Source organism: Nerophis ophidion, linkage group LG04 (genome assembly GCF_033978795.1).
Source record: "Nerophis ophidion isolate RoL-2023_Sa linkage group LG04, RoL_Noph_v1.0, whole genome shotgun sequence".
Taxonomy (NCBI): Eukaryota; Metazoa; Chordata; class Actinopteri; order Syngnathiformes; family Syngnathidae; genus Nerophis; species Nerophis ophidion.
In genome coordinates this window covers 64,121,968-64,194,056 of record NC_084614.1, presented here as the reverse complement: position 1 = coordinate 64,194,056, position 72,089 = coordinate 64,121,968, and the positions used below count along the sequence as shown (strand labels likewise).

General features: G+C 40.1%; 3 protein-coding genes across 10 annotated transcripts in view; all 3 read right to left on the bottom strand.

Annotated features, from left to right (window-relative positions):
* zgc:77151 (uncharacterized protein LOC337153 homolog) overlaps positions 1–5,384 on the bottom strand; it is a 45,246-nt gene extending 39,862 nt beyond the window's left edge. Inside the window, exon 1 of the mRNA XM_061898788.1 lies at positions 5,225–5,384. Coding sequence (XP_061754772.1) covers positions 5,225–5,245 — 21 coding nt within the window. The 5' untranslated portion in view covers positions 5,246–5,384. The remainder of the gene's footprint in view (positions 1–5,224) is intronic.
* Positions 5,385–15,343: 9,959 nt separating this feature from the next.
* Positions 15,344–37,836, bottom strand: LOC133551749 (hexokinase-2-like). The gene is made up of 11 exons (XM_061898787.1): positions 37,706–37,836; positions 35,321–35,401; positions 30,511–30,673; positions 29,145–29,293; positions 28,943–29,062; positions 25,937–26,032; positions 25,658–25,760; positions 23,658–23,841; positions 23,341–23,496; positions 19,749–19,982; positions 15,344–19,613 (listed from the first exon to the last, which is right to left on the bottom strand). Exons 2-11 carry the CDS (start codon positions 35,399–35,401, stop codon positions 19,424–19,426), a joined length of 1,476 nt encoding a protein of 491 aa, XP_061754771.1. The 5' UTR covers positions 37,706–37,836; the 3' UTR covers positions 15,344–19,423.
* Positions 37,837–38,061: 225 nt separating this feature from the next.
* On the bottom strand, positions 38,062–71,565 carry uimc1 (ubiquitin interaction motif containing 1). 8 transcript variants are annotated; one of them, XM_061898785.1, is made up of 22 exons: positions 71,246–71,564; positions 69,985–70,076; positions 68,682–68,803; positions 68,524–68,608; positions 65,922–66,040; positions 65,724–65,853; positions 65,450–65,598; positions 53,255–53,366; positions 52,716–53,149; positions 52,523–52,650; positions 50,431–50,530; positions 50,235–50,351; positions 49,726–49,772; positions 49,436–49,605; positions 49,312–49,352; positions 49,182–49,254; positions 48,804–49,100; positions 42,467–42,539; positions 42,287–42,389; positions 42,163–42,211; positions 42,016–42,049; positions 38,062–39,652 (listed from the first exon to the last, which is right to left on the bottom strand). In XM_061898785.1, exons 3-22 carry the CDS (start codon positions 68,787–68,789, stop codon positions 39,487–39,489), a joined length of 2,535 nt encoding a protein of 844 aa, XP_061754769.1. In that variant the 5' UTR covers positions 68,790–68,803; positions 69,985–70,076; positions 71,246–71,564; the 3' UTR covers positions 38,062–39,486. The 8 variants fall into 8 exon arrangements, with proteins under 8 accessions (XP_061754769.1, XP_061754762.1, XP_061754763.1 ...); XM_061898778.1 differs by having other exon boundaries at positions 52,716–53,366; positions 71,246–71,563; XM_061898779.1 differs by having other exon boundaries at positions 52,716–53,366; positions 71,263–71,563.
* Positions 71,566–72,089: the final 524 nt, after the last annotated feature.

Genomic DNA, 72,089 nt, shown 5'->3' with positions numbered 1-72,089 from the left:
TGCCATAAAAAATTGGCAAAGACTACTTCCTGACTCTGTGATGAGGTGGCGGCTTGTCCAGGGTGTACCCCACCTTCCGCCCGATTGTAGCTGGGATAGGTTCCAGCGCCCCCCGCGAAACCGAAGGGAATAAGCGGTAGGAAATGGATGGATACTTCCTGACTATGGCAAAAGACTGAGGACAAACTGAAAATGATGCATACTGGCAAATGAGACTCAGAAGTGTTAGAAATAAGATGTAACAACAGGACAGCACAGTTATTTTCAGCTTAGTGTTGAATGTTATATTTAAGTATTTTATTAATAAAGAAATAACCATTTATTACCACATGAACGAACACAAAAATTGGTACCGTTATCGATTCCTAGGTACCAGGGATTAGTACAATATTGGTCAAAATGTGAAAGGTGCTCATCTCTAACCAAAGCGCACAATAAAAATAAGTCAAAAACTCAACAAATGACCACTAAAAAGGCCCGACATTAGTGACTCCAGACGATTAGCCATTAATAAAGCCATGTGCTGATTTCATATAATAGTTTAATACTTTTTTATGAGCTATACAAATGAAGCTGAGCAATAAGTTACTCATTACAGATAAAGGATGAATGAATGTGTTTGGGTTATCTCTCTTGCCGTTTTTCTGTATTAAACAGCTACATAGCTAAAGTTAAATCAATTATTTGTGTTGTCTTGACAAACTGTATGGTTGTTGTTTACTAGCTTGGTGCGCTTGTTTGTACACATGAAGCTATGTCAATAAAACTACAGTGAGATACAACTTTATTTGCCGTTACCGACAAGTTAACAAAAGAAAAACAAGTCAATTATTGTGTTGTTTAGCTATATATGTTAAATTAAAAGGTGACCTATCAATATATTACATTAGTAACTCCTTTATAACTCCCCCATTGTGTTTTGGCAAATTGTATGGTTGCTTAAGAGTCTTGCCAAATCGGCAAAAAGACAAATTAACAAAAGTCATAAATTATTGTGTAAAATAGTTGTTTACTGACATGTCTTTTGTATAAAAGCTATACATTATTGAATGGGGTGCAAAACATGTTTAATTTCATGAGTTCAATACAGACTAAAAGACCAAATATAGGCTTAGGAAGTTTTTGCAGTTTATTGTCTGATTAGAATGAACATTTTTAGAATTAAAAAAAAAAAAAAAGTTGTGCAAAACTGAATTAACCATATTAGCTATACAATATAATCATCAAAATTATTAAGAAATACATTCTTACGATATTCCACTTTGTGTATTTTTAATCAATAAAATGTAAGATTTTGGGGATATATAACAGTTTATGTATCCAACAACAACAGAACAAGTTGCTAGATTTGTCACTAGTTGCTATTTTTGAAAAAGACTATTTAAAAAGGTCTGTATACTTGCTAAATATAGCGACAAAGTTGCTGTTCTCTCCTTCTACGTCTTACTCGCTGAGAAGTAGAGTTACGACACCATCTTTGTAGCGACAAGCTACATATTAACAGACAGCCCCTTATGCGTTTATGAGGTAACGTCAAATTTATTTCTGGCAGCCGAATAATAAATCCATTGTTTTGTTGTCAAAACATATGATTGTCTTATCTTGAGAAAATTTAATAATAAAGTGTAGCTAAAAATATAGTAATGTTAGACCAAAAAAAAAAAAAAAATACAATTTTGCTGCAGTGCCATTTGCATTGAAAGCCAACTGCACTTTTTTGGAACGGCCTATCATTTCACACTCCTTATGTGAGACAAGAACACACGTTTTTCTTTTTTATGCATTCTAACTCAGCAATAAATGATAGTAAAAGTCAACTAACAATGGAAATACTGGGATTCGCTCTTTGCCGCCTATAAAGCCTAAAAAAACATACACAATCCCCCATCATTGTTTATATACACACAAGTATATATGTAATGTGGTGGCAGGCAAAGTCATAATAACATGTAATATTTACATATTTTGATAATTTTTCAGCATACAGGAACATATTCATTCTCCAGATGCATCACAGTGTTTGGGATTTACTTTAACAGTTACTACCACTAATCATGGCAGCCGTCAGAGCCTTCAAAGACTACTCTGGGACAAATGATGATCCATAACCTTGTATTTTTTAGCCTGAACATTAGTATGAGCTACACATTTTAGAATCCGTGTGCTAAACAGATACAGCTTTCGTGAAACGCCAAGCATCATGCAGCAGTAATTACTAATTGCTAAACAAGAAATACAAACTCCGAACGTCATAAAACATTCACTTACTGGGATGCCAACGGATGGGATGTTTATATCTTCCCGTTTGGATTAATAATTAATTATTATCCTCACGCACGTAAAAAAACAAAAAATGTGGACGCTAGAAAGCGTCTTTTTGTGTTTTCTTGCCATCTCCAGGTCTTAGTTGAATGTCAAAGTTGACAAACTTCTCAGTTTATGGCACCAACGTCCTACTTAGTAAAAGTCATGATTTGTAATATAAATTTGCTTTTACCAACTTAGAGGTTATGCACCAGCAGCAGCCGCTCAGTATGTCAATACTGTATAGCTGCATAAGCTACTTAGCGCTGTGATCACGGCGACCCTATAAATTCTTTGCATTAGTGCTTACAATAACAATATCGCTAATACTTGGTTGATATTCAGGTACCAAGATGGAAATGGAGTAATGTTGTTTTTTTTAAATGAGATTTATATGTGCAATAGAGCACTCCGATTAGCTGTATTGTTAGCCACCTCGTACATTCACGAATTAGAATGCATAAAAAAAAGAAAAATATGTTCATGTCTTGCATACTGATTGTGAATGATAGGCAAAATTCCAAAAAAAATGTAGTTTCCCTTGAAATATACTGTATAGACTAGAGTATAACTACAAATATTTTATACCAAAACGTTCTATTTTGGTTTCATCTGACCACATGACATTCTCCCAATCCTCTGCTGTATCATCCATGTATCCATTTTGGTATAAAATCAACTCGTCGTGTTTGGAGGAAGAAGAATACTGAGTTCCATCCCAAGAACACCACACCTACTGTGAAGCATGGGGGTGGAAACATCATGCTTTGGGGCTGTTTTTCTGCTAAGGGGACAAGACGATTGATCCGTGTTAAAGAAAGAATAAATGGGGCCATGTATCGTGGGATTTTGAGCCAAAACCTCCTTCCATCAGTGAGAGCTTTGAACGGTTGACCATATACTTATTTTCCACCATAATTTACAAATAAATTCTTTAAAATTCCTACAATGTGAATTCCTGGATTTTTTTTTCACATTCTGTCCCTCACAGTTGAAGTGTACCTATGATGAAAATTACAGACCTCTGTCATCATTTTAAGTGGGAGAACTTGCACAATCGGTGGCTGACTAAATACTTTTTTGCCCCACTGTATATATGTCATATATTTTTTAAATATAGCCCCTGTCAATCATGTGACTCAGTCATATTTGTTTTAAAAACAAATGAGGGATTAAAAAAAAAAAAAAAATGGTAGTCCATGTATTGATCTATGACGTGTTTAATCTATTTATTAGGTCAGAGAGCAGGAAACAAGCAAGAAAAAAACTCCCTGTAGTTTTGTATTGGGGCACCAAAAAGGGCATTGTACATGTATTTAACTTAATTATAGTGAAGCCATGTGATGAATACCAACATGATAAACATACTATTATGCGCTACATGGATTTCATGCAGCTCCACAGTCTTTGAGAGTTTTTGTGTGTGTGTTTTCTTGCTGTGGCTGCTGCTTAGAGGGCCTGAGGGAGGTGGCTTCAAGAACAGTGCTCAGCCTAGTGGTGGAAATGAGGCAAAGCTGGCCAGGCAGGAAAATAAAAGCCACATAATATAATCTGAGAGGCAGTCTAAAATGTAAGAACATACACACACACACACACACACACACACACACACACACACAAACAGGGAGTTTTCAATCACAGCCAGGGAGTTTGAGATGGAAAAAACCCTTAATCTGAACCCTGCAGTGATATTTCTGGGAATAACGACATTTTGTTACATTTTTTGAGTGGGAAGAGGGAAACATGAGAAAGGAAACACCCCATTGAATATTAATAACAGAATGTCTCCTGCTTGCTTTTTTGGACAATGTATAAATAAATAAGTCTAAAATAAACTAGAGTATTGACCTTGGCTATATCCTGTTATTCAAAGAGGCACCACCACCATACAGAGAAAACATTCAATGCAGTAAAAATTAATATTTAAACAAGGATATGTATACAAATACACAAGCATTAATGGGATATAAAATACACCCATGAAATAAATTGACTTTATGCCCTAGCTGTGTCCTGTGGATGTTTTCTAAAGTCCAAAAACAAAGCTTCTATATTAGCATTCCTCCTTAAACTGTCGTAATTACAGCAGAGACAAAATGTCGGGGGCTTCGTGATAATATAAATATATATATATATATATATATATATATATATCAAGCTGCTTCTTGTTGGACAGAAGCACGCCGAGCAATTTCAACCTTTCGATAATAAAAAAAAATAAAAAAATAATATCGAGTTTTTATTTATTTTTTTGTCAAACATGATCACAAGACAACTGGCTACTTCATTGCTAGTTAGCAGCTAGCCAGCTAAGCTAAAAACTGACTACCACAAAAGTTTACTGTTTTATTTAACGAGGACAAATACCATATTTTAAATTTCATTTCGCCAATATGTATATGCTTGTCGTGGGTGGGGGTTGGTAGCCAAGGGAGAAGCCGGGACTGTCGACACGACACACAAAGAAATTAATCATTAAACACGACGAAAATATCAGAAATATTAACACTCCAGATTTTAACGGCGACGGTTGGGCTAACCATGGGGGAGTCGGGCGAGCAATTGTGTCACAGTCGTTTGTATCGCTTGGAAATATTGTAGAAAAAAAATAATATCGGTAAAAGAATATGCCACGTTTGAGGTAGGAGAAAAGTTGTTAAATAAAAGTTATAATTGTGAGTCAGACTTTGGCGAGCTTGGTGTATATATGTGTGTGTGTGTGTGTGTGTGTGGTGGTGGTGGGGGCAAACAATCAATGCGATATGGTCAAACTAAAATGAAATAAAAGTCGAAATCCCGTCCCGATTCATATTTACATGCAGTTAATTTAATCAACGTACTATCCGGCGTGGAACGACACCGAAGCTCGGTGACATGAATCGGCATTTATTAAGAAATAATATTAGCTTTTTTTTTTTACCTGTATTGCATTGTGCTCCATTGCAGTCCTGCATTCCCTCTGTGTGAGGCCCCTCTCCGGTTACACCGCCGGGACTCGCCGTCACACAAACAAACGCACCAGAGAAAGAGAGCTACAGAAAAAAAAAAAACGGGTTTTTTTTTTTTTTTTTTTTGTGGAAATAGGGCAGGATCTAGGTGTGGCCTAAGTTTGCCAACTTAATGTTATTGATATTAAATAATTCCTCGATTCCTGACAAAATTATGAATTAAAAATATGTGAAATTACAGCGAGTGCCTTTATGGAAGCCATAAGGGTGACGAAAATCTAAATAGTTGAGCTGATCCCAGATCTGTCTGTAAGCGTATATGCGTTTAAAAGTGTTGTGTGTGTGTGTGTGCTTGCTTGTATATACGTGTTCTGCGCATGCGCGTATCTCAACGCATGGCGATGATTTCCAATAGTCGTAAAATCCTGCAGGAAATACAGAATACTGTATAGCAGAACGGGGTTTCTTTTGAAGCCTCTCCAACCCCCCAAAAAACGTTTAAAATACTATTAATGACATAGTTATGATTTTGGAGCACCATTGAGCAAATACATGTAGTTTAGGGATTGAAAAAGCAGTCCCATTTGCAATGACAGCATCCATTGTTCATGAGTGAAAATATGCAGCCTGCCATTTTTCTTTTCCAGTCTATGTAAAATGGGCGTAAATAACATGGGCAAACACATTTTTTAAAACAAGATTGTGCAATATTCAGCATAATTATACCATCTTTCCAATAATATTATACCAAGAGTTTTCCCATTTTTAAGTATTATTCTAAAAATGCGTTAGGTGTTTTTACATAATATATAATGCCCCTCTACACGATTTTCTATTGGTCAGTTCAGTAATAAAAGTAGATATATATATATTTTTTCAATTGAAATAAAATGCAAATAATACATTTGAAATGTAAAATTTACATGTTTTTTTTTTTTTTTTAAATCCTGACCCTCTCATTTGCAAGGTGTATGTGATGTGATATTTTCACATAGTGTATGGCTACACTTTTATACGTTTGGCCTCATTGGCTGACATTTCGAAAATATTTGTGATTGATTTAAAGGTGGTAACAAATACATAAAATATTTTTATGACAGGGACAATTTTGGAATGTTTGTTTTTAAATAAAGAAATTCGCTCCAAAATTGATAATGTATCAAAATCAATGTTGTTATAAATTATGGGCCTATATATTCCACTTTACACCTCATTGTTGAAAAATATAGCATGTTTTGTGCATTTACAATTGTAAAAAAAATAATAAAAACAAATCAGAGGTTCTTATGAAAAAGGCCAGTCACAGAGGAAATTAAATCTATTTTAATCAGAGGGCTGGTTTTGAACTAGGTAAGAAGGTACTTCACCAACAGGAAGCAATAGGTGAAAGTATGTCAATGGCCCTTTAGAGATATCTTGTGGTGTAGCCCTGGGATCAGTTCTGGGACCAAAATTGTTAAATATTTACATAAACATTTTAAAAATTACAAATGACTTTAAGTTATTATTTGCAGATGACACAGCTGTGTTTTGAATAAGCTAATACAAATAACAGAAGGCATGAGCAAATTTAAGGTATGGTTTGACAAAAACAGACTATCGTTGAATGTCAGAAAAACTAAAATAATGTTATTTGGTATCAATAGAAGAGAGAGTTAAACACAAATATAAATAGACAAAGTAAACATTAAAATTTTGGGTGTAATAATTGATGATAACACAAACTGGAAATCTCATGTAAAAATATACAACGTAAGGAGGCAAGAAATATTTAAATACTGAATAAAGCAAAAATATGTTGTAGACCAAAATCACTTCATATTCTCTACTGCACGCTATTGTTACCATATCCGAGTTATTGTGCAGAAATATGGGATTTGGGGACACAAACTTTATTCACTAGATGTGTTAGAAAAGAGATCAGTCAGAATAATACATAACGTTGGCTATCGAGAACATACAAACCCTTTATTTGTTGAATCCAAAATTTTAAATTCAATGACTTGTTGCATTTTCGAACAGCTAAAAGTATGTACAAAGCGAATTATAACCTGATCTTCAAAAATGTACAGCAAATTCCCTAACAAATGAGAATTGTGTTTAAAAAGTATACGGAAGAAGAAGAATGCTTATTGAAAATAAGATATCATTCATCTAATAAAGTGAAACATAACTGACTTAGCTCTTTACGAAGAGAATGTTGTATTTAGAAATCAATGATGTAATTGTCCTACAAACTATAAAAAGGAAGTGAACATAGTATGTGTAAGTAACTGCTATGAAGTGCAAAGGGAGTAGGAATAAACAAGGTGTGTTTCTTCCTACTCCATTTTGGGCTTGTTGTATAGAGGAATGGAAAAACTGCATACATGATCGAAATAAACTTCAACCAAAGAACCTTTGTTAAAAAAACAAAACTAGTTTTGTCAAATGGGTACAGGAAGTATGGTAGACGTTTTTTTTTAACTAGCTTGACAAGTTGACACATAGGTTAAATCTTTCAGATTTTTTAAAACTACTACATTTTAAATAATAAATGCAATTTCAAAATAGTCCAAAAATATTGCAGTGTAATATGTAAGTGGAACGGTCTTGGTTGTCGCCACCAGAGTACGCTGTTTTTGTCAAATAGAGGTATAAAAACATATAGAATTTGTCAAATAGTAAATATTCAGCTCTTCAGTATTTGTCTTCAAGGCATTCACGCAATGAGTTTACAACAAAACAATTGGCCCCTAAAAAGCGTGAAAAAAATGTATACCTTTAGATTGTTATCAAGGTGTTCCACCAGTGCTTCTTAACCTGGTTGGAGGTACCGAACCCCAACAGTTTCATACGTGCATTCACCGAACCCTTCTTTGGTGAAAAAAAAAATAGTTTTTTTTTCAAATTCAAGACAAAGTTATATGTTTTTGGTAACACTTTAATATGGGGAACATATTCTAAGTAACAAAGACTTAATTTAGAGTTATTTGGTTACGGTTAGGGTCAGGGTTAGAGGGTTAGGGTTATAATAAGGCCATGCCGAATAAGGCATTAATAAGTACTTAATAATGACTAGTTAAGAGCCAATATGTTCCTAATTTGCATGTTGATAAGCAACTAATTAATGGTGAATATGTTCCCCATACTAAAGTGTTACCATGTTTTTTTTTTACTGGTGTACTAAATGAACCGTGTATGAACATCACCTTGTTCAAGCAAGAAAAAACACACAGTGCATAAACTCACAACAAATGACACACCTGCAAATCAGTCAGCTGTTGCCGAATCCGTAATACGTCGTTAAGGAGAAGTTTGTATTTACACGATGAGTTGGGTGTGTTTAGACCTCCACCGAACCCCTAAGGCCGACTCACCGAACCCCTAGGGTTCGATCAAACCCAGATTAAGAACGACTGTGTTACACGTTTGTTAGTGAAAATGTATATTTTGTATTGAGCCTCACATACAGTACACTCTTATATGACGTATAACATTTACAGTAGGCTGGCCTAAAGATGTTTCCTTGTTATGATTCTTGTTTAAAACGGGTGCATTTTTAGATTTTTCCCAGTAAAACAACAAAGTGACAACCAACAATAGTGTATGATATAACCATCCTCGTGACGGGGTTTTGTTGTCACAATGTGTCAACGTGTCTTTCATTGTTAATTACCGCTTGGTTGTAAATAAGAGGGATATACATTTCAGGACAACGCCTTAAGCTTTAGTTTAATGAAGGAATTACTCTTGAAATATGTTTTGATGATGATTAATGTTCACTAGAGCAGTTGTTGTCAAACCTGCGGGAAAAAACTTGGCTCTCTAAGTACCACCATAATGCCCAACATTAAAATACAGTAGCGTAGTGGGCCCAAGTATTTCATTAAAAACAAGGCAGAGGTTTTATTTAACAGGTATATTTAATAGTTGTGGCCACTGTAATATTGCAGTTAGAACAGTAACACTGTGTTTGAATACAAGAAAAATAAAAGACTAATCAACTAATCAATTCTTAGGTGTACCACTAGATCAGGTGTGTCAAACTCATTTGAGCTCAGGGGCAGTATGGAGGAAAATATATTCCCGAATGGGCCGTAGTGGTGAAATCATGGCACGATAACTTAAAACTAAAGACAACTCCAGGTTGTTTTCTTTGTTTTACTTTGACCAAAAACAGAACAAGCACATTATGAAAATTTACAAATCAAAAATAATCCTTAGGACAAAGCACTTCAAGTTTGTTGAAAATTCTGAGGAAACTGGTTCAGCTTGAAAACGACAATGAGCTTAGACTTGGTCTCAGTGTAGTTGCAAAGCCAGGATTAAACTTTAGGTCACAGTCTTTCTGGCATTGAACAAAAAAACACATGTCTTCCTGGTATCAAATACCTCCTTTGTCATGTCCACGTATCAATCCAGTGCTAACTCAACAATCCGTAAGAAACGGAGGTAAAAACTATTCAAAAGGGTTACGTTCACTCTTCTTGTGTTTGACAGAGACATTTTGGGGCAACGAGGGTGCCAAATGGCTACGTATTCGAAGCAGAAGACATAACATGGCAGGTTTTAAGTTCCATGAGGTTTGAAGAGAAGAGTCACAGTCACCCTCTACTGTGTACCTCTTGTACAAACCGTTTGCTTGCCTAACAGAATTACTATTGTGACATCCAGTGGACACATTTAGAACAGCAGTTTATTTCGTTAAAAAAAAAGTAGCTAATTTTAATACTTGGCAAACTCATCACGCGGGCCGGAAAAAAGCCTGATCTGGCCCGCGGGCCGTACGTCTGACATCCCTGCAATAGGTGGTACCACTTTGACAACCACTGCGCTAGAGTAAAAAATGTGACAAACAACTGAAAAATAGCCCAAAAAAGCGTTAAAAATACTTTTCAACTGAGAATGTAACTATTTTTGCCCAGCTTTAAAATTGCTGACATTTTTATTAAAACTGAAGGCCAAAGACAAAATGTACAATTGGTTTCCCTTCAACCTCACGTCACAAGCTGTGTGCACGGACAAAATGATACAATCTCGCAATCAGCCATTGTAGGTGACTTATGGTGTGATTTATTGTCATGACTACAGTAATCGCCATGCCGTCCTCGATTTCCAAGTGCTCTTTGTGTGAATTTGAATAGTGTGGAAGAGGGATGTAACATTTTTGGGGGGTAGGGGTGAAAAATAAGCTGGTGTTTGGGACAGTGCCTCTCATTTCTTACTTCTCACCCCCATGAATATACATCATTTGTCTATAAAAATACACCTGTGCAAAACATCGTATCCAAACAAGAATATAAACTTGCAACAAAAAATGAAAAAAGAAAACCAAGAACGACTAACTTTTTTAGCACGTAAAATAAATGATTTAAAATGAATTCATTGAAATAATAATAAACAACTCCTTATTCAAAACATAAACACGGCGACGCCTCCTATTTGAGAAAAACTGTTTTAAGAAATGATACATAAACTGTCCGGACTTTGAAATGCGCTGCATCAACTGATTAACCCAGTGGTTTCATGTGGAAAAGGCTTTTATTCAAATTTTTAAATATTTTATTATAAATCAAGGTTACATTCATTTATAATAAAATATTTAAAAAGTTGAGGTTCGATCCCGGGCTCGGGATCTTTCTGTGTGGAGTTTGCCTGTCCTCCCCGTTAATGCGTGGGTTCCCTCCAGGTACTCCGGCTTCCTCCCACCTCCAAAGACATGCACCTGGGGATAGGTTGATTGGCAACACTAAATTGGCCCTAGTGTGTGAATGTGAGTGTGAATGTTGTCTGTCTATCTGTGTTGGCCCTGTGATGAGGTGGCGACTTGTCCACAGTGTACGCCACCTTCTGCCCGATTGCAGCTGGGATAGGCACCAGCGCCCCCCGCGATCCCAAAGGGAATAAGCGGTAGGAAATGGATGGATGGATGGGTTACATTCATGTCGTGACGTAAATGGTGTACCAGTCCTCCCTGAAATGTGGTAAAAAGCAATCCAAGTGCACTAATATGGAGTTCAAAATGAGTGAAAGTACAGAGTCCGTTTTATGTACAGAGGAGCCTTGAAAAGGTGAACACATTTCAAGAAAATTTTTCTATAAAAGCAGGAAGTGAACCCTCAAGAATTTAACAAGACCTTAAGAGTGTTTTCCTTTTTGTGACTCTAAGGGTTACAGCAGCGTTGAGGGATGCCATCAAGCTGAAGAAAGAGTACTATCGGGTCCTTTTGGTTGATTGATTGATTGATTGAAACTTTTATTAGTAGATTGCACAGTACAGTACATATTCCGTACAATTGACCACTAAATGGTAACACCCGAATAAGTTTTTCAACTTGTTTAAGTCGGGTTCCACGTTAATCAATCCATGGTAATAATGGGACTCTGGAGGCAGCGGACAGGTACCAACAGGCAAAGCGGTGTGCAGCTTCAGCGGTCGCGGAGGCAAAAACTGGGAAATTAGAGGAGTTCAGGGAAGCCAGGGAAAACGACTTCCGGACGTCTTTGAAGCGATTCTCCTACGATCCGCCACCTCAGGAAGGGGAAGCAGTACACTGTCAACATTGCGTATGGTGAGGATGGTGTGCTGCTGATCTTGACTGCGGATGTTGTGGATCGGTGGAGGGAATCCTTCAAAGACCTCCTCAATCCTACCAACACGTCTTCCTAAGAGGAAGCAGTGCCCTGGGAATCTGTGGTGGGCTCTCCTATTTCTGGGGCTGAGGTTGCAGTTTTATTTAAAGATATCCTCGGTGGCACAGCCCCGGAGGTGAATGAGAGCCGCCCGAAGTTCCTTAAGATTATGGATGCTGTGGGGCTGTCTTGGTTGACAAGACTTTGCAACATCGCATGGACATCGGAGGCGGTACCTCTGGATTTGCAGACCGAGGTGGCGGTTCCTGTTTAAAAGAAGGTAAACCGGAGGGTGTGTTCCATCTACCGTGGGATCACACTCCTCAGCCTTCCCAGTAAGGTGTTCCAGACAGGAGGCTACGCCGGATAGTCAAACCTCGGATTCAGAAGGAACATTGTAGTTTTCGTCCTGGTCGTGGATTGGCTTTATACTTTCAGCAGGGTCCTTGAGAGTGCATGGTAGTTTGCCCAACCAGTCTACATGTGCTTTGTGGACTTGGAAAAGGCATTCAACCGTGTCCCTTGGGAAGTCCTGTGGGGAGTGCTCAGAGAGTATGGGATATCTGACTGTCTGATTGTGGGGGTCCTTTCCCTGTATGATCAGTGTCAGAGCTTGGTCCGCATTGCCGTCAGTAAGTGGGTAATGAGGGTTGGACTACGTCAGGGCTGCCGTTTTTCATTGATTCCGTTCACAACTTTTATGGACAGAATTTCTAGGCGCAGTCGGGGCGTTGTGGGGGATCCGGTTTGGTGGCTGCAGAATTATGTCTCTGCTTTTTGCAGATGATGTGGACCTGATGGCTTCATCTGGCCAAGATTTTCAGCTCTCACTGGATCAGTTCGCTGCCGAGTGAAGCGACTGGAATGAGAATCGGCACCTCCGAGTCCATGGTTCTCACCTGGAAAAGGGTGGAGTGCCATCTCCGTGTTGGGGAAGAGATCTTGCCCAAAATGGAGGAGTTCAAGTACCTTGGAATCTTGTTCACGAGTGATGGAAGAGTGGATTGTGAGATCAACAGGCGGACCGGTGTGGCGTCTTCAGTAATGCGGAACCTGTCGATCCGTTGTGGTGAAGAAGGAGCTGAGCCGGAAGGCACATCTCTCAATCTACCGGTCGATCTACGATCCCCTCCTCACCTATGGTCATGAGCTTTGGGTTATGACGGAAAGGACAAAATCACGGGTACAGGCAGTTGAAATGTGTCTTCCGCCGGGTGGCGGGGGTCTCCCTTAGAGATTGGGTGAGAAACTCTGTCATCCGGGAGGAGCTCAAAGTAAAACCGCTGCTCCTCCACATCAAGAGGAGCCAAATGAGGTGGTTGGGGCATCTGGTCAGGATGCCACCCAAACGTCTCCCTAAGGAGGTTTAGAGCACAGGGAAGACCCAGGACACGTTGGGAAGACTATGTCTCCCGGCTGGCCAGGGAACACTTTGGGGTGCCTCGAGAGGAGCTGGACGAAGTGGCTGGGAAGAGGGAAGCCTGGGCTTCACTACTTTGGATACTGCTGCCGCGACCTAATCTCAGATAAGCGGAAGAAAATGGATGGATGGAAGGGTTTTTTATTTAGCCTTTATTTAACCAGGTAAAATATCATTGAGATCAAAAATTTATTTTCCTAGGGAGACCTGGCCAAGAGGGCAGCAGCAAATTTACATTAAAAACAGTAAACAACACATAAAACATCAAATTGACAACATTAAAAGTTGCTCACATGACACATGTGCATACAGATAAGGTAGTAGGGGTGTGGGAAAAAATCGATTCGAATACGAATCGAATACGCTGTGCGATTGAGAATCAATTCTCATTTTTTTAAAAATCGATTTTTTTTTTTAATAATTTTTTTTATTATCAATCCAACAAACCACTACACAGCAATACCATAACAATGCAATCTAATTCCAATACGAAACCTGACCCAGCAATACTCAGAACTGAAATAAACAGAGCAATTGAGAGGAGACACAAACACGACACAGAACAAACCAAAAGTAGTGAAACAAAAATGAATATTATCAACAACAATATCAATATTAGTTATAATTTCTGCATAGCAGTGATTAAAAATCCCTCATTTACATTATCATTAGACATTTATATATATAAAAAAGAACAATAGTATCACAGTGGCTTACACTTGCATCGCATCTCATAAGCCTGACAACACACAGTGTCCAATGTTTTCACAAAGATAAAATAAGTCATATTTTTGGTTCGTTTAATAGTTAAAACTAATTTATATTATTGCAATCAGTTGATAAAACATTGTCCTTTACAATTATAAAAGCTTTTTTAAAAAATCTACTACTCTGCTAGCATGTCAGCAGACTGGGGTAGATCCTGCTGAAATCCCATGTATTGAATGAATATAGAATCGTTTTGAATCGAAAAAATATCGTTTTTGAATCGAGAATCGCGTTGAATCCAAAAAATCAATATTGAATCGAATTGCGACCCCAAGAATCGATATTGAATCGAATCGTGGGACACCCAAAGATTTGCAGCCCTAGAAGGTAGACTGGAATCCTTTCACAGAAGCTTTAAACTCATTTAATGTAACAAGCGTTTGAAGTTGAAGATTGGATTGTAGGTCATTCCAAGACTTCGGTGCTAAAAACCTAAATGCTTTCTTGCCCAGTTCAGTTCTTACTTTGGGGACGACAAATTGCAGAACATTGATTGAACGAAGATTGTGACTTCCTTGTTTCTTTGTTAAAAGTTAAAGTTAAAGTACCAATGAATGTCACACACACACTAGGTGTGGCGAAATTTGTCGTCTGCATTCGACCCATCCCCTTGTTCACCCCCTGGGAGGTGAGGGGAGCAGTAAGCAGCAGCGGTGCCGCGCCCGGGAATCATTTGTGGTGATTTAACCCCCAATTCTAACCCTTGATGCTGAGTGCTAAGCAGGGAGGTAATGGGTCCCATTTTTATAGTCTTTGGTATGACTTGGCCGGGGTTTGAACTCCCAACCTACCGATCTCAGGGCGGACACTCTAACCACTAGGCCACTGAGTAAAAGACAAGATAGATAAGATGAAGTGATACCCAGAATGGTTTTGTAGATGAACACATACCAATGATTGAGGCGTCGAGCACATAAAGACGTTCAGTTAACCATTTAGTATAAGACACAATGGTGAGTAAGGGGAGCGCAGTTGGTGATGAAGCTCAGTGTACCGTGGTACACACTATCCAGCTTGTGGAGACAACCAGCTTTAGCATTCATGTACAACACATCTCCATTGTCAATAACAGGTAAAAAGGTTGTTTCCACCAATTTCTGTTTCACAGTAAAATAAAAGCAAGACTTGTTTCTATATAAAATCCCAGTAAATGTTGCAGTTTTTTTGGGGGTTGTTAACATGAGAATTCAGTAAACTTATACAAAAGAAGTGGTGCATCAAATGATACATTTTTAAAATCTGATTCGCTTTCAAAATTTACATTAATTTATAAAAAAAGAGCACAATATTTGGATGCAAATGTAATTTTATTGTCAAGAATGTCAAACAGGCACACTTTTGAATGCTTCACTCAAGTGCACATCATTTATTTGCTCACAACATGATAACAAGTTTTATCTAAAATCCCATCTTGGTGTATTTTGAAGTGAAATTTGCCAGCGGGCACATCGTTAAACTGCCGTTTGCATTGACCTGACAACTGATATAGAAAACGGTGCAGTGTGTCATGTGACCATCCGCTGCTAAGGTATAGTAGCATGTATGGTCAGAATAAATTGAGTAAATATACGATTAATGTGATTGTCTGCCTGATATTATGTTAGATTATGAGTGGCTAAGGTATACTTTATTCATCCCAGAATAGGGAAATTATATGGTTGCAGTGCGAATACAGAAAACGTCCACAAAAATAAGGTTAAAAACATGAAAACTAGAGGGAAACATCAAAGAATACAAAGGACTTCAAATACATTAAGAGCACAAAGCTGTTGCAACCAGCTGCCACTTCTACGTACAGCTTCTAAAAAAACCCCAAAACAACGAAAACATTTGCACATACGATTGCACCATGCATAGACGACCAACAACGCATAACAAAAACACAATTTCAACCCCCACATACACAGCTATGGCCTCTGCAGTGCTCCACGCCATCGTCTGCAGACCCAACAAAGCAACCAAGAGAACCGACTCTGTCCTAGGCCGCACACTAGCTCTCGGCCAATTTCCAGTCTGTGCGGATGAGTGCAAAGTCGTCTGGAGTGACGCAGATCAAAAAGTTCACAAAAAGCACCGCAAAAATCACAAGAGTGCCACCCCTTGTTGCGTAGTCCCGAAAACAAAAGGAGGATACACAAGAACACAGAGCTCCTGCAACCAGCAGCCACTACAGCAGCACCATCTTGGGAACACCCCGCCAAAAAATGAGAACATTGCCCATAGATTAAAAAAATAAAATAGTTTGACCCTGGAACGGATCATTTTCACCTTTATTTTCTTTGAGAAGAATTCCTTTGAAAATGGTTTCACTTCAAATGTGATATTCACTCATTCATCATCATTATCACACCAACGGATGGATTTCTCTCTCATGGTACCAAAACATACAGAAATCCATTAATGTAAGGAATGAAGGGAATAAAAGCTCACATCAACAACCTTTGTGACGCAAACGCTGACTGAAATTAAGTGTTTTGTGAAATGTATTCCCCTATAAAATATACAAATAGAATTGCTTGGATAAAGTTGTGCAGCTCGAATATTTTTAAGGAAATTAAAAAACAAGGACTCAGATTTCCCTTGCTCGGACAGGGCTCACACAGGCCCCTCTTTGGAGCCAGGCCCGGAGGTAGGTCACAATAGTGAGCACCGGGTAGCCGGGCCTGTCCCTATGGGGCTCAGGCACAGCCCGAAGAGGCAATGTGTGTTCCCCGGCCATTGGGCTCACAACTTAAGGGAGCAGCCATAGAGGTCGGGTGCAGCATGAGCTAGGCGACAGCCGAAGGCAGGGCACTTGGCGGTCTGATCCTCGACTACATAAACTAGCTCTTGGGACGTGGAACGTCACCTCGCTGGGGTTGGGGAAGAAAAGGCTACGTCGGATAGTCGAACCTTGCATTCAAAAGGAGGAGTGTGGTTTTCGTCCTGTTCGTGGAACTTTGGACACGCTCTATACTCTCGGCAGGGTGCTTGAGGGTGCGTTGGAGTTTCCCCAGTTTACATGTGTTTTGTGGACTTGGAGAAGGCATTCGACCGTGTCCCTCAGCAAGTCCTGTGGGGAGTGCTCAGAGAGTATGGGGTATCAGACTGTCTGATTGTAGCGGCCCAGTCCCTGTATGATCAGTGTCAGAGCTTGTTCCGCACTGCGGAGGGTTGGACTCCAGCAGGGCTGCCCTTTGTCACCGATTCTATTCATAACTTTTATGGCGCAGTCAGGGCGTTGAGGGGATCCTTTTTTGTGGCTGCAAAATTAAGTCTCTGTTTTTTGCAGATAATGTGGTCCTGACTGCTTATAGGGCCAGGATATTCAGCTCTCACTGGATCGTTTCGCAGCCGAGTGTGAAGCGACTGGGAAGAGAATCAGCACCTCCACGTTCGAGTCCAAGGTACTCACCCGGAAAAGGGTGGAGTGTCATCTCTGGGTTGGGGAAGAAATCTTTCCCCAGGTGGAGGTGTTCAAGTACATTAGAGTCTTGTTCACAAGTGAGGTAAGAGTGGATCGTAAGATCGACAGACAGATCGGTGCAGCGTCTTTATTAATGCAGAAACTGTATTGATCCGTTGTGGTGAAGACGGAGCTGAGCCGGAAGGCAAAGCTCTCAATTTACCGGTCGATTTAAGTTCCCATCCTCACCTCTGGTCATGAGTTTTGGGTTATGACCGAAAGGACAAGATAACAGGTACAAGCGTACAAAATTAGTTTCCTCTACTGGGTAGCGGGGTTCTCCCTTAGAAATAGGGTGAGGAGATCTGTCATCCGGGAGGAGCTCAAAGTAAAGCCACTGCTCCTCCACATCGAGAGGAGCCAGATGAGGTGGTTCGGGCATCTGGTCAGGATGCCACCCGGATGCCTCCCGGCGAGGTGTTTAGAGCACGTCCGACTGGTAGGAGACCACGGGTAAGACCCAGGACACATTGGGAAGACTAGGTCTCTCGGCTGGCCTGGGAACGCCTTGGGATCCCCCGGGAGGAACTGGACAAATTGGCTGGGGAGAGGGAAGTCCGGGCTTCTCTAATTAGGCTGCTGCCCCCGCAAACCGACCTCGGATAAGCGGAAGAAAATGAATGGATGGATGATTGTGCAGCACCAATTGATAAGACTGCACATGAAGCTACAGTTACCATTTGAGGCCAGAAGGAGGCAAAAGCATGCACCACAAAGCTAAACTTTCCCTTAGAAAGATTTTTAAAAAGAGAATGTTTTTCCTACCCCCTTTGACAGATATTTGAATTGAGTAAAATATTGGTTGGAATAAATAAAAATAGCCTATTCAAATCAATCGCAATTTGTTCAATGGACAATGGAGACATCAAAGAAGAAAGCTGTAGGTGAGATGCGGTGTATTGCCGCCAGCTTTAGCAACACAAACGCAGCCGGTGTTTCATTGTTTACATTCCCGAAAGATGACAGTCAAGCTTTACTATGGAACAGAGATGTCAAGCGAACACGGTTGGATTGGACCACACACCCAAAGTACAGTGTATTATGCAGCGATCATTTCAAAAGATCGTGTTTCGAAGAGGGTCCCTTGCAAAGGGCAGAGATGGGCATCGCCACCACCCGTTGACTGGTGCTGAAGAAAGGTGCGGGGCCGACCTTCAGGTTGTACAGGTACGACCATATAATCTCACTAAAACACTAGTAACAAGGGATTTTCCAGAATTATCCTAGTAAAAGTGTCAAATAACATCTGAATAGCTCCCACTGCCCTCGTCTTTTTTTTCTAGTCCTTCACTCTGACTTTTCTCATCCACAAATCTTTCATCCTCGCTCAAATTTATGGGGAAATTGTCGCTTTCTCAGTCCGCATCGCTCTCGCTGCTGGTGGCTATGATTGTAAACAATTTTCAGATGTGAGGAGCTCCAAAACCCGTGACGTCATGCGCATATCGTCTGCTACTTCCGGCACAGGCAAAGCTTTTTTATTAGCGACCAAAAGTTGTGAACTTTATCGTCGTTGTTCTCTACTAAATCCTTTCAACAAAAATATGGCAATATCGCGAAATGATCAAGTATGACACATAGAATGGACCTGCTATCCCCGTTTAAATAAGAAAATCTCATTTCAGTAGTCCTGTAGAAAGATGTTTAAAAAGAGAATGTTTTTCCTACCCCCTTTGACAGATATTCTTTGAGTTGAGTAAAATATTGGATGGAATAAAAAAAATTGCCTATTTAATTCGTTGTATTATATTAAGGATTCATAGTTTTTCTGAATAAATTCAAATGTTTTCGTCAAAATAAATCATCTCTAAAGTAAGTAAATTTAGTCCTTTGAGTCGGAATTTCCTTTATTCCCAGCCAATTTGAAACAGAATATATGAACCTATTTAATGTGGTGCAAAGTGTTTTGCGTGTCTGCCCTCATCAGTCTTCGTCCTCCTCGTCGCTGTCCTCGCCGTCACTCTCCTCTAACAGTCGGGACTGGCGAGCTAGCCTCTGCGCCACGGCCGTTACCATGGCAGCACCTTTCCCGCTGCCATCCTCCGAGAGAAGGTAGGTGATGTCACACTTGGGGGCCAGGAGGCTGACTGTGGCCTGGAGCTCCTCACTGAAACTAGAAGAAGCAATACTAAAATACAATAATAAATAGTTCTTATATAGATAATTTACATTTTTATTAGACAAGATATCCCTACAAATATTTGTCATAATTCACACAATGTATTTATTTAATAATAATGTGTCTTACTTGGGGTGTTTTCTGTAAACGGTCCCATCAATCCCCACAGTTGTTTTGAGGTGGTCCAGGCCACGGTTGACCCGAATACGGTTGACGAGGGTTGCCAGGGCTGCGGCGCAGAGGCAAGCCGAGCGCGAGGAGATGGTGTCGCAGACCAGACGCACCACGCGGACGTCAATCGGGTCCCATGTCAGACCCAACTTGGTCAGAATTCTGCTTCCGTTCTGCAGACCGACGTCCTCCCTGAAGTGGAGCGCAAATAGGAAGTCATAAACACAACACATACATGGCCGGTCAAAAGTTTTACAACACGTCATAAGTTTAAATGTTTTAAATGATTTTGCCTTTACAGCATACACATTGTTACACAACCACAAATGATTTGAAATACATAAACCAATTAACGAATCAGCATGTAAATTAAGTGTTGTGTTTCAGCTTAAATTAAAAAGATAAGACACAAATATGGCATTTATGATTTCCAAATTATAATTGCAACTACATGATGTACCATATGTAATGTCCTTTTCATTTTCTTTCTTTCTTTCTTAGTTTATTTTGAACATGAACTCACTTACAACATAATACATCAGACAATTTCATATCATTTCACATCACATCATGTCCGAAAAGGAGTAGGAAGAAGCAAAGCTTATTTAATCCCACCCCTTTTCCACGTCAAGATCGTTTACAAATATATACATTCATTTACTGACCTTTTTTATAGTAAAATGACATCCAGGAATGAGTAATACAACAGTTTTGTAATATGTAATTAATTAATTCATTCATTATTAACATACTGAGAGGAAGAATATCTTATTTTCAATAAGGTTGAAAGTGTTTCTCATAATTCTTCTTCTTTGTACTTTGTAAGCACTATTAATTTGAACAGCCTCTTAAACTGGATCATATCAGTACAATGTTTAACGTCTTTACTTGATCCATTCCATAATTAAATTCCACATACTGATATGCTAAAGGTTTTAAGTGTTGTACGTGCATACAAATGTTTTAAATTAGATTTTCCCTTAAGGTTATATTTCTCCTCTTTAGTTGAGAAGAATTGTTGTACATTCTTTGGTAGCAGGTTATGATTTGCTTTGTACATCATTTTAGCTGATTGCAATTTTACCAAATCATAGAGCTTTAATATTTTTGACTCAATAAATAAAGGGTTTGTATGTTCTCTATATCCAACATTATGTATTATTCTAATTGATATTTTTTGTAACACAGTTAACAAATGTAGCTCACATTTGTAGTTGTTTCCCATATTTCTGCACAATAACTCAGATATGGTAACACTAGCGAGCAGTAGAGAATATAAAGCGATTCTTGGCCCAGGACGTATTTTGCTTTATTCATTATTGAAATGTTTTTTGCCACCTCATGTTGTATGTTTTGTATATGAGATTTCCAGGTCATTTTGTTATCTATTAATACTCCCAAAAATCAGGTTTCTTTTACCCTTTCAATATCTACTCCGTCTATTTTTAGTGATTCATTTGACAAAATTGTTAACATTTTATTCTCTAATCTCAATTTAATAAAGTCCATGGGCTTCATTTACAGTCAATTATTTTTACACGAGTTTTAAAAGTTTGGGAACAGTCAATGCTAATATTAAGTCTTTTATTCCTAAATGGAAAATTACATTATTATGTAACAGCTTTTTAAGACGTCATATTATTTTCTTCCTACAGTTAAAACACTTCCTTGTGGTCTACATAACATGGAATGATGGCTCTTTGGTCAAAATGTTGCATAGATTGTTTTACAGACCATCTTCCAGCCACTTTCTAACATTTTTTTCAGTATGTGCCATTTTGTGAGCGGTCTTATTTACGTGCCTCCAATTCCGAGAGGAGCGCAAAGTAAAGCCACTGTTTCTCCACATCAAGAGAAGCCAGATGAGGAGGTTCGGGCATCAGGTCAGGATGCCACCCGAACGCCTCCCTAGGGAGGTGTTTAGGGCACGTCCGACCGGTAAGAGGCCACGGGGGAGAAAGACCCAGGACATTTTGGGAAGACTATGTCTCACGGCTGGCCTGGGAATGCCTCGGGACCCCCCGGGAAGAGCTGGACGAAGTGGCTGGGGAGAGGGAAGTCTGGGCTTCCCTGCTTAGGCTGCTGCCCCCGCGACCCGACCTCGGATAAGCGGAAGAAGATGGATGGATGGATGGCACTTCGAAAGTGTATTCTAGCTGTCAGCCATGTTTTAGCGCTTCCATATCAAGTGTACTGATAGATATAAGTAGTACTATACGCTAATGTGTTAGCAACAGCGGATGATGCATGTGCATGTACTGCCCCACAACAAGAGGATAGCGAAAAAGAAAGAGCTAATTGACAACAGCGTCAGACTAAAATAGCGGAATAACGCAAAGCACTTTGGGTAAATTTATATCATATATGGATAACCCGCTGACGTCATCGGTGTGAAAAACATCACAGAACAGAGAAAATTCAAAACGGCTCGTTTAGAGGAAGTATGAAAGGAAGACAATATTGTTTGTAAATAACTACGCAATGCCGCCACGGTTTGATTTTAAAGTTTTGGGACTTTTGCAGATTGCAAATACATAAAAAGTTGATTTTGCATAATAGGTCCCCTTTAAACAAAAGTTGCAAGTTTACACTTGAAATGCATTGTGATTTATTGATTGATCTATTTCTAGTACATTAACTAAAGCATAACAACATGCCATATTTAATAAGGATGTTCAGTATTAGTACCAGTGAACATGTTTGGACATATTGAAAACAATTATCATGGGTTTTGTACATTCACAGGGGAGTTGTGAAAGTCAATAACATAAAAACACTACTATTTTGAAAGGAAAGAAACATTTACAGTATTTAGTGGTTTTCTAACCTGACCACTGGATGGCAGCTAATGGCTTGATTTTGAAGGTCATAGATAGAGACACTTTAATCTCTTAGTGTTTGTTTTTAAAGACTAAACTATTATTTTAAATTTCCTATAGTAAGGACAAATATGCGACCAGAGTGTAGTTTTGTCACCTGACCACTGGATAGCAGCTAATGGCTTGATTTTGAAGGTCATAGGTAGAGGCGCTTTAATCCCTAAGTGTTTGTTTTTAAAGATTAAACTATTATTTTAAATTTCCTATAGTAAGGATAAATATGTGACCAGAGTGTAGTTTTCTCACCTGACCACTGGATAGCAGCTAAGGGCTTGATTTTGAAGGTCATAGAGAGAGATGCTTTAATCTCTTAAGTGTTTGTTTTCAAAGACTAAATTATTTTTTTAAATATCCTATATTAAGGATACAAATGTGATCAAAATAGTGTGGATTAGCATCTAATTACAAATGTATTATTGTTAACTTCTCACGGTACAATACTAAATAAAACTTGAATATACTTTAGAGTAGTCAGTGTACGGCTAAAATAACCGAACACACAACATTAGTGTCCGAATGAAAATAAAAGCTATACTAACAGCACAAGAACTACTCCAAAAGTACATCAAAGTATGTAATGTCCTCAGGAGATTTAATCAAAGTACTTTTGAGAGGTACTGTGTCAAAAACAAAAAACAAAACAAAACAACATGACCCAGAGTCCTACTCACTCTTCAATGTCCGAGATGTATTTTGTCTCAAAGCTGCCCGGTGTCAACAGCGCTTCCGATGTCTGTCCCTTGAACAGCAAATGGTCCTTAGTCATCTTCACCAGCAGCAGACGCACAATCTCCCCCAAATACATGCCGCTGATCATCTTCTCAAAGCTGCACAGCAACAGCAGACATATTTTCGTATTCATCTCCACAAGGATAAACATGTTGTTTGAAAAAAGTATTGCTGTTAATTTTTTGTGTGAAATATGTGTATCCTGCATCGTGGGGATTTCCTATATTACATCATTTTTGAGTTCCCCGTTTGAACGTACGTGTGGATGCCGGGGTTGATGGAAGTCTTGTCTACAATGACGTCAAACTCCGTCTGGATGTCTTTGAGTGAGCCGTTATCTCCGAAGCCCCCCCACTCGGTGTTGATGCACATGCGTCCGTCCGAGCTCTCGATGCGCTTCACGTTCTTAGTCTCCTCCATGTAGCACGCGTTGGTACCCGTGCCTGTAAAAGACAAACATTTCATCTGAAAATGTCATGGACCTCTTGTAATACAGACAAACCTGTCTATAGCGACCACATAAGGGAAACAGCAAAGGAGCAACAACAGACAAGTAGCTACTATATGCAGGTTTGCAGGCATTTTAAATTTGAGGCCATCTTGATTTTTTGACCAGTGCATGTTTTGGGAAATAGAACAAGCATGGATGATTCTTTTTTATTTTATTAAAAAGGCACGATGGCCTAATAATTAACACATAAATACAGTGGTACATGAACTTGACAGTGAACCAACTTAAGAGTGTTATGAGATAAGAGCTATCTGCTAACTGTTATGCTTTAAGTTACAAACAAAAATTTGAGTTACAAGCATCTCTGCCATTAGTTGGCATAGCTGAGAAAATGTCACGCTGAACCCTTTTGAGGTTTGCCCAAAAATAATCTTTTACAGGCTGTTTTTCAAGCTGTTTTTTAACAAAAAATAACAAATGGTTTTTAACTGGTCCTAGTCTTCCAAAAAATAACACCTGCAAACCAAACATGTGTCTTACTGTATTTGGTCTTCGATTAATTTTTTTGTGTCTTGTCATGATTAACATATCTACACAATTGCAAATGGTAGTTTTTAGGTGTGCTAAATGCCTCCCAAAATATTTGTTAAGTATTAGTAAAAATACACATACAAATAAATGTAATATCTCAAGTAGGTAAGATTAGACAAGGAAAGTTTATTTTAGAGCACAATATGTACGCAAGACAATTCAAAGTGCTTTACAAATGTATAAAAATACGAGAAAGCGAAAAACATCATAAATAAAAACAAAATAATCTTAAAAATAATCTTGAGTTAACCTGATTTACTTTGCAACTTATAACATAAAGATAATAAGTGGATGTTTTTTATAGATGGTTTAGCATATATTCACATACATTGTATTAGTTTTAGTATCTCTTAGTGTACAAACTGGCCAATGTATCAAGTTTCATATTTATTGCGTCAAAATCGTTTTTATCCCCCTCTCCTAGCTTCAGTCTGCTCCAATGTCTCACTCTTCCTTCGTGCTCGCTTCTATAAGCAGTAATATATTTAGCTTCAAAAGTATAGGGTTGTAAATCCTCATTTGTCCAAACATAGACATCTTTGTTGTCTGTTACTAAGTCTGCCATGATTAGAAAACACTTGTATTTGATTCCGGAAGTAAGAACACGCATGTTATAAGAAGTCAGACATGCACTGCTATGGAAACAGAAATCAATGCGCGGAATAAATCAGTCCCGGAAATGTTTAAAATGATCAAAATACGGTAATTATTGAACATATTACATAGTTCTATGAGCGTGTCTATTACTACATTATATATAGACTTGCATTGTGTATAGAAAACATTGCTGGAGGATTTTGAAGTTGTTCTAGAGGGCTTTAAAAGTTACAACGGGGACTCCCATTAACCGCATCTTTCAAGCGTTTTTTATCGTATTTGAAATCGTAAAAAAAAAAAGACGTGTGTTCTTGTCCCTCATAATGATTGTGAAAAATTCCTAAAAATATGAAGATCCTCTTTAAACAAAGGGAGAAGACATGGAATTGTGTTTCAAATAGAATTGAGGGATGTGTGACCATGATCGTGCGTCAGTGAATGCGCTGCCGCTGTTAAGAGACGAAAAAACTGAGCGATCAATCAAGCTATCATTATCATACAACTTTGCAGGACATTTCATAGTAGTTGCTGCTATTAGGGATAGAAAATGTTGCTGCAATAGACACCACTTTTGTCTTTAGTGGCCGCTGAATGTATATCTGGTGTAAATGCAAGCTCACCGATGATCATGCCAATCTCGCAGCTTTGGTCCTTGAAGCCGCAGCTCATCATGGTGCCCACAGTGTCGTTTACCATAGCTATGGAACCGATATCCTCATCATCCTACAGATGTGCAGAGCAAAAGCCAGGAGCTTAGTTGGGCTGTGAGTTCTCTTTATCGTTGGTTATTACCCAAAGTCTACTTGCCCAAGTAATTGCTTAATTTTTCATTTAAACATCAACACTAGACTAATTACACAACTAAAAGTTACAATCTTTTTTTGACTGAATGAACTCACCTTTCTTCTGTGTATGGCTTCTTTCAGTAGCCCTGCTACATCTTTTCCAACCACTCCAGAGCACCGGAAGCCTTTGGTCCAACGAATCAAAATGCACTGTAAAATATAAAACAGACAGAATTATAAAAAAGTGCATGTTATGGATTATGGCTTTTAATTATTATTTAACAATTATTTTATCATGTTTCTGTTTTTGTGTGCATGTCAAAGCATACTCTATTTTCTGTAACATTATTTATAGCGATGTCCCGATTCCCAATCATGGGTTTTACCAGCTAATTAACTGCTGAGCCCAGACGATCATTAGCACAGCTGTGTCCTAGTGCTTACATGTTTTAAATTGTACTTGGATAAAATATTCCTTTATAAGGGATGCATGCTAAGGAAGACACAATTACAGTTCCATATTCCTTGTTACACACAGGCAGGAGTTGCATGAATTCCAAAAAAGGGGTGCATGTCTTGCCAAAACACCAGCTCAAATTTGAGAGCAAGCTGCAACGAACGCTTCGTCTAGCCACAGTTCAAAGCTGCTTTTAATATACTTAATCCTCATCTCCATAGTGAAAAATAAAATAATGTATGTTGCGCCCGCCCGCAGACAGACAGACAAACAGACAGAGCAGGATGAGACAAGACGCTAACCACTAAAACTTCAATATAAAGTAGGAGTGATCGATCCAGTTGTCCATACTGTCGATAACTAGGTACCTAACTAAAGAGTAATTAATTACGGGTAGATAAATATTTTTGTTTTTTCTTATGATTACAAAATAATTTTTTTGTCGTGTATGTTATTGTTGGCAAAGTCAGGGAATATGCCTCTGGATACAGGAGGGCTTTGAGGGCAAAACCCAAAGGATTTAAAAAGGCGGCTTGTAGAAATTGTTGCTTTTATTTAGTTATTGTGCACTAGTATTTTTCTTTTTGTTAAAAAGTTGTATGTAACATGCAATACCGCAAATTTAATAAATTTGATTAACAACAATACTACAAAATCCTAACTTCAACAAAATAAGCTTTATAAAAATGTGTTGTGTTTTCAGTTATAGAATAGAAAAAAATCGCCAAAAAGGTCAATTGATACATCCCTTGTTATTTATTTTAATTATTAATTCATTAGGAGAGGTACTTTCAAAAGTGCTAAAGAAGTCTAAAATTTTACAATATTATATAGTGAAAAATAAATTAATGTATGTTGCGCCCGCCTGCAGACAGACAGACAGAGCAGGATGAGACAAGACGCTAACCACTAAAACTACAATGCAAAGTAGGGGTGATCGATCCAGTTGTCGATACTGTCGATAACTAGGTACCTAACTAAAGAGTAATAACGGGTAGATAAATATTTTAGTTTTTTCTTATGATTACAAAAATTTTTTTTTGTCTTGTTTATTGTTGGCAACGTCAGGGAATATGTCTCTGGATACAGGAAGGCTTTGAGGGCAAAACCCAAAATATTTAAAGTTAAAGTACTAATGATTGTCACACACACACTAGGCGTGGCGAAATATGTCCTCTGCATTTGACCCTTCCCTTTGTTCACCTCCTGGAAGGTGAGAGGAGCAGCTGTGCCGCGCCCGGGAATAATTTGTGGTGATCTTTCCCCCAATTCCAACCCTTGATGCTGAGTGTCAAGCAGGGAGGTAATGGGTCCCATTTTTATAGTCTTTGGTATGACTCGGCGGGGGTTTGAACTCCCAACCTACCGATCTCAGGGCGGACACTCTAACCACTAGACCAGTGGTTCTTAACCTGGGTTCGATCGAACTCTAGGGGTTCGGTGAGTCAGCCTCAGGGGTTCGGCGGAACCTCCGCCATAAAGGTAAAGACACATCCGACTTATCGTGTAAATAAAAACTTCTCCCTAACAGCGTATTATGGATACCCCCAAACAATATTACCTCTAATTTTCTTGCTAAAAAACCGGCGTGCTTGCTAAAAAAACGGTGTGACTGAGGGGTCGTTCAGTAAAGAAGGGTTCGGTGAATCCGCATATAAAACTGGCGGGGTTCGGTACCTCCAACAAGGTTAAGAACCACTGCACTAGACCATTGAGTAGATTTAAAAAGGGGGCCAGTAGTAGTTTTTCTTTTATTTAGTTATTGTGCACTAGTATTTTTTTTTGTCAAAAAATTGTATGTAGTATTCAATACCACAAATTTAATAAATCTGATTAACAACAATACTACAAAATCCTAACTTCAACAAAATAAGCTTTATAAAAATGTGTTATGTTTTCAGTTTTAGAATAGAAAAAAATTTGCCCAAAAGGTTAATTGATACATCCATCCATCCATCCGTTTTCTACCGCTTATTCCCTTTCAGGGTCGCGGGGGGTGCTGGCGCCTATCTCAGCTACAATCGGGCGGAAGGCGGGGTACACCCTGGACAAGTCGCCACCTCATCGCAGGGCCAACACAGATAGACAGACAACATTCACACTCACATTCACACACTAGGGCCAATTTAGTGTTGCCAATCAACCTATCCCCAGGTGCATGTCTTTGGAAGTGGGAGGATGCCGGAGTACCCGGAGGGAACCCACGCGTTCACGGGGAGAACATGCAAACTCCACACAGGAAGATCCCGAGGCTGGATTTGAACCCAGGACTGCAGGACCTTCGTATTGTGAGGCAGACGCACTAACCCCTCTTCCACAGTGAAGCCCAATTGATACATCCCTTGTTATTTCTTTTAATTATTAATTCATTAGGAGAGGTACTTTGAAAAGTGCTAAAGAAATCTAAAATTTTACAATATTATATTGGTAATGTATTATAGTGTTGTCTGTATTTCAACCAAAAAGCTTGATTTCCATCCATCCATTTTCTATCGCTTATTCCCTTTTTGTAATTGTTTTTAGTACTACTTTTTATAATTTTCTGGGATTTTTATTTGTAAATTTATAATGTATTTTATTTAATTTTATTGCAGAATTGTTAATTTTACTACTCATTTCAGTTTGCTCTCTTTTTCAAGAAATACATCTTCAGTGTGTGACACCTTGTCAATATTCTTCTGATCGCAGGGGAAGGAGAAGGTGAAGCCGAGAGGGAGACGTCTCCCTTTCAGATTCTTTGAGGCCAGAAATTCACATAGACAGGTGGCGATGTGGTCAAACAACTGGGAACAAAGAGAACAAGACCAACATTTAATGCTAGCCACAACAATACTCCTCTTATGTTAAACACTGCCAGTGATTCACCTGTTCACCGCTTCCCAGCATCATCTCCTTAGGGATGGCGCAGATCTGACTGTCCATCTTTAGCATCTTCTGCTCCTCCTCCACCACTCGTACATGGAGCACCCGGAAGTTTGTCCCGCCAAGATCTAAAGCCAAGAAGTCGCCTTTTTCTGCAAGGAGCAACAATCCATTGTCTCTCATTTGTTATGGGTGCATTTACTTCTCCCATATGCACCTAATGGCAGCACCATTACTCAACAGATTCAAGAAGGGGAGCTATTTTCGTGTCATGCAAGGGTTTTTGTGGCCCTAAACAAGATTTAATTTGTGACCTCATTTCAGTCTTCATTATGGTCTTTATCATTACTTGTGTGACACTCTAGAACAGGGATTTCCAAACTTTTTGAATTGGGGGCCATATCGGTTTAAAAAAAATTGGGCCGGTGGCCGAAAGCCAACTGCATTTAAGTAGGTAAGTGAAGCAAGTAGTAGATTTGACTTTGGGAGACTGTGTGTGTGTGTGTGTGTAAAAGACACAACCAACAATCAAGTATGTTCATAATAAGATAGGAAGAAATAATGTATTAATATTATATGGAAATATTTGTCTTAACTGTACGATAAATAATCATATACAAACAATAAATACTATGTTTAAAATGCAATATGTTTTCAATAGTCATGTGATTACATTCCAGATAATGTTCAATGTTTAAATAAGGAGGTAAAAAACAAGCTACTAGTTCCAACATGAGAATAACTGTTTGAAATCTCCTACCACAGAGAAGCCAGGTCAAAACTGCTGTGCCGCTTTGACATTTGTTGAAAAAGTAAACAGAACACGAAAGATGGGCAAAAACTATTTAAAAAAATGAACAAAAAAACAACAACAACAAAAACATGTCTTTGGACATTTTAACTTTGGACAAAAGGTTCAGCTACAATACGGTTGTTTTAGGAATACAGTTGTAATGGTATTTATTGCTGTTATTTTTAATTATGACGCAGCGTATGATGTGTGTCATTGAAGCCTCCATAAACACGCATAGGACGAGGGTGAGCTAAAGAGGATGCACTGTGCGTCGCCGGTCAGGTGCAGGGAAGAGCAAACAGTCGTAACAAATGCACAGCCAAAGATAGCGGTATGGCGGTATTGTCTCAAATATATATCGCTTTCTAAAATAGTGTTAACTATAATACCAGTATACCGCCCAGCCCGATTGTTTATGTCATTTTTATATTGCTCACAGTCACTGGGAGGCATATTTGCATATGCTACAGTTGGCTATGGTATGCTGTGATACAAAAGCTGCTTGCCAACAGCAACTTTTACCATTCACACAAAAAATCTTACAAAATGCAAAAAAAATGTTTGTGAAAACGTTACCTGTTCCATCTGGCGTTGCCGTGACGAAAGTGGGCAACATCTGGACGGATGCCTTGTGATGGGAGTGTTTTCCCAAGCCTCGCTTCAGTTCTCGTTCCAGTCGAGCCGAAACTTTCTGTAGGACCTCCAGAGACAAAGTGAACTGGTTCAGGTAAGTTTTCACCTGCCAAGAGATAAAAGGAGAACATTTTAAATACATTTTTAAAACTTTTTTTGCACTCACGAAAATTTCAAATATTCCCATCAATATCAGAAACAAGGCATGTGTTTAGACTTTTTGCAGGTAGTTTAGTTTAAAAAAAAAAAAAAAACATTTTGAAGGTCAAAATCCTTTAGTTAAATTAATTCCACCCATGAGTTGTTATGTTTGCGACCATATTGCTCAATTCAATAGACAAAATCTTCTCGATGGACACAAATAAAAGCTACTGCGTTCTTTTGAATTATAAAATATTGTAGATATGAAAGTAACATTGAGAAAAGCAAATTACTTTTGTTTGTGTTTCATACATTCTGCTATAAAAACAAGCTTAATACGTGCAGGAAAACATGGATAGTTACGACCACCTAGAGACAGAAGCAACAATCCACTCGTCTTTTCCTGTTTCCTCTAGAAGCCAGAAAGGCTTTTGCACATAAACTTGAACCAAACAAGGACGGGAACTCACAAAACAAAGGCTCCGTAACTAAAAATGCTAAAATAATAATTCAGCAAATTCTAAACGTAAATAATTTATGTTGATACATTTTCTTTGCTGCATTGGTGCTGTTGTACGGTTTTATAAGAGCAGGAAGAGTAAAAAAGTTAGATATTAGTCTAATTTGCAAGATAGGTTAATAAGGTATGAAAAACTACAGCTATAATTTGTTTTACTTGAAGAATTGTTATTCTAGAACTAAAGGTTGACACAAAAAAGGTTTACGATAAGTGTGTGTTCACTGTTCTGATTGCAACAGTGACAGGATGGCACAGGACCAGTTTCATCACATCCTGCTACTGTTGGCGAGCTTCCTTTCTAGCCTTTAGGGTACAGTCACCCAGTCTAAAACAATGATCATATTATCAATTATTTGCAGCTCATGCAAAGTATCTCATTGCTTTGCTCTTTTATTATGTTCCCCATTTATTCCTAAAGCTAATTGCGTCCTCGTATGAAACATTCCAGTAGTTTTCCAAAAGGCATGTCTTCTCATGCCCCACTTCTCTCTCTGTCCTTGCTATGAATATACCGTATTTTACCCTCCCACATATTCTCGTCTGTACACGCCACACCTTACTTGATTCCTCTGCCATGACTCCATCTGTAGATTGCAAAATAATGGCATCAGTGAGTCCACTACCCATATTTAAGCTTTAAAAAATATGCTCTCAAGATATAATCAAGATAATATAATGCATTTGTAACTACATGTGCAAGTACCAAAGAAAATGAACTAAATTTGATAACTGGTTACTGTACTATGTCCTCCTTAGACCATGCAACTATGAATCCCATTGTGCTGTGGCCAAACAAAGAACAAGTTCACATCCAAGTGTTTTAATATAACTGTTAAAACTATAGCTGACAGCACATACTGCAATAAATAGGTTAACATTGTAAATTATTTCTTCTGAACTTGGCCCTTATGTCCACTGCAAAAAAACCCACACAAATGTTCTGCGCAAATCCTATTGTGGTATAATTGTTTCACCCAACACAGATATTTAATACAAAACATTTTTTTTTCCGTGAAACGCCTTGCTATTTACCTTATAATGAACCCTTGGGTCCCTCAACGACTACTGTGCTTTCTGCTTAAGTCACATACCGTACAAATATTATCAGGCTAAGCAAACTACCCTCAGCAAAGTAGTTTGCCTTTTAGGTAAACACAATTTAAACCACACCTTTACATAGTATGCGATGTGGGAGTCTTAATGTCATACAAAAACCTCTCAAAATTGATTCAAACTACAGGCTTTAACGCAAAGCATTTTTGGACTTGTTGTACCTGCTGTTTCAGTCAGCTTAGACATCGGCATGTAAGTCTTTTATGGCATTTACTTTTTACCTTAAAGGGGAAGTGCACTTTTCTTTTTGCCTATCTTCCACAATAATTATCAAAGACGAATGGATTTTTTTGAATGCATTCTAAATTTTAAATAAACTCATATAAAAGTCCGCTTACAGTGGAGTCAGTGGTCAATAGATCCTCTATTCCGCTCACAAAATCATGTGAATAACTATCCAAAAAGCCCCAGCAATACTCCATTTACATTTCGTGACTTGAATATTAACCAAGTATTAGTGGTATTGTGGGCTGCACGGTGGAAGAGGGGTTAGTACATCTGCCTCACAATACGAAGGTCCTGGGTTCGATCCTGCGCTCGAGATCTTTCTGTGTGGAGTTTGCATGTTCTTCCGGTAACTGCATGGGTTCCCTCCGGGTGATCCGGCTTCCTCCCACTTCCAAAGACATGCACCTGGGGATAGGTTGATTGGCAACACTAAATTGGCCCTAGTGTGTGATTATGAGTGTGAATGTTGTCTATCTATCTGTGTTGGCCCTGCAATGAGGTGGCGACTTGTCGAGGGTGTACCCTTGCTTCTGCCCGAATGCAGCTGAGATAGGCTCCAGTACCCTCTGCGACCACGAACGGGACAAGCGGTAGAAAATGGATGGATGGATAGTGGTATTGTTATTACTAGCGCGAACGCAGACAAACTATTTATAGAGGCGACGTGTTTACTTCTGTGTGTCCCTATGTTTATATCATTGAGTGTATACTGCTTCCTCGCTCCTTTGAAGTTTATTGTAGATCATAAATCATGTCTCTCATCTGAAAAGTAGATGGCTGAGGAGAATCTGACAAGTTTGTAAACTTTGACAGCCATTTAGGACCCGGAAATGGCCAGAATGAGACTAAAAGACGGTTGGCCTGCTCGCCCACCCCACAACCCATTCCTTCGCGAGGAATGTGAGACATTTTTTACCTAAATGGGAATGTATGAACAGTCTAGAAGTCGACATCCTAATGACAGCAGACTTTGTACACTAAGTGATGTTTTTATTATGTTTGTTGGCTCTAATGAAGTCTGCAGTGAGTAATAATCAGTCGTGAATAAAAAAAACTAAAAAAAAATGTGAAGCATTTTTTAAATTAATGCACCGTGCATGCTTAAAATGATCAAAATGCATAAATATTAAATGTTATTATAAACGTGCCCGTTACTACATTACATATATACTTACATCATGTATATAAAACCTTTTTTTAGGGGCTTTATAGGCAGAATTGAGAGGCTCCCATAGGCTCCATTGTAAGCGGACTTTGACCGCATTTAATATTTAGAATGCCTAACACTCGTCATTTCTCTCATAACGTGTGTGAACGATAAGCAACATTCTAAAAAAAGGTGCAGTTCCCCTTTAATGTATTTTATCACATTATCAATTAACAATTGACCTATACCATACCATACAAACTTAATTTACAAAGCCCTTTAAAAACAACCACAGTTGAAGAACAAAGGGCTGTGCACCACAAATAAATAGAGGCAAAGAACAGACTAAAAAATAACATTTAAAACAGAAGTGAAATACACATTGAAAAAGCAAATACGCATAACCCTAAGAACAATTTGACCTGAGGACAACTTGTTCATCTAAAAAAACAAATTTTTTGCCGAAAAGGTTATTGCGGTTTAATTGTGTTATTCAAGACTATTATTTGTTAAAATAATGTATATATCTCAGATAACTGTCTTGCTATTTACAATATTATAAATCCTTCAGGTCGCCAAGAAAAGAACACTGTACTTCCTGCTTAAGGCAGATACAAACATTAGCAGGCTAAGCTGAAGCAAACTACCTTGCCTTTTAAATACCAAATACAAAACCATAATGTTCAGAGTATGTGAGATGGAAGTCAATGTCATAAAAAGAATACCTCGCATAATAGGAGTCATACAATTTACATAATGTTAAAGACTGACTCTACTACTGTAAAGAATAAGTACTTTAATTTTTTAATGGGGACGGTGTGGCAAAGTTGGGAGAGTGGCCGTGCCAGCAATCTGAGGGTTACTGGTTCAATCCCCACCTTCTACCATCCTAGTCACGTCCGTTATGTCCTTGAGCAAGACACTTCACCCTTGCTCCTGATTGGCCCTGGTTAGCGCCTTGCATGACAGCTCCCGCCATCAGTTTGTGAATGTGGGTGTGATTGGGTGAATGTGGAAATAGTGTCAAAGCGCTGTGTGTTCCCTAAAAAGGTAGAAAAGCGCTTGTGGAGAGACGGAGCCGACAGCGGGATAGGACAGACAGCGGTCCTACCCGAGATGGCGGCCAGGAGGCGGAGCATGCGGCGGAGAGGAGAGGCAGGGCGCACTCGGAGCGACGCGGCAGCAAGCCAAGCCAGGTGCGTAATCGACACACCAGCTCTTAATCTCTGCATCTTCTACTGCAGTATAAAAGGGGAGAAGGAGGAACAATCGTGGCAGAAGTAGGCGAGGAAACATCAGACAACGAAGATCACCAACACGACGAGAGCGACCCAGAGCAAGATGAGCCCCCGCGGAGGACGCAGCTACCGGCCACTAAAAGGCGCGCCGCGACGAGCAGAAAGAGCCGGCACGCTTGAAATTGGCGCGACCGACTGGCAAGAAGACATGTTTATTGAAACAATAAACCAAAGTCAAACCTGCTATAATGCGTCTTGCATCGATCGTCACTGCAACCCACATGATGACGGCTGGAGAACTGTCACAGCGCTATACAAGTAAAACCCATTTACCATTTAAACATTATTTGAGCCGAGCATATTCACCTTATTGAGCGTGTCAGCGGGGATGCCGTCACTGTGTAGTGTGTAGATATCTTCACTCCTTTTTCTCTTGTTATTGTTCATCTGAACATAGGACATACAAAACAATCAAAGGACACACAGTAAGAGTTTGCAGAAAAAAAAAAGTGTTTTGAGTGCCTGCCGAAACTCTAAATTCCCTATTTTCCACCTCCCAGAGCCAAAACTATACTGCAATTGTTTGACCACCTCAACACGACTTAAGTCCTCACAAAACTGTGATCAATGTGGCTCTATAAGCACTGGTTAAATTCACTCAACAAATAAGCACTTTCTCTATAACAGAGATTCTCAAACTGTTGTGTATGTAAAACTAGTGGTACCCCAATAAGTCTGTAAATATGTTCTGTATATGGAGTATCATTGTTGACGTTTGTGCAGTGTATGTGATATTACAGTGGCCAACGATATTACAAATACTTGTTAAATACAACCCTTGTTTAAAATGAATACTTATGCCAACCACGCTACTGTATTTCAATGTTGGTCATTATTGTGGTACTTGGAGAGCCAGGTGTTTTCTGAGGTGGTTCTTAGTGAAAAAAGTTTGAGAACCACTGCTGTCCATTTACTTTTTCATGTATCTTATATCAAATTTTATGTAAAATGGTGGAGGGTGTACATTAATTGTAAATGGAACTTTAACACAACTTGATTATGCAATCAGAAACCAGTTTTCTAAATCTAATGTAGGTTTGTAATAATAGCTGATACAATTATCTGGAAATCTCATTAAAAAACATACAACATTAGGTAGCAAATAACACTTCAAAAATGAATAAAGCTAAATATGTTGTGGACCAAAAATCACTTCAAACATACTTGGCCAATACAGCCAATTCTGATTGATATTTTTTTTTACTGCTCGCTGGTGTTACAATATCTTGAGTTACGGTGTGACAATATGGGGAAATAACTACAAAAGTACACTTCATTCACTAACCGTGTTACAAAAGCGGTTGGTTAGAATAATACACAACATTGGCTATCAAGAACATTCCAACCATTTATTTAGTGAATCACATTTTTTTAAATTTAAGGATTTGGTGCATTTGCAGCTCCCCAAGAATGTACAACTATTATTCACTACATAAAAAGGATAACTATAACCTTAGAGAGAAATGTAATTTAAAACATCTGTACGCACGTACACCACTTGAGAACTTTAGCATATCAGCATGTGGAATTAAATTATGGAATAGATTTAGCAAAAAAAGACAAACAATGCACTGTTATGATTTACTTTAGGAAACTGTTTATACTCAAAGAATAACCATCCTGAAAAACATTTTAAACCTTATTGAAAAATGTGATCATCTTAATCACAAACTAACTTACTTAGCTATTTATGAAAAAATTTTGTGATTAATATGTATTTACTACTCACTTTTCTAATTTGTTTACAGTTAGATTAAGTAAAAACAAACATGTAATAAATTATTATAAAACCAAAAGGGGTAGGATTAAATAAGCTCTACTTCTTCCTACTACTTTTCAGACATATTGTAATGGAAACGTGATGAATCATATTATAATTGTATGTGTTTTAAAAATAACCTAACACCATAACCACAAAGATCAGATTAAGTTTTTTTTTTTGCATATTTTGAGCCCAGTTATTTGAGAAATCAGAATAATCTCGAGCATGGAAATGCTCTGAGTGATGTACATTTGCTATGTTTAGAATTTGGAAAGACATTAAACAAAACACTTTGATAAAAAGTAAAGTTTTTGCTGTCGAAATATAAAACAAATTATCCATTAAAGTTCAAATACATTTAATTAAGAAATACAATCCATCCATGGGGTGTGCCCATCAAAAATTGCATCAAGTACAATAGTAGGTGTGTTGGTTGGATTTTTGTTTTACTGTTCACATTACACTACGATGAATACACTTATCTTTGCTTACTCTCTACTTGGATACACTTTTAAAACAAACCAACTAACGAATGAAGCTGTTAATTCAATTGAAGCTTTTTATAATCTCACAAAATATGGCAATAAAGACTAAGAAATATACTTATTGTATATTCCAGGTGTTCAACGAGAGCTACTCATGACAGAAGAGTTAAAGGAGGCACTCGCAAAGCAAACATTCAATAGTCTATCAGGTAAAACAGGTTTTTACAATGAATTCAAATACATCCTTATAGTTTGCTTTAAAAAGTAGACTACAGGCTATTGGAATAAATGTGTTGCAGCATCTAATAAATATTAGACGCTGAATAATTTGTGTCTGAAAACTATTTTGTAAATGATTTGAAACAGGCGCTCTTGTACAATCTTCAAGTTCTAAATGAATCAAGTTAAAAGCAACAAAAAAGAAAAGCAGAAGATGTTACTCACCTTTGGTATGTTCTCACAAACTCAACCCACCAATCAATTTCCTAAACTGGTGAATAGGACACAGTGACAGCTTACTTTGTGCATTGGTTTAAAAAAAAGAAAGAAAAAAAGAAAAAAATATACTATCATACACATGAAGGGGGCAGTGTTTCTTTCCAGTTAACGTTGTCCTAGTTAGTGTGTGTATTGTAAAACTTTGGTGTTGCCTCAATTGTAAAAAAAAAAACAACAAAAAACAAAAATGGGAGATTTGGCATGTTTTTATAGAGGCTGTCATTAACTGTTGCACAAATATGTACAAGGCATATCTTGTGCCAAAAGTGGAAATTTTTTTGATGATGATTGAGGAAGATAGCTTTATTTTCATGATTTTTTTTATTTAGTTTGTTTTTAATTTACACACAAACATTACAGGCTTTCAAATCTGTATGAATAAGATTTTTAAGTAGGTCTGAATATACATTTGTCAGGATACAAAGATCTCCAGATCAAGGGAAAATGTTATTGAATGAAGGATATTTTTGTTAAATTAAAGGTTCCATATCTCGTAGCATATTTAAATAATTGTTATTCTATGTGCATTTTTTCTATCTCTCTTTTCCAAAACACTAATAAAATAAAAATTTCTGAAAACTAAATTTGAAAATGCATGTTTTTCTTTGTACACCAAGATACTTCCTTCAATATAATGAGCGGAAATGTTACAAAATGCAATTATAATAGCCACTTTAATACTAGCCACTATTTCCGAGAGGAAAAAAGCATACAATACACTGTACTAAATGACACGGCATACAGTTACAGTAACTAAAAAGTACGGCTGCAACAATGAATCGGTTATAGTAAAAAGCTTATCTATATTCTGTTGATTCGACTGTTTAAGTGTAACTAATACAAATAGAGCCAGATGCATGGTGGGCCGGGAACTTTAAATAGGCAGACATAGCATCCACACAACACCCCTGTGCAATGGCCGTGCAGAAACTGATATCCGTGTTAATTTTTATTAATGCAGACGTGTTGAAAGTGCAATTTCAATGTAATGTGCATTTATTAGAATACAAGAATGAAAGTTATGCAAGCAGACAAAATGTTGATTTTAACTATTTTTTTTCTAAAATATGCATTGAGGCTATAAAGTGTTTTACTGACCTACTCGATTTATCAAACTTGTCGATAGATTACTTGATTACTAAAATAACTGCCAGATGCAGCCCTATTGCCAAGCGAAAAAAGCCACATCTTACTTATAGTTTGTATTTATAATTTTGTTTTGAAAATACAGAAAAACTGAACAAAACATATTTTAGAATATTTATTCATTCTGATCCGAGGTGCTAGGTTGTCTCATAGTTTTTTCAATATCATTCTATATTTTAGTGGGCTAATGTGCAATACTGACGTGTTTATCTCAATTCAGCACAGGATGTATTTGACCACAGTATGCTTTTTGTATCAATAAGCTCAAGGAAAAAAACAACAATAAATGCACACAATTATGTGTTGTATTTAAATCAACGCCCAGCATTTTAACAGTTAAGTGCATTTTATGCACATCATACATTAAAAAAAAAAGCAGGGAATGTTTTAATTCACGAAGAGGTAGTCTACAGTAAAGCGCACAAAGTTTATAAATATGCAGACTGAGACATAGAATGATGGTTCCTCTTTTTTTGGAAGTCTTCAAGTTCTTGCATAAACATTTGTTAAAAAGACTGAGGTTAGTCAGAAGGCATCGAGATGTTTTGCCAGTTCTCGCCGTCGTTATTAAAGGCCGATCTTCACCTTCGTTTTTGGCTCGGCTTCTTCAGTCGCTGCTGCCGCTTGAAGTCGATCAGACAGTCGGTGGCTTCTGAGATGGGAGTGAAGGACTTGATGGGCGAGTCGCTGATTGCCAACATGGAAACCCCTCCCGGCTCTTCATCACTCCTCAAATCAATGACATCACTGAAAGTAAAAACACATACAGACGGTGAAAACATTATTGTACAGTATAATCTACTGAGCGCTAAACAAGAAATTCTGCCTTTAATTGTGCTTCTTTGCTACTCTGACATCCCTAACTTGACATAACATCAATGACGTTGTTGAAGGTTTAACATTTGGGGCATGTCTGTTTTCCACCCTATTATTTCCATCCATCCATTTTTTTACCGCTTATTCCCTTCAGGTTTAGCAGGGGGCGCTGAAGCGTATCCCAGCTACAATCGGACGGAAGCCGGGGTACCATTTTTGCCAACACTCCCGGATTTTCCAGGAGACTCTCGAAATTCTCCCATAACAAATTTTCCCTCGAAAATCTCCCGAAATTCAGGTGGCGCTGGAGGCCACGTCCCCTCCAGCTCCATGCGTACCTGAATGACGTGTCGACAGCCTGTTTTCACGTCCGCTTTCCCACAATGTAAACAGTGAGCCTGCCCAATGACGTTATAACTGTAGAATGATCTAGGGCGAGTTCTTGGTTTCTTATGTGGGTTTATTGTTAGGCAGTTTCATTAAGGTCCTCCCAGCGCGGTAACAACACACAACAACAGCAGTCACGTTTTCGTCTACTGTAAAGCAGTTTGTCTGCCGTAAACAGCAATGTTGTGACACTCTTAAACAGGACAATACTGCCATCTACTGTACATGTATATGTGACAATAACATCTACGGCTTTTAGAGAGTGCAGAAGAACGAAGAAGATACAGCCATGGCGACGCCGACAACGAGTACGATGAAGAAATACGCTTGTAAGTTCCAAGCTGCAGCTGCAATTGGACCTGGATAGCCTCCGGAAGAAGTAATGGACTACTGATTGCTTGGCAGTGAAGATCTTCTTCAGGAAGCAAAGATTGAGCCATGCTAGGGAGAGATGGAAGATTCCAGACTCTAGTGCATTTGATGAAAGCACTTTTGTGCGTGTCACACAGCAATGCATAATCAGAGAGGGTGTTCAGCATGGTTACAAAAATAGTGACAGAGAAAAGAACAAGAATGGACAATTCAACCCTTAACTCAACAATGAGTAGATTAGTGTATATATATATATATATATATATATATATATACATATATATATAGCTATGAATTCACTGAAAGTCAAGTATTTCTTATATACAGTGGGGCAAAAAAGTATTTAGTCAGCCACCGATTGTGCAAGTTCTCCCACTTAAAATGATGACAGAGGTCTGTAATTTTTGTCATAGGTACACTTCAACTGTGAGAGACAGAATCCAGGAATTCACATTGTGCGAATTTTAAAGAATTTATTTGTAAATTATGGTGGAAAAATAGTATTTGGTCAACCATTCAAATCTCTCACTGATGGAAGGAGGTTTTGGATCAAAATCTCACGATCCATGGCCCATTCATTCTTTCCTTAACACGGATCAAGCATCCTGCCCCCTTAGCAGAAAAACAGCCCCAAAGCATTATGTTTCCACCACCATGCTTCACGGTCGGTATGGTGTTCATGGGATGCAACTCGGTATTCTTTTTCCTCCAAACACGACGAGTTTAGTTTTTACCAAAATGGACACATGGATGATACAGCAGAGGATTGAGAGAATGTCATGTGGTCAGATGAAACCAAAATAGAACTTTTTGGTATAAACTCAACTTGTCGTGTTTGGAGGAAGAAGAATACAGATTTGCATCCCAAGAACACCATAACGACTGTGAAGCATGGGGGCGTAAACATCATTCTTTGGGGCTGTTTTTCTGCTAAGGGGACAGGACGATTGATCCGTGTTAAGGAAAGAATGAATGGGGCCATGTATTGTGAGATTTTGAGCCCAAACCTCCTTCCATCAGTGAGAGCTTTGAATGGTTGACCAAATACTTATTTTCCACCATAATTTACAAATAAATTTGTTAAAATTCCTGCAATGCGAATTCCTGGATTTTTTTTTCACATTCTGTCTCTCACAGTTGAAGTGTACCTATGATGAAAATTACAGACCTCTGTCATCATTTGAAGTGGGAGAACTTGGACAAACGGTGGCTGACTAAATACTATTTTGCCCCACTGTATATATATATATATGGAATACTTGACTTGGTGAGTTCTGGCTATATACTCCTCCCCTCTTCACCACGCCCCCACCTCCCGAAATCGGAGGTCTCAAGGTTGGCAAGTATACATTACACCCTGGACAAGTCGCCACCTCATCGCAGGGCCAACACAGATAAGACAACATTCACACTCACATTCACACACTTTTACTCTATAGTGCTAAATAGCTACTACATATCTGCAATAGCTTGAAGGCTACAAACTGTCAAAGGCTCACAACATTGTAATTGAAAAGTAAACACAGCTTACGCACACTTGCTGAAGTTTGGATCTGGACTGGCTGGCTCCTGAAAACAAAAATATTAATGCAGATTGGGATTTTTTCTCTACAAATGTCTCTGTCGCTGATATTTGGAATCAAACAAATGTTATCGTTCCAGTTTTGTTTTGTTGGGCTTACCTGAATCACGGCTGTCTATTTGCGCCAGAGCAGACAATAGAGGTCCTTTCTGTATGGTTAAAAATACGCTATATAATATGTAACAAAAGTAATTTTTGTCTCAGACTGAGGTAGCGAGCCTTACCACAGGGATCTTTGGGGCCTGCTGTTGGATGCACAGCTCTGTGTGCATGGCAAACTCTCGCACAGGCACATTTTTTTGACAGACGTAACATTTCTCCTGGATTCTGTGGGAAATCCATAATTAATCATGAAAACAAACAAAAAAAAAGACCTTCTGTGAAACAGGTTGGATGCTAATTACTTGACAGTGCTGCAGGCATTGCCCTCCTCCTTGGCTACCCGCCTTTTCCTCTTCTTTCGAGGCGTCAAGGACACTAAAAAAAGAATAAACAACGCATTGACAATGACATCTAGTGGTATAAAAATTTGTATACGAGCCCCAAGACTGGCTGGATCAGAGTGAACTTTATTGGTAGAGCAATACGAATAAATATGACTAGTATTTTTGAGTTTTAAAAATGGTTGCGGGTGCACCATTGACCACATTCACAGATGCCGTATATGGACAAGAGTATACAGTAGGGATGTCATTGACACATACAAAAAGTGAAAACGGTTGTTAATTTATAAAGAACTAAGTTACATTCCAGGTTACTTTTAGCAGCTGCTGACAACACCACAACATAAAAAGTGGACCCCGACTTAAAAAAGTTGAAAAACTTATTCGGGTGTTACCATTTAGTGGACAATTGTACAGAATATGTACTGTACTGTGCAATCTACTAATAAAAGTTTCAATCAATCAATCAATCAATTAAACGCAGCGTTTTTTCCAATTGCTTGTATTCTGTCACGTGACTTTTTCTCAGGAAGATGGCTGTTGTGCAGCAAGCAGCACGTGAACTATTCAAGTACACAAGGGGCCTAGATGTTCCAAAAAAAGCAGATATGAGCAAAAAAAAATATATATATGCAATGGAATAGATCCCTATACTTTAGCAAATAAAGATTTGTCGAGTGCTAGTAAGGATTATCTGTCAGTGGGAGTTCCCAGACATGTTGAACTACAAACCCTGTTTCAATATGAGTTGGGAAATTGTGTTAGATGTAAATATAAACAAAATACAATGATTTGCAAATCATTTTTAACCCATATTCAGTTGAATATGCTACAAAGACAACATATTTGATGTTCAAACTGATAAACATTTTTTTTTTTGCAAATAATCATTAACTTTTTTTAGAATTTGATGCCAGCAACACGTGACAAACAAGTTGGGAAAGGTGGCAATAAATACTGATAAAGTTGAGGAATGCTCATCAAACACTTATATGGAACATCCCACAGCTGTGCAGGCTAATTGGGAACAGGTGGGTGCCATGATTGGGTATAAAAGCAGCTTCCATGAAATGCTAAGTAATTCACAAATAAGATGGGGTGAGGGTCACCACTTTGTAAGCAAAATGTCGAACAGTTTTAGAACAACATTTCTCAACGAGCTATTGCAAGGAATTTAGGGATTTTGCCGTCTACGGTCCGTAAAATCATCAAAAAGTTCAGAAAATCTGGAGAAATCACTGCACGTAAGCGATGATATTACGGACTTTTGATCCCATAGGCGGTACTGCATCAAAAACCGACATCAGTGTGTAAAGGATATCACTCTATGGGCTCAGGAACACTTCATAAAACCACTGTCAATAACTAGAGTTGGTCGCTACATCTGTAAGTGCAAGTTAAAACTCTACTATGCAAAGCCAAACCCATTTATCAACAATATCCAGAAACGCCGCCTGCTTGGCTGGGCCCGAGCTCACCTAAGATGGACTGATGCAAAGTGGAAAGGTGTTCTTTGGTCTGACGAGTCCACATTTCAAATTATATTTGGAAACTGTGGACGTGGTGTCCTCCAGAAAAAAGTAGAAAATAACTTTGGATTGTTTTTGCACTAATTTCAAAAGTCAGCATCTGTGATGGTATGGAGGTGTATTAGTGCCCAAAGCATAGGTAACTTACACATCTGTGAAGGCACCATTAATGCTGAATGGTCCATACAGGTTTTGGAGCAACATATGTTGTCATCCAAGCAACGTTATCGTGGACGCCCCTGCTTATTTCAGCAAGACAAGTCTTACAACAGTGTGGCTTTGTAAAAAAAAAAGAGTGCGGGCCCACCTGTAGTCCAGACTTGTCTCCCATCGAAAATGTGTGGCGCATTATGAAGCGTAAAATACGACAGCGGAGACCCCGGACTGTTGAACGACTGAAGCTCTACATAAAACAAGAATGGTAAAGAATTCCACTTTCAAAGCTTCAACACTTAGTTTCCTCATTTCCCAAACGTTTGAGTGTTGTTAAAAGAAAAGGTGATGCAACACAGTGGTGAACATGTCCTTTCCCAAATACTTTGGCACATGTTGCAGCCATGAAATTCTAAGTTAATTATTATTTGCAAAAAAAAATTAGTTTATGAGTTTGAACATAAAATATCTTGTCATTGTTGTGCATTCAGTTGAATATGGGTTGAAAAGGATTTGCAAATCATTGTATTCCGTATATATTAACATCGAACTCAATTTCCCAACTCATATGGAAACGGGATTTGTATCTTGTGCTCCAGATGTTATTCTAAACAACAAAACAGATGAAAACCTGGAAAACTTCTTTGTGTGTGGCTGAGTCAAGGATATTTGTATCAACACTACTGGATAAGCAGATTTTTATTGCTCGGGTAAGGTTGCCTTTCATGATTCAACTTTGCGTTTCTCGAGGATGCGTCCATGTAAAAAAACTAGAGCGACTAGCACCCGACAGCTGACACCCGTGACTGCATATCGATTTAACACACTAACAATTACTGATTCATTACCATATTTGATTTTTGTACTGTTGCGACACAAATGAACAAGAGGGGAGACGCAGAAGTACCTTTCCTAAGAAAGTATCATTGAACCTGACTTACTGGGTTCAATTTGTTAAAAATTTAAATACTAACAATATCAAGATAAAACTTAAATGGGAAATACAAACACCGTTGCCATATGAGTTGGGAAATTGTGTTGGATGTATATATAAATGGAATACAATGATTTGCAAATCCTTTTTAGCCCATATTCATTTGAATGCACTACAAAGACAAGATATTTGATGTTCAAACTCAAACTTTTTTTTTTTTTTGCAAATAATAATTAACTTAGAATTTCATGGCTGCAACACGTGCCAAAGCAGTTGGGAAACGAAATGTTCACCACTGTTTTATTTTACATCACCTTTTCTTTTAACAACACTCAATAAACGTTTGGGAACTGAGGAAACTAATTGTTGAAGCTTTGAAAGTGGAATTCTTTACCATTCTTGTTTTATGTAGAGCTTCAGTCGTTCAACAGTCCGGGGTCTCCGCTGTCGTATTTTACGCTTCATAATGTGCCACCCATTTTCGATGGGAGACAAGTCTGGACTGCAGGCGGGCCAGGAAAGTACTCGCACTCTTTTCTTACGAAGCCACACTGATGTAACACTTGTCTTGCTGAAATAAGCAGGGGCGTGCATGATAACGTTGCTTGGATGACAACATATGTTCCTCCAAAACCTGTATGGACCTTTCAGCATTAATGGTGCCTTCACAGATGTGTAAGTTACCCATGCCTTGGGCACTAATGCACCTCCATACCATCACAGATGCTGTCTTTTGAACTTTGTGCCTATAACAATCTGAATGGTTATTTTCCTCTTTGTTCTGGAGGACACCACGTCCCCCGTTTCAAAATATAATTTGAAATGTGGACTTGTCAGACCACAGAACACCTTTCCACTTTGCATCAGTCTATCTTAGGTGAGCTTGGGCCCAGCCAAGCCGGCGGCGTTTCAGGATATTATTGATAAATGGGTTTGGCTTTGCATAGTAGAGTTTTAACTTGCACTTACAGATGTAGCGACCAACTGTAGTTACTGACAGTGGTTTTATGAAGTGTTCCTGAGCCCATGTAGTGATATCCTTTACACACTGATGTCGGCTTTTGATGCAGTACCGCCTGAGGGATCAAAAGTCTATAATATCGCTTACATGCAGTGATTTCTCCAGATTCTCTTAACTTTTTGATGATTTTACGGACCATAGATCGTAAAATCCCTAAATTTCTTGCAATTACTCGTTGAGAAATGTTGTTCTAAAACTGTTCGACAATTTGCTTACAAAGTGGTGACCCTCACCCCATCCTTGTTTGTGAATTACTTAGCATTTCATGGAAGCTGCTTTTATACCCAATCATGGCACCCAACTGTTCCCAATTAGCCTGCACACATGTGGGAAATTCCATGTAAGTGTTTGATGAGCATTCCTCAACTTTATCAGTATTTATTGCCACCTTTCCCAACTTGTTTGTCACGTGTTGCTGGCATCAAATTCTAAAGTTAATGATTATTTGCACAAAAAAAAATGTTTATCAGTTTGAACATCAAATATGTTGTCTTTGTAGTATATTCAACTGAATATGGGTTGAAAATGATTAGCAAATCATTGTATTCCGTTCATATTTACATCTAACACAATTTCCCAACTCATATGGAAACGGGGTTTGTACTAAAAGAGTTACGTTGATCAACAATATATCAAACGAACCTTTAACGTGTGATCACTTCAAACGTGCGTTCTTCAACTCTGCTCCATTGGGAGCTTGGACTGGAGTGTGTGCCAACTTCATCGTTTTTTTTCGTAAAATCTTGCACTCTTTTGCCCTTCTTGATTACCTCTCGAGGAACTCTTAAGAAACATTTACCCTTTTCGCAATTTGAACGGTTCGTGCAACCCAAAACAACACGTTTTTCTTTGAGAAAGGCTAAATGGCGCCTAGTACCCATTGACAACAGACGCTGGCTTGACCACCACACACATTTAATGGGGACTACGTGGCGCAGTTGGCAGAGTTGCCGTGCCAGCAACCTGAGGGTTCCTGGGTCGATCCCCACCTTATACCAACCTCGTCATGTCCGTTGTGTCCTTGAGCAAGACACTTCACCCTTGCTCCTGATGGGTCCTGGTTATCGCCTTGCATGGCAGCTCCCCCGCCATCAGTGTGTGAATGGGTCAATGTGGAAATAGTGTCAAAGCGCTTTGAGTACCTTGAAGGTAGAAAAGCGCTATACAGATATAACCCATTTATCATTTAATGAGCCGGACGTAAGCTGGGCGTGATATCATGTAAATCCAAGCAAGTCACTATATTGGAAGTGCAATTTCAACAGTAATTTCAACAATGTTGATTAAAGTTGAACTTAAAAACTTTTTCCTGAAACATATATTTTTTTAGGTAAAAATAACACAAATACATTGATTTTGATTTAACATAAATACAGTCTTTCTTAAGTTAACTTAACATAAATACTTCTTTACTTTGGGCACCCTGCTGTAGAGGCTAGTTCTTTGTGGACACTTTAATTCTAGTACTGTAGCCTATTTGTTCATTTTATGGTCACATACTGAATGGGGTTGTCGAACGTCAGCGGCAGAAGTCGTAAAATCAGCTGTTTCACCTGGCGGTTTTTTAACGTTTGATTAAGAGGGGGAGAACTGGGAAGTTGTTTAGGCAAAAAATTGGCTGACTGCCTGGTTGTTTTATCATATATCAATGCCTTTTTACATGTAAATGCTTTGTTTTGTATCCAAAATAAAACAATACTTGTGAGAAGTGTTCAGACAATTTGGCTTGTTAGCTTGCTGTCACAGGCGAGCGATGGTTATCATAGTTCAGAGGAGAGTTGTTATAGGTTGGATGCTGGAAATTGTTTGATGCGTGGAAACTGTCAGTCTTAAAGTATTGCCTCTTGTTGATTTTTTCATGTGCACGTCATGTAACGCATGTTTGCAATACAAGGTGTCAAGATCGGTGGGGTGTGAGGCTGATGTGAAGATCTCATCAGCATAAAGTGGACAATAAATCTTAATATTGTTGTCATTAGCTGACAAGAAATCAAAATAAAGGCTGTATTTCCAGCATGAAAATGCCAATTTATGTCTCCCCTTGCGTGCATAGTATGTATTACAAGTGACTCGTCCTTGTGCTCAAAACGTGACTTGCCACAAGCATGTCACTCCCCGAGACAGAAGAAAAAAGATTTTTTTTTTTTAATTGAGGACAAAAAAAAAGGTAGCAATGCACATTAACTTGACTGTAATCTCATTACCGTTTTGGAAATAGTAACACGTTAGATTACTCGTTACTGAAAAATGTGGTCATAGTAAAGCATTACTGGTTGACACACGTAGGATAGAGGAGTCTCTGTCCATAGTCTTTCTTTGCCTTATTTCTCATAGCCATTTGTGCGTAACTGTGCAAGTTTGCACGCACATTTCAAGCGTACTAAATAAAGACACAAGACAGTTTCAGTCTTGATAAAGCACATTGAGATTGCTAAATTATTATACTTGGATCTACCTTCTCAATATTGTGGATGCTTTGAGAATCAGCATATATGGTACATGAAATAGATTGAGCTCCCTATTTTGCTGATTTAAGAAATGCAATCCTTGGTTTAGTAGGTCAGCCTTTTGTGCGTTAACAAGTTTTCACAAGTTTTAATACACACACATATTTGCTAGATAAGGCCCAAAGTGTAACTGTGCTGTATAGAGTATTCCAACCTTGCAAATATTCCGGATCAAGCATGTTCTCGTCCACGGTGGCCCCCTCTTCCTCGCCATCGCAGTACGCCGCATGCATCTCGATCTTGCCGATGGGAAACGTTCCTTGACAAATCGGACACTCCATGTTGACCTCAGGGCTAGCCTGAGAGAGGCCAACTGGATCCAACTCAGGCGAATGTGACCTTAGACAGCCTTGCCCCAAATTCTGCTCCTCTCCCTCATCAGCTGAGGCGGGTTTTCTTTCAACAAGTCTGCCAACAAAGTGATTTGCCTGCTCGTCTCCGTTTGTTAAGACTGCAACCAGTGAGATAAATACAATTTTTTCCCAGATGTGGTTACGGCTTTGTTGCACCACCCCGAGTTTTAAAAGCTTACCTTCCATCTTCTCCTTTTCAGCAGCCAGATCAGCACATATCTTGGTGATTTCACCACATTCAGGACTGTTTGGCTACAGATGGAAGGTTTAATATTTATTTGACATATTGACATTTTAATTGCAAGTCACCTTAGAAAGATCTGTATGATCTTCATCGCTCAGTTGGGTTTCTGCAGTTAAAAGAAGGCGAGTCATTAAGCATTGTGAGCAGAACCTATGTACTAACTAAGTGTAGTAAAATAAATTCCAGTACCAGGACAAACCACGCAGTTGTCAGACCCCAGCTGATCTTCCTCTCCACAGTCAGTCTCATCATCTTCTCTCTCTTTTTCCTCAAGTTGCTTTCCCTTTTCCTCCTCAGGCTCAACTGGAACGCTGTCAACGTCCTGACTCAGCTTTTTGTCCCTCAGTCTGAGACCACGCCTACAATAAATCATGAACCGCATCACTCACAGCTACGCAAAAGCTTGTGTGGAGTAAGTTACTTCCTGTGATTTAGACTTTAAGTCAAAGGTACAGAAAATCTAGCAAGCAGGTTTTTACCTTCGAAGAACTTTGTGACGTTCAGATGATTCAGGTAAAGGGCATGTCTGGGAAAAAAAATGGAAGCTTTTACAGAACTTCATCTCTTCAGTAAATTATTGTAAAATTGTGTTATATATTAGCACCAAACGTAAGAAAAATGTCTCATATCTCTCAGCCAGTTGAGACTGTCAAAATAAAAAAGGCTCGCGATACACCTTTTTGAATAACACAAAGACCTCTGCTAGCTATCATCCAGTCAGCTATAAAGCTGTTAGCACTGTAGCTCACATAACTATGCAATTGTGGTTAATGTTTGCATCATCCTATCTTACTCCTCAATGTTATGTGGTATGTGATATATGGCATTCATTATATCAGATGAAGGAAGTTACTGTGTAAAAAGTGGATCACATGCATAATAGTGCTTCTGGGATTGACTGGTGTCCACAAATGCAGCTAATTCACAATAAAGCTACTGAGACACAAAACAGCATGTTGCCGGTAGTGCTTACCACTAAATAACTTACTAGCGACCTCACCTCTGGCTGCGGCACGATCCCATCCCCCCATTCAGCCTTCCTGAGCAGACACCTCTGAGCCTCCTTCAAGCTCTTCTCATACACCTCCATCTGCGCCAGAATCACCTGATAGGCAGATAAAAACATGAAATAATAAAATGTTTTCAGTTTTTGCAGAACTGGATAATGATGCTAATGTGACAACCTGTGTGTAGGCATCTGCATCCAGACCTCGTGGACAAAAGGGAATGCCCCAGTAGTAGTGAACCGATGGCTGGGTGGAAACAGACGTCTGATTGGTCTGACTGTAAATAAGACATACATCAAGGACATCAAATAATACTTTAATGAGGTACCAAAATTATTAAATAATTAGAATATTATGTTTGTCGATGTCATGACAATACTTAATGTATGTGTGAGTTCCCAAAAGATGACCTCTTAATGCAATATTGTTGTCTACCCCCATTAGTGCTGCACGACTATGGCCAAAATAATCACGATTATTTTTTTTAATCAAGATTGATGTCACGATTATTCATGTTAGGTAAATTATAGTGTTGCCCACAGATCAGCACTTTATCTTGACCTAATCATACATTTGATCGTTTGTAGTGTGAAACATGTATAATAAATGACAAAATACAAAAATATATATAGTCATTTAGCGTAACAAATGAAAGGGGTCCATTATTGCGCAATTACAATTCTGCATCCCCTAGATCAGGGGTCTCAAACACGCGGCCCGCGGGCCGCAATTGGCCCGTGAGACGTTATTTTGCGGCCCGCACCTTTAAGTGAAATTTTAATGTTGGTGCGGCCCGCGAGTTTTATATGAATGACGCTTTACAGCGCCATATTTGTATACCCTCGATTTTTCCGGGAGACTCACAATTTTAAGTGCCCCTCCAGGGGTAATCATTCCCCCAAATTTCACCCAAATATCAATATTAAGGGGGCATCGTGGAGGCACTGCCTTTAGCGTCTTCTACATCCTGTACCAACAGCGTGACAGCCCAGCCACATGTTGTATTTGGTTTCTGCAGACGCAGTAAGTGACTGCAAGACATAGTTGATCAACAGCCACACAGGTCACACTGAGGGTGGCCGTATAAACAACTTTAACACTGTTACAAATATGTGCCACACTGTGAACCCACACCAAACCAGAATGACAAACACATTTTGAGAGAACATCCGCACCATAACACAACAGAACAAATAACCAGAATCCAATGTACCCCTAACCCTTCCGGGCTACACTATACACCCCTGCCCTCCAGAAGCCCGCCCCCTATTGTAGCCCGGAAGAGTTAGGGCTGCATTGGATTCTTGGTGTTTGTTTTGTTGTGTTTATGTTGTGTTACAGTGCGGCTGTTCTCCCAAAATGTGTTTGTCAATCTTGTTTGGTGTGGGTTCACAGTGTTGCGCATATTTGTAACAGTGATGAAGTTGTTTATACGACCACCCTCAGTGTGACCTGTATGGCTGTTGATCACGCCCTTAATATTGTTGTCCAGGTGCAATCCAGGAGAATGACTGCGCAGGGAGATTGTCGGGAGGGGCACTGATATTCGGGTGTCCCCCGGTAAGATCGCGAGAGTTGACAAGTATGTTGCTAGGGCGGGAAAGCCATTCAAAGAAGGTGAATTCATTAAAAAGTGCATTTTAGATTTTTAAGAAATCTTTTCTTGCGGCCCAGCCTCACCCAGTTTCTGCATCCAGTGGCCCCCAGGTAAATTGAGTTTGAGACCCCTGCCTTAGATCCATACGAATGCGCAGAGGGAAGAGAAGCATGAATTCTAACAGACCGTATGTCTTGGCAGTGTTCGCACTCTAAGAAAACTGTCTCCAGACTTTACTTAGCATGATGGCTAGCTGCTAGTGGGACTCCAGGGATACAAGTAAAACAGTGTGTTGTGCAGGTGTCCACACCTGTCAATATTTAATATTAGCAGTGCGGCCTGTACCGGATTCCGAGGACTTCGTAGAAGTGAAACAAGTTTGTTGTTGAGGTCGTTGTGGTAATGGCGCTCTGTGCCGATTCACAATGACCACTGGTGTGGGCGGTGGCACTGTTGTTTTTCTGTCGCCACGGCTGTGAGAGTGCTTCATTTGATATGCAGCGGAGCCTGCCTTTTAAATGTTAATATCGCTTACAATCACCCTCATTATAATCGAGGCATTTTAAATCGTGATTCAAATGTTATTAATTGTGCAGCTCTACAATTGTTATTAGTTCTTGTTAAAGGTTGTGTGCTGGTTATGCAATATGGTGAAGTGTATGAAATGTTTACCTGCAGCTTAGGGTATTTGTCTCTGGGGTGACTTCAGCTTCAGCCCTGTGGTTCTGACCGGCCGCTTGGTCTCCAGAAGGAGGAAAACGCTTCTCCTCTGGAAAAACTGGACTGGGTGAGCTCACCAGCTGGATGGTAAAATAAAAACACAATCAACGTCTTATTTTATAGCGAATGTATGCTGCATATGTACTGTCTCTCTCTGTTCCTCGTCTTCTTCGGACCAGCGTAGCGTCATATCACTGGTTAGCGCTGCTTCCGAGGTTCCCTTGAAAACATCGTTCGGCACCAGCGCAGCTCCTTGGTTTGTTGAGGGGACTTGCTCCCCATCTGTCTCCAGTAAGACACAACTTTCTGAGTATGGTCGAGAGTCCTTGAAGGAGGTAAGGTGCTTGGCAGGAGCGGGGCTCCTCGGGAATACCGGGCTTTTAGGCGGACAGGATGTGAGCCTCATAGATGGGCTCAAACTCTCTTCAGAGGAGAAGTTTACGTCTGAATTTTTTCTCTCTGGGTAGAGAACTTGTGAGTCACAAGTACCTGCCGGAGACCCGCCATGCTGGGTGTCTCTTCCAAACACTGGACTTTTTAGATAGTCCCCACAGTGCATTTCAGTATCGTCGCCCTGATCTGACCCAGAGAAGAGGGGACTTTTGTGACACACCGAAGACAAGTTCTCAGGTACGCTCAGCTCAGCCTCGAGTTGGGAGCCCAACACATATCCGGGGGACTTACAGGTCTCCAAAAGGAACTGGTTTAGAGGGGAGAGGGTGACCTTGGCTTTGCTCATGGGAAACACGGGGGATTTACAGTGCTGGTAGTCGTCGATCTGCGTGGAATCACAGCTCTGATTGATCAGGGAAAGAAAAAAAAAAAAAAAGTGTCATATGACAAACAACTAGAAGTGTAACTAGCCATAAACAAAGACATGGTACACACTGATGCTATTCAATGAGAAGGTGTCATTTTCAAAAATCTATCAAAGCAAAACGAAATATAACGCGAATAATGGCTAAAAAATAGTAATTGAGGTAAAGTTGAGCATCAAAGCGCACTGACGCACAATAAATCGTTATCAGCTGAGATGCCACAGATCCCCAGATTTGTGAAAATTCGGCTCATTATTGATCAACTATTGTAAAATAATTTTGTTGATTTATAAAACCAATAATGGTTATCAACTTCGAGGTTGTTATAATTAAAAAAAAAAGGTTGTCCATATGAATCATTTATAGAGGTAGTAATCTCTTCCAGCAAGAAGCTGTTTTTAAATCACAACTTAAAGGGGCCCTGTTTTGCAAAAACAACTTTTAAATAAATGATAAATGGGTTATACTTGTATAGTGCTTTTCTACCTTCAAGGTATTCAAAGCACTTTGACACTACTTCCACATTTACCCATTCCCACACTGATGAGAGAGCTGCCATGCAAGGCGCTAAGCTGCACCCATCAGGAGCAAGGGTGAAGTGTCTTGCATAGGGTTGGGTATCGTTTGAATTCGAACGATTCCGATTCTTTGTTTCGATTCAGATTCTTGACGATTCTCGATTCCGATTCTTTCTTTTTATGAACTTTACTATAAATTCCTCACAGGGCTGTTTTCAACTAGAATATAAATATCAGATCTATGAACTTGAATATAAATATTATACATTATGAATACATTTTCACAGGGGTACACTTTCATCAAGAGAGCTTTATTTTTGAAAACCTCATGAAAACACATTTACACATAAGTGTATGATGCTGCAGGAAACCTCATGAAAACACATTTACACACACAAGTGTATGATGCTTTAGGTACGTAAACATGTTACCGTGCTCCCAGTGATGGGCTAACCTGGTGCAGAAAAGTAAATAAACAATAAGAAACAACTTGCAAAACCCAGTCCAGATCAGCAGCAGGTACAGTATAAAATCAGAGACAGTTCTTGTTTAGGAAAATGACCATATCCGCCTTCTCAGGCAGGATGCGTGAGCCTTCTGGACAGATAGTGTCTCCTGTTGAAGACGGGACACGCATTTATTTGTACTCCATGAACTCGGAGCTGCTTCATCATGTTCGACGTGCACCCTCCTAAGCACGAAACAGTCCTGTTGCACGTGTTATATTTCGCCGATATTTCATTTTTTTTAGTAAAATAAAGCCCCACTTTCGACCGTCGACGCCCGCTATCCATGCTTGACTGACTGGCTCGGCTATGCTAACACTTCCGGCGGTGGGCGCTTCTTCGTTGGTGTTCAGCGGCTTCTTCTTCCGGGTCGGCGGACAGGGTATCGAAACTAGGAATCGAAATTTAAACTTTTGAACGATTCCGGGAGAATCGGAAAGTTAATCCCGGTTCCAATCGACACTCGATACCCAACCCTAGTTGCGCACGGCCACTCTCCCACTGTGCCACGCCGTCCCTTACTTATTGGTACTAGTTGTGTATTTGGGAACTGCCTAAGTCCTAAAAATATGAAATCAAACCATGGAGTAATTGTGGAGATATCAATAAAACAATCTTGCCTTACTTCATAATTCCAGGAAACCAGTCGTTTGGAATTTCCCCCATTGGTTACATTTTTGCCATTGGTGACATCAACAGATTATCCATATAAAGTAGAGATATACCCAAACTGCTGTGTTTAATAACTTATAAATGCAGGTTTACTTAAGCTAAAACTAATTAGTACTGCTCTAATCTCATCCGCCTCAAAAAACCAATCCTAAATATTTGTTCAGTACAGTAGCATCGCTAACCCAACAAGGGATTACCTCCAGCAGCTCCACCTACTCGGCTGATGACTTTATGAATTTCTTTAATAAGGAAATTGAACTCATTAGAAAGGAGTTTAAAGATAATGCGTCCCAGCTCCAACTGGGTTCCATAAACACAGATTCATATGTATGTATGACTGATATTGTCCTCCAAAATAATCTCTCTCTTTTTAAAGAAATAACATTAGAGGAACTCCTGCGACTTGTAAATGGGACAAAACTAACAACATGTTTACTTGACCCACACTTCCTGAGAAACTTAAAGAGGAGGTGTTTGTAATATTAGGACAATCAGTGCTAAATCTGATTAACTTACCACTTTTGTCTGGCACGGTTCCCCTAGCATTCAAATAAGCGGTTATTCATCCTCTGCTCAAAAGACCTAACCTCGATCCTGACCTCATGGTAAACTACCGGCCGGTGTCCCACCTTTGTGGGACACCTTTCATACTGATTTCAGTCACGCAAAAATGTCTAATGACCTATTGCCAACTATGGATGCTGATGCGTCATCCGTGTTGCTGCTACTTGATATTAGCGCTGCTTTCGAAAACGTTGATCATAATATTCAATTAGAACGTACCAAAACACGTATTGGTATGTCAGACTTATTAGCCTTTTCTTGGTTTAACTCCTATCTTTCTGACTGTGCGTCTCGTATAACAATGTGACTTCAGAGTATGTTAAGGTAACGTACGGACTTCCACAACATTTGGTTCTTTCCCTTGCACTCTTCAGCATCTACATGCTGCCGCTAGGTGACATCATACGCAAATACGTTATTAGCTTTCACTGTTATGCTTATGACACCAAACTCTACACGCCTCTAAAGCTGACCAACACGGCAGATTGTAGTCAACTTAAATTAAATTGAATAATGGTTGTCCAGCACTTTTTTGCATCTTAACCTCTAGGAAAACGGAAATGCTGATTATTGGTCCTGCTAGACACAGACACCTATTTAATAATACCACATTAACATTTGACAAGAAAACAATTACGCAAAGCGACTCGGTACAGAAACTCGGTATTATCTTAAACACAACTCTCTCATTTAAGTCAACCATTAAAAGTGTTACTAAAACAGTAAGGGTGTGGTAAAAAAACGATTCGAATACGAATCGAATCCGTAGTGCGATTCAGAATCGATTCCCTTTTTTTTTTTTTTAACCAATCCAACAAACCAGTACACAGCAATACCCTAACAATGCAATCCAATTCCAAAACCAAATCTGACCCAGCACTGCAATAAAAAGAGCAATTGAGAGAAGACACAAACACGACACAGAACAAACCACAGGGATGGGAATGAAGATTTACAAAATCAGCTGAAAATGTTTTAACCTTAAAACACAGATTTGCGGAAGGCCACATAGCGGCCGCACCCAAGTGCACTCAGTGCACTCGCCTGCTAAGGGGGTCTTGGGGCATGCCCCCCAGAAAAAATTTGAAATCTATGTTAGCTTAGGATTCATTCCTGCTATTTTGAGTGAAAATCTAACAATATTCTTCTGACCAAAATTTCACATTTATTAGCAAATATTTTCATAAAAATGTATCATGTGATGAAATTTATGTATACAAGTTTACACATATATCAAATTCTTGCACACTTTTGGATTATAGACAAAAATAGGTCTACAAATGGATTAACCAGAATTCAAAATATAACAATTTTGAAATACATCCATCCATCCATCCATCATCTTCCGCTTATCCGAGGTTGGGTCGCGGGGGCAACAGCCTAAGCAGGGAAACCCAGACTTCCCTCTCCCCAGCCAATTCGTCTAGCCCTTCCCGGGGGATCCCGAGGCGTTCCCAGGCCAGCCGGGAGACATAGTCTTCCCAACGTGTCCTGGGTCTTCCCCGTGGCCTCCTACCGATTGGACGTCCCCTAAACACCTCCCTAGGGAGGCGTTCGGGTGGCATCCTGACTAGATGCCCGAACCACCTCATCTGGCTCCTCTCGATGTGAAGGAGCAGCGGCTTTACTTTGAGTTCCTCCCGGATGGCAGAGCTTCTCACCCTATCTCTAACGGAGAGCCCCGCCACACGGCGGAGGAAACTCATTTCGGCCGCTTGTACCCGTGATCTTATCCTTTCGGTCATGACCCAAAGCTCATGACCATAGGTGAGGATGGGAACGTAGATCGACCGGTAAATTGAGAGCTTTGCCTTCCGGCTCAGCTCCTTCTTCACCACAAAGGATCGGTACAACGTCCGCATTACTGAAGACGCCGCACAGATCCGCCTGTCGATCTCACGATCCACTCTTCCCTCACTCGTGAACAAGACTCCTAGGTACTTGAACTCCTCCACTTGGGGCAGGGTCTCCTCCCCAACCCGGAGATGGCATTCCACCTTTTTCCGGACGAGAACCATGGACTCGGACTTGGAGGTGCTGATTCTCATTCCGGTCGCTTCACACTCGCCTGCGAACCGATCCAGCGAGAGCTGAAGATCCCGGTCAGATGAAGCCATCAGGACCACATCATCTGCAAAAAGCAGAGACCTAATCCTGCGGTTACCAAACCGGAACCCCTCAACGCCTTGACTGCGCCTAGAAATTCTGTCCATAAAAGTTATGAACAGAATCGGTGACAAAGGACAGCCTTGGCGGAGTCCAACCCTCACTGGAAATGTGTTCGACTTACTGCCGGCAATGCGGACCAAGCTCTGGCACTGATCGTACAGGGAGCGGACCGCCACAATAAGACAGTCCGATACCCCATACTCTCTGAGCACTCCCCACAGGACTTCCCGAGGGACACGGTCGAATGCCTTCTCCAAGTCCACAAAGCACATGTAGACTGGTTGGGCAAACTCCCATGCACCCTCAAGAACCCTGCCGAGAGTATAGAGCTGGTCCACAGTTCCACGACCAGGACGAAAACCACACTGTTCCTCCTGAATCCGAGGTTCGACTGTCCGGCGTAGCCTCCTCTCCAGTACCCCTGAATAAACCTTACCGGGAAGGCTGAGGAGTGTGATCCCACGATAGTTGGAACACACCCTCCGGTCCCCCTTCTTAAAGAGAGGAACCACCACCCCGGTCTGCCAATCCAGAGGTATCACCCCCGATGTCCACGCGATGCTGCAAAGTCTTGTCAACCAAGACAGCCCCACAGCATCCAGAGCCTTAAGGAACTCCGGGCGGATCTCGTCCACCCCTGGGGCCTTGCCACCGAGGAGCTTTTTAACTACCTCAGCGACCTCAGCCCCAGAAATAGGAGAGTCCACCACAGACTCCCCAGGCACTGCTTCCTCATAGGAAGACGTGTTGGTGGGATTTTTGAAATACATAAGATCGTGTATTGTACCTCTGAATGCACTCGTCTGTCGTAGATTGGTGTGAGAGGAGCCGAGTCGGAGGTGGGAGGCTTCGATAGTTGATTTGAGGCAGCATTTGTGACGATGTTTGACTTCAGCTTGAAGGCAGACCCCAGTGAAAAATTACTTCTCCGTAAACTCACTTTACTTAGATGTCTTGCCGATTTCGCGTGGTCAAAGAGTGCCACCTTTCCCCGAGAGCCATAGTTCACAATGTCCTTGCAATATAAGCACTGAGCACGTCCCGGTTCATCGCACTTAGCAATGAAATCGCTGATCAGTTTGTCTACTTCTACGATATTGTTGTTAATCTTCACCTTCAGTTTGATAGATATATCGAGCCATGCCCAGTTCCACTTGTTTCTCACGTCCTTATTGAAATCTTTCGCTAATGAAGCATTCTTATCTTGAAGAAGCTTAACCATGTCTGAAACTGTTTTGTCAATAAAGAAATGTGTTAATTGAGAGCTACTGCGTTTTCTTTCCAGATTAGTCGCCGATAAACACAACCAATATAAACAGAATATGAGTTCAGAAACGCTCACAATAATTGAGGATCAGGGACTAGATATTGTCGGCAAACGACGCGTGCAGACGTATATAACGGGCAATGTCATTGGTGCAGACGCCTGTAACGGGCAATGTCATTGGCGCAGACGCCTATAACGGGCAATGTCAATGTCATTGGTGCAGACGCCTGTAACGGGCAATGTCATTGGCGCAGACGCCTATAACGGGCAATGTCATTGGTTGATGTCGTCAGCTGACAGTAGAGCTAGCCAATCTGGTGCCTTCACACATTAGCATTATATTATATGACCCTGGCAGTGCTAAAATCGGCGGAATTCCGTGGCTCCGCGGAAAATTCCCATCCCTGAAACCAAAAGTAGTGAAACAAAAATGAATATTATCAAAAACAGTATCAATATTAGTTAAAATTTCAGGATAGCAGTGATTAAAAATCCCTAATTGACATTATCATAAGACATTTATAAAAAAAAAAAAAAAAAAGTGGCTTACACTTGCATCGCATCTCATAAGCTTGACAACACACTGTGTTCAATGTTTTCACAAAGATAAAAAAAGTCATATTTTTGGTTTGTTTAATAGTTTAAAAAAATACATTATTGCAATCAGTTGATTAAAATTGTCCTTTACATTTATAAAAGCTTTTTAAAAAAATTCTACTACTCTGCTCAGCAGACTGGGGTAGATCCTGCTGAAATCCTATGTATTGAATGAATACAGAATCGTCTTGAATCGAAAAAATATAGTTTTTGAATCGAAAATCGCGTTGAATCGAAAAACATCGATATATTATCGAATCGCGACCCCGAGAATAGATATTGAATCGAATCGTGGGACACCCAAAGATTTGCTGCCCTATAAAACAGCCTTCTTTCATATTTGTAAGATCGCTAAAATGTGTCCCATTTTGTCCACCATTGACGCTGTAATCATTATTCATACGTTCATTACGTCTCTTCTCGATTACTGAAACCTAATATTTTCAGGTCTCCCTATGTCTAGCATTAAAAGATCACAGTTGGTACAAAATGCTACTGCTACAATTTTCACAAGAACAAGGAAGTTTGATCAAATTACGCCTATCCTGGCTCACCCGCACTGGCTTCCTGTGCACTTAAGGTGTGACTTTAAGGTTTTAATACATACGTAGAAAACACTAAACTGGGTAGATCCATCCTATCTTGCTGATTGTATTGTACCATATGTATGCAAGATATCTGCGTTTAAAGAACACCGGCATATTAATGATACCCAGAGCCTAAAAAAAGTCTGTGGTCCTTAGAGCATTTTCTATTCGGGCTCCAGTATTCTGGAATGCCCTATGAGTTAAAGATGCTATCTCAGTAGAGACATTTAAGTCCCATCTTAAAACTCATTGGTATACTCAAGCCTTTATGTAATGTATACCCCTTTTTAGAACCGTTGATCTGCTGTCTCCCTTTTCTGCTCTGCCCCCCTCTACTGCGTGGAGAAGTTATCAAGTGACAACAGATTAGCCTATATGGATGAGGCGCCAGTTGTTCAAAGTTGAGACCCAGGATGGACCACTCCTCTTTGCATCAGTTGGTGACGAGGCCGCGCAGCTGAATTATCTCCACTTGTCTACTATGGACTAGACCGGGTCCTGGGCAATTATTTGGACTCTGGGGCCAAATTTAGAGAAAAAGATGTGTCTTAGAAGGCTGGTATATCTGATTTTTAGGAACAATAATACAAAAACTCACAATAATGTCTGATTGAATGCCAAATATGTTTTGACAGACTACCTTGAAAAACGAAATGGAATTTGATTTTTTTTTACTGAAAATGACACCCAGAATGTACATGAAAATAAAGAATGTGGGATTTACAATATTAATTATGAACGATAAAACATGGAATATTGACAACTTGTGAACGTCACACTCCCTCTCGATCGTCATTATTTACAATCAAACGAAACACAAAACAAATGCAACACAGCGAAATATGAATGTGAAGAGTAAAATAAAGCCACCTACAATCTGATATACAGTATGTGATATATATCAGCTTTAGAACTTTGTTGTAAAAGTCTTCTTCCGCGTCTATCCCGGACACCCGCATTTCAGGCTGGCCGCTCTGGAAACACTCTGTGGAAGTGCTCCCCACCCACACTGCTTGGTGCCTCGTCTGAGCTGCTGTGACTTAGATTACCATGGACCACAAGGGAAACAAAGCTTTTGGCTTTTTGTGCCATCCATTTGCCTTTTTAAAGCATTACATGAATTCAATTATTTAAGATGTCAATAAACTTCTCCAGGGTTTCCCGCAGCGCTTTGTTGTTAAGGCGGCCGCCTTAACAACAAAGAACCACTGTCTAAAGTGTTTACAAGCTGCTCCACTGAGTTCTGTCTCTGCAGCACCCAGCATTGTCCCACCCACAGAACCATCTGATTGGTGACACGCAGAGTGGTAACAGCCAATCAGCAGTGCGTATTCAGGGCGCATGTAACAGCCAATCAGCAGGGCATATTCAGAGCGCATGGATTCAGTGCTCCTTCAATGGAGTGAGCAGAAAGGTAAGCACAATACAACGGACTCTCCCCACATTATAATAAACACTTCCAAGTCAACTACTAGTAACATCACTATGAGCCCATTGATGTTCTAGAAACATAAGCGGCAGCTCAGCTTTTTTCGCGTGGAGAGGGTCTCCAACTTCCGCTTCCTGGGAGTCCACCTGGCCAACGACCTATCCTGGAGCCCCAACACCACGGCTACCATCAAGAAGGCACACCAGAGACTGCACTTCCTGAGAATACTCAGGAACAACCACCTCTCTCAGGAACTGCTGGTGTCTTTCTACCGGTGCTCCATTGAGAGCATCCTGACCTACTGCATCTGTGTGTGGTTCAGCAGCTGCATGGTCGCAGAGAGAACGGCGCTCCAGAGGGTCATAAAGACCGCCCAGAAGATCATTGGATGCCCTCTGCCCTTTCTGGCTGACTTGTACAGCTCCCGCTGTCTCAGGAAAGCACAGAGCATCCTGAAAGACCCATTCCACCCCGGGCACTGCCACCTAGAACTGCTACCCTCAGGCAGACGCTATAAGGTGCTTAAAGCCGGCACAAATAGACTAAAAAACAACTTTTACCCAAGAGCCATAGTAGTATTAAACAGGCACTGAGTGAGCACAATGTGTCCATCATTTGTTTTTTTATTTTTTCGGACTATAATGTGCAATAATGTTATATGTATATATATTCATATGTATGCATATATGCATATGTGTGGATATGTATACATATATATAGATGCATCTCTTATTTCTATCATTTTTTACTATTTATATTACCAAATTGTATATGCACTTTAGGGGATCTGCTCCAATTTCGTTGTTCTTTGAACCTGTTCACTGCAATAATGACAATAAAAAACTCTATTCTCACTCCTTGAGGTGAAAGGCTAATTAGCTTTTAGCGTAACGTTAGCTCACTGTGCGGTGTGTGTGCGTGCGTGCGTTTGTGTTACGGACAGCAAAGCCCTGTCTGAGAGAAAGACAAGCATTGACCTACAGTGTGTTATTTCACTTTACATTTTTCTGTGTTGATTGAGCTGTGTTGAAGCAGCAAAAAAGGACATTATGTTAAATGAAGCGTTTCCTGAAGCTGTCTCTGATAGTTGATATAATAATGTAACGGCATCATAAAGCCGACATGATCTCCATGGTGTTCAGGGATGAATAGTCTCTCCTATTGCTATTGTACTATTTTTTCAGCTATAGTTACATTAATCATTAGTAATGTAGCAGCCTACTTTTGAATGGTAGGGTCCCTGCTATCACATGTTGATAAAATTAACATTTACAAAATAAAAATCAACTACAGGCTTCCCAAATGCTGTAATAAATTAAGCATGATGAGTTGAACACTTTTCAGCATGTGGCCCCACTTTTAACTATTTTTTTCAAATGATCATTGCAAACGCTTACTTAAAGTTATTAATTTGACTTTTTGAGTCATTATTTTAGTATCTCAGGTAACTAGGACTGTTTTGTTTTTACTTTACGGAAAAAATATCGAGATATACCGGTATATCATATATCGCCATTCAGCAAATGGAGTGGAAAACACAACCAAAATTTGTAGGCTTCTTCATGTGACAAAGCCTACTTCACCACAGTCTGTAGTCTATTGCCGCCAAGGCTGTGGTGGCAGCGACAGGGTGGAGACGTGATGGCGACAGGCCGAGTTACACTGATCCTTACAACCAACCCACCCACCCACCCACCTACCCCAATTCCCCGGACCCCTCCCCCTGGAGAGTCACCACCTAAACTAACACATTTTCTGGGGGAAACACTGTTCTCAATCAATCAATCAATCAATCAATCAATCAATCAAAACACAGTAACGAGTACATCATGGAAAAGCACAGATTCCAACCATTGAAATACTTTGTATAGTTCAAGTTTTCCCGTAATTTGAAAACATCACTGAACATCATAATGAGAGCTACAGTTTCCGTCTTAAAGTTCTAAAAAAAAAATTAAATAAATAAATGATAAATGGGTTGTACTTGTATAGCGCTTTTCTACCTTCAAGGTACTCAAAGCGCTTTGACACTACTTCCACATTTACCCATTCACACACACATTCACACACTGATGGAGGGAGCTGCCATGCAAGGCGCCAACCAGCACCCATCAGGAGCAAGGGTGAAGTGTCTTGCTCAGGACACAACGGACATGACGAGGTTGGTACTAGGTGGGATTTGAACCAGGGACCCTCGGGTTGCGCACGGCCACTCTTCCACTGCGCCACGCCGTCCCAATTATTTGGGAATGTCCGACGGGCCAGATTGAAAAGCTTAACGGGCCGCATATGGCCCCCGGGCCTTAATTCGCCCAGGCCTGGACTAAACCAACATTATTAACTGTATCCACTCGGCATCCATTGCACCAGTCGCCCACAGGGGGGAATTTCCCACATCTGTGGTCCCTTCCAGGGATTTTTGGTGTTCCCATTGGGTTGAGATTTTTCTTGCCCTGATGTGGGATATGAGACGAGGATGTTGTTGTGGCTTGTGATTAAGGGCTATACAAGTAAACATTTTAATTGTTTGATTGATTTGAGTTAAAATAAATGTATAATGAGGAAGTGCCATCAAACTGCTATGCAAAATGGTGCCCTGTAGTCACATGAGTGACTTTTGAACAATCATTGAGGAGATTGCTTGAAACCATGTTGTCCATACTGCTTTATATACACTCTGCATACTCAAGCCCTCCCTCCCTCCAGAGGGATAAGAGATAGAAAATGGATGGATGATTGTGCTATGGCTCCATCTTTTGGACGCGTTCGCTCACTGCAGGTGTTGCAGGTTGAAAATGTATTTCCTGTTTTATTGCCTTGAACCGAAAGTAAAATTGTCCATAGCGTTTCTGCTAGAAGGGATTCTTCATTTATCATTCCAAGCAATATTTATAAGTTACACAATTCAACTAAAACAATTTGTGCTACTAAATTGTCCCATGTGTAATGTCTGTAGGGGTGTGGAAGGGGGGGCGTGGTCCACGCGGCGCCTGTGGGCAGGGCGTGCGCAGGAGCCGGCTGGAAGCAGATGACAGGTGAGTGGATACCTCAGCTGGAACGAGTTATCTAATCACCTGTCTCTTTATTAGCAGCGCCGGTGACCGCAGAGGGGGGCTGAAAAGCCAGAAAGGGAAAACACGGCTGGGCTGAAAAAGCATACGAGCGGAAAGAAAGACTTCCAGAAAGAGAATTTGTAAACTTGGCGACCAGCATGACTGTGATTCATCGGTCCTAAAAGAACCCCACGGCACAAGACAGCCACAGAGGGTTTTCATGCATATTTGTAAGCACTTTCGTAATAGAATGAAGCTAACGTCATTAGCATTAGCCAATCCACTAACATGTCTACGAGCGTCTGTTATTATTATTAACTTACAATGGCATTCTTTTTGTATTGTTTCAGTTTCACAAATTCCTCAGTAAATTCACCAAAATGCCATGGTGGAGTTTTTGAGTCGTTAAGGTGATTGAAGAGCTCTCTTCCACAGCTAGTGGGTCCATGACAATGACTTATGTTGCGATTGATCATCCATTTTACTGCTGTGTTACAGACACCGTTTGGAAACAATTGAGATATGTAAATAAACATTTTCAAAGTACTTTTGTGAAAATAACTAATTTCACAACGTATTTACCTGGGCTTATAGCTTGGTGCGGCCAATATATAGAAAAATATTTCCTCCTTTAAATTTCAGTGGGTGTAGCTTATAACCCGGTGCGCTCTATAGTGTGTAGAATATGGTAAACGTTACCTGAGGTGAGTCCAAAAGCCCAGGCAATGACTCCGAGCTGCTGGGTGATGCCGGAGAGCAGATTTGGTGAGTTTGCGTCAACTCTGGCGGAGGGTTTTCTCCCATTTTCTTCTTTTTCTTGTAGTGACTTTGTCCTTTTCCTTTCATTTCTACAATTAAAATACCAATACATACATAGGTCAGGAGGTTTAACTGAACTTGGTGGCCTTATTCCTTGCACAGAAGCAAGCGGATGCACATACAAACCAAAGTAGAGGTTTTCTCCTCGACCCACCTTGGCTAAGGTTGGCCCCCGACTTGCAGAAATCTCCTGACGCTGTCACGTTGATGTTGGACTCTGCTGGAGAGCGCCAGGTCAGCGAGGAGTCTTCTTCCATCAGCATGCTCTGACTCTGGGAAAACATCTACGACAGTAAAAAAACTATTGATGTATTAAATGTGTACTAGAAAATGGATGGATGGATATACTCACACTTTCTTTGATAGCTTTCATCATGGCTTCTTCTTCCTGCTGCACTCTGCGAGCGCTGACGTTGGCTTCTTGAGCGCTTAGACGCAAAGCCAAGGCCATCATCTCCTCCTCTGTCATCTCTGAGCACAAAAAGTCAATCATAGGCCATTTAAAAAAAATTTTTTTTTTAGAAAGTATATTTACTGTCAAACAATATTTTTTTTAATCTTATTGATCATAAAGTTGCTGTAGATTAATTTCCAATAACAATATGAATTGTGTTTCATTTTACCAAAGCAAAACGTCTAAGAGTACTACACACGCAACACCTTTAACATGATGGTCAGAATAAACATTTGTCCACTAGGGGTGCAACGATTATTGGACATTGTCGACAAAAAATTGTCGCCGAAAATTATATTTGTCGACAATAACAGTGAAACATTTCCGTCCGTGAGTCCGTGACGCCACATGCAAAAACATTGCGGCATGATGTCGGACATCTCAAGGTAGGATGCGGTCTCAACTCAGTAAAAGTGTTAGCTTGTATCTTACTCGCTAGCTAACAAATGTACGTAAGACGTGTGTAAAAAATAACTTCAACTATCAATTTAGCGTAAGCCAGCCATCTAAAATGTGTCTACATCAGTTAAAGTACTTTTTAAAGCAGCGTAAATTTGCAATGCAATAAAAAAAAGGAGCAATCACAGACGCTAACGCACACACACAAAACACATAGACAGCCTTTAGGCACCAATGCGATGGTATCATAAGATTAAACATACAAACTATTGGATTCCTAAAACGTTAAGAATCAATCAATGACACAATTCTATACATTGAGTCTGTTAAGAGTTTTAAACCTGCCAGGAGTTAATCAATAGTCAATATACCAGTGTGCAGCTTTTAAAACACCATCCATCCATCCATCATCCACCCATCTTGTCCTGCTTATTCGAGGTCGGGTCGCGGGGGAAACAGCCTAAGCAGAGGAGCCGAGATTTCCCTCTCCCCAGCTACTTCCTCCAGCTCCTCCCGGGGGATCCTGAGGCGTTCCCAGGCCAGCCGCGACACATAGTCCACCTATCGTGTCCTGTGTCTTCCCCGTGGCCTCCTAATGGTCAGACATGCCCTAAAGACCACTCCAGGGAGGCGTTCGGGGCCGGACCACCTCAGCTTGCTCCTCTTGATGTGGAGGAGCAGCGGCTTTACTCTGAGCTCCTTCTGAATGACAGAGCTTCCCACCCTATCTGTAAGGGAGACCCCCATCACCCGATGGAGGAAACTCATCTCTACCGCTTGCACCCGTGATATTGTCCGTTCGGTCACAACCAAAAGCTCATGACCATAGGTGAGGATAGGAACGTAGATTGATCGGTAAATTTATAGCTTTGCCTTCTTCCTCAGCTCCTTCATCACCACGACGGAATGATAAAGTGTTTGCATCACTGCAGATGCCGCACTGCTTGGCCTGAAGGTACATGTCCGCTGCTTACGGAGACCCACAAGCCAAAAGGACCCGATAGGACTACTTCATCAGCTAGACAGGACCCTCAGGGCTATCAGCGAGGTCTGGGATTACTGCCACGACAAGCTCCAACCACCTTGCAGCCAGAGTTCGGATCGGCCGCCTCGACAATAGAGGCACGCAACATGGTCCACTCGGACTCAATGTCCAACGTCTCCCTTGTGACATGTTCAACGTTCTTCCGGAGGTGGGAATTGAAACTTTCTCTGACGGAACACTCTGCTAGACGTTCCCAGCAGACCCTCACAATGTGTTTGGGCCTGCCTGGTCTGACCGTCATCCTCCCCCACCATTGGAGCCTACTCACCAAGAGGTGGTGATCAGTACAAAAATCTGTCCCTCTCTTCACTCGTGTGGCCAAAACATGGGACTGCAATTCCGATGACAAACACAAAGTCGATCATTGAATTGCGGCCTAGGGGCATCTGGCACATTGTACATATGGATACCCTTATATTTGAACATGGTGTTTGTCAGGGATAATCTGTGACCAGCACAAAGGTCTAATAATAAAACAGCACTGGGGTTTGGATCTGGGTTGCCATTTCTCCCAAACACGCCTCTCAAGGTTTCACTGTTGTTGCCAATGTGAGCATTGAAGTTTCCAAGCAGAACAAGGGAATTACCTGGGAGAAAACTCTCCAGTACTTCCTCTAGTGAATACAAAAAAGGCGGGTAATCTGAACCGCTGTTTGGGGCGTAAGCCCAAACAACAGTCAGAGCCCGTCCCCCCACCATGAGGCGCAGGGAAGCTACCCTCTCGTCTACTGGGTAAAACTCCAACATACAGGCTCTGAGCCGCGGGGTAGAAAGTATTGTCACCCCTTCCCATGGCCTCTCACTGCTTGTAAGGCTAGAGTGGAAGAGAGTCCAGCCCCACTAGAGAGACCTTGTCCCGGAGGCCTTGCTGTGCCTAAAAAAGAGTCGGAGTAGATCCAGCCGCAACTCCTCTTCTTCGCGCACCAGTTAAGGCTCCTTTCTTATCAGCAACATGACGTTCCACGTCCCAAGAGCGACAAATGCTTGATTGATAAGGTTGATGCATTATTCTAAATCGAATAAAAGCAGGCATTATGTCTGTGTCAGTGAGTCTACCTTTAGGTTTGACTTTGTTTTTCCTTTCTTTTCGCCGTTTGTCTCTGGCGGAAAACGAAGGCAGAAGCGAAGTTGAGTTTTCATCCTGCAGCAACAAACAAACAAACAGCCATAAATAACAACCCATTTTAACAGTGCAACAATTTAGACTATCTTACCTTTTCCTCTCCATTATCAAAGGCTTCATCTTCCTGTGTGTCTTCATTCAACAACTGGCTTTCAGGGTCAATGCACCTGCTTGTGTTAGTTTGTTTCCTCTGAGGCATATTGCTCAGTTAAACTGTTATTTTGCAAAACAAACAAAGAAACAGAAACTTGACAACACTTCTCAATTAAAAAAATATTGCAGCATTTAGGTGTCATTGTCATTCCTGACTAATAAGTGAATAATAGGGATGTAACGGTATTGAAAATAAAGCGGTATTATAATCATCAAAATTATTACGTAATGTTTGACCGTATAGAACTAAAACTTTGTCCCCGTAGTTTTTTTCTGGCACTTTTGAAATGGCCGGTCTGAAAAGTAAACTACATCCCCCAACATTTCCTGCATAGAGCAAGTGTGAGGTCCATGTTCGGGAATTTGGAAAGAAGAGGGAAAGGATTTTTTCCCTGACATTTACTGAAATTTTTAACACAGTCGGTCCATAATTTCTTAAGATACAGTATGTTGCCAACAGACAGACAAAGCGTGGCGAAAATACAACCACTTTGGTCTGCGTACCGCACACCTCAGTTTCCAAGACAACACACAAATCAAGTAAAAAGTTGTGATGTTTTGACCCACATTTTTATTTCCATTAACATTCAACCAATCCATGGTTTGAATGAATTTGTTATCCATGTTTAAAGCAGGAAATACGCTGGACAGAAGAAAATAAATAAAAAAGTCTGCAGGGAACGTGCGTTCAATTACCGTACACTAAAACGTGTGTTTATTCTAAAACCTTTCTGCCACTTCATTTTAAAGGCCTACTGAAACCCACTACTACCCACCACGCAGTCTAATAGTTTATATATCAATGATGAAATATTAAGATTACAACACATGCCAATACGGCTTTTTTAGTTTACTAAATTGTAATTTTACATTTCCCAGGAGTTTCTTCTTGAAAACGTCGCGTAATGATGACGTGAACGCGTGACGTCACGGACTGTTAGGAAATATGAGCGCTGCACACACACAGAGCTAAAAGTCGTCTGCTTTAATCGCATAATTACACAGTATTTTGGAGATCTGTGTTGCTGAATCTTTTGCAATTTGTTCAATTAATATTGGAGAAGTCAAAGTACAAAGATGGAGTTGGGAAGCTTTAGCCTTTAGCCACACAAACACACAGTGATTCCTTGTTTAAAATTCCCGGAGTTGAAACTTTACTATGGATCACAGCGGTCAAGTGAACATGGATCCCGACCAGCAGGTTTCGGTGAGAAAAATTGTGGTAAAAAGTCGCTTCTTACCGGAGATCAGCTGAGCTTGCGCCGTCCAGAAAGCTGTCGTCGACTCCCCTGAGACACTGCGCGTCAAGACACCCGTGGACACACACCTACGACTATAAGGTACTGTTAAACTCACTAAAACACTAGCAACACAATAGAAAGATAAGGGATTTCCCAGAATTATCCTAGTAAATGTGTCTAAAAACATCTGAATTCGTCCCAATGCAATCGCGTTTTTTTTTTTCTAGTCTGTCCTCAAACACAAATTTTTCATCTTCGCTCAAATTAATGGGGAACTTGTAGTTTTCTCGGTCCGAATAGCTCTTTTTATTGGAGGCTCCCATTAAAAACAATGAAGATGTGAGGAGCCATCAACGGGTGACGTCATCGTCTGCGACTTCTGGTAAAGGCAAGGCTTTTCTGTTAGCGACCAAAAGTTGCAAACTTTATCATGGATGATCTCTACTAAATCCTTTCAGTAAAAATATGGCAATATCGCGAAATGATCAAGTATGACACATAGAATGGACCTGCTATCCCTGTTTAAATAAGAAAATCTAATTTCAGTAGGCCTTTAAGTCTTTTTATTTGAAGGGGGTTGACATAGACAATATCGGGATAATATTGTTCCATGAATGTTGTATGTCTGTGTTGGCCCTGTGATGAAGAGGCGACTTGTCCAGGGTGTACCCCGCCTATTGCCCGAAAGCAGCTAAGATAGGCTCCAGCGACCCCCCGCGACCCCGAAAGGGACAATCGGTAGAAATAGTATGGATGGATGAGATTTTGTAACAATAACATCTCTAGAAAGAACTGGTCATTGTGCCCATAACCAACCAATCTGAAAATAAAAAATATCCGCACAAAATACGAAAATAAAATCTAGTCATCAGTATAAATTGACTGTGAACCGAGTTAGGTGACTAAAAAGAAACGACACTAATGTATGTTAAGTAACACGCACGCTGTGACAGAACATGAGAACAACATACTTGAAGGACGTCAACAGTACGAAGACAACTATTTGGGAATGTAAATCCTTGCCAACTGTTCAAGCGGCCCGATGGTCATTTATTACAAGGCTTTTGTACGAGTATATTACTATATAACTCTACTGGGTTAACGCGCATATCAAAAACATGTACATAGTTAACATGGGAGAGCTACTAAAAGCGTGCTATAGTCGCAGTATCCCGAGTAAGGCTGGGAGCATAAAGACAGCATCGGCTGCTACCAACACATGAAGTTGACCAAGCTAACAAACAACAAGACCCAAACTTACATCAAAATGGAGTTTACCTTGATGTCCTGCTCTTCTTGCCATCAAAGTGCAACAGACAAAGGGACTTGCGCACCTTTGGTAACAAGGCGAATTGGCGGTACACACTCGGCAAGTACTAGGCACGGGAATTGTGCCCTAGCTATATCCACACAATTACACCAGGCAGGAACACGCGCTGTTAACTTAAGTTAATTGAGCCGAAAATCACTCACGGCGGAGTTTTTGCCTCACTTTCGCGGCGCCATGTTTGTTTCGCTCAGCGTGGTCACGTGACAACAACGTCAGCGCGCCTATGTGACGACGCCTTCAAAGACAGTCGGAGAAACAACTCTTCGTCTGGGAATCGAAGTCCCATGTCCAATGTGTTAATGAGGCTGTTTGTCTTTCAGTGGGGCTGGAACTCTGCGTGCTGCATGCACAACTGGTTGGGCATCTTCTTTCAATTGTATTTTATATGTGAAGGGCAAAACACCAAAACCCTTGAAAACATCTTAAAAGTTCTGAACACTTTTTTCCATAGAGTCATTTGTTGGGATAATGCTTTACACCATGGGTGTCAAACTCTGGCCCGCGGCCCAAATCTGGCCCACTGTGTAATTTGACGTGGCCCTTGAGGCAATATCAATTTAGCATTAGAGCTGGCCCGCCGGTGTTATACAGCGTCGGTGCCGCTGTAACACCGCTTTCACCGCTAATACTCATACTTGCCAACCCTCCTAATTTTCCCGGTAGACTCCCGAAGTTCAGTGCCCCTCCCGAAAATCTCCCAGGGCAACCATTCTCCCGAATTTCTACCGATTTCCACCTGGACAACTACATTGGGGGCGTGCATTTAAGGCACTGC

What these genes read in the sequence shown, in the direction of transcription:
- LOC133551749 (XM_061898787.1), bottom strand. Translation starts at nt 35,401, where the DNA reads ATGAACAATAACAAGAGAAAAAGGAGTGAAGATATCTACACACTACAC. An exon ending in GGCAACGCCAGATGGAACAG is followed by an intron (nt 29,294 to 30,510) that starts GTAACGTTTTCA and finishes TGCTCCTTGCAG; the next exon opens with AAAAAGGCGACTTCTTGGCT. An exon ending in ATCAACCCCGGCATCCACAC is followed by an intron (nt 23,497 to 23,657) that starts GTACGTTCAAAC and finishes GTTGCTGTGCAG; the next exon opens with CTTTGAGAAGATGATCAGCG.
- uimc1 (XM_061898781.1), bottom strand. Translation starts at nt 68,789, where the DNA reads ATGCCTCAGAGGAAACAAACTAACACAAGCAGGTGCATTGACCCTGAA. An exon ending in TTGATAATGGAGAGGAAAAG is followed by an intron (nt 68,609 to 68,681) that starts GTAAGATAGTCT and finishes TTGTTGCTGCAG; the next exon opens with GATGAAAACTCAACTTCGCT. An exon ending in AGATCCAAACTTCAGCAAGT is followed by an intron (nt 39,653 to 42,015) that starts GTGCGTAAGCTG and finishes TTTTACTTTCAG; the next exon opens with TGATGTCATTGATTTGAGGA.